General features: G+C 44.8%; 2 protein-coding genes across 3 annotated transcripts in view; one reads left to right on the top strand and one right to left on the bottom strand.

The window, feature by feature from the left end:
* The first annotated feature begins 28326 nt into the window (after positions 1-28326).
* cidec (cell death inducing DFFA like effector c) lies at positions 28327-53945 on the top strand. 2 transcript variants are annotated; one of them, XM_070895473.1, is made up of 6 exons: positions 28327-28407; positions 43860-43936; positions 46092-46230; positions 48482-48631; positions 49446-49633; positions 52245-53945. In XM_070895473.1, the coding sequence occupies exons 2-6, from the start codon at positions 43884-43886 to the stop codon at positions 52378-52380; spliced, it is 666 nt and encodes a 221-aa protein (XP_070751574.1). In that variant the 5' UTR covers positions 28327-28407; positions 43860-43883; the 3' UTR covers positions 52381-53945. The 2 variants fall into 2 exon arrangements, with proteins under 2 accessions (XP_070751574.1, XP_070751573.1); XM_070895472.1 differs by lacking the exon at positions 28327-28407 and adding an exon at positions 41209-41256.
* A 2944-nt stretch (positions 53946-56889) lies between these two features.
* The window catches only part of LOC139277254 (mitochondrial mRNA pseudouridine synthase RPUSD3-like), a 17109-nt gene continuing 1909 nt past the window's right edge, over positions 56890-72089 (bottom strand). Inside the window, exons 2-10 of the mRNA XM_070895471.1 lie at positions 71185-71316; positions 70186-70346; positions 67414-67458; positions 64755-64845; positions 63906-64013; positions 62426-62510; positions 61454-61580; positions 60276-60415; positions 56890-58884 (exon numbers count right to left, since the gene is read on the bottom strand). Of these exons, the coding sequence (XP_070751572.1) occupies positions 58636-58884; positions 60276-60415; positions 61454-61580; positions 62426-62510; positions 63906-64013; positions 64755-64845; positions 67414-67458; positions 70186-70346; positions 71185-71316 (1138 nt within the window). The 3' untranslated portion in view covers positions 56890-58635. The remainder of the gene's footprint in view (positions 58885-60275; positions 60416-61453; positions 61581-62425; positions 62511-63905; positions 64014-64754; positions 64846-67413; positions 67459-70185; positions 70347-71184; positions 71317-72089) is intronic.

Below are 72089 nucleotides of genomic sequence, written 5' to 3'. Positions count from 1 at the left end.
GAGATCCTCACACTTATTGTCGAAGGTGAGGATGGAGACTGGGGAGATGGGGTTTAGGAAGACAGTTAGCAGTGGAGAATAGAAGCCGGCGTTTATCTTTGCGTTCTGCAATAGTGACCCATTTTGACAGATGAGAGCAGGACCTGATAATGCTTTATGAGGTCCAGCCAGATCTGGCGGTGAAAGGTTAAGCAAGTTGTCCGCCATATCCGTTCAAATCTGCGTCCCTTGGACTTAAGGGAATGATGATGAGGGCCGTACCAGGGGGAACGGCCAGTGTGAGAGAGAGTAATTGTTTTAATAGGGACTAGGGCATCAAAGGTGCTGGTGAGGTTGAGTGATTGGTAGCTGCAGAAATGTCATGATGAATGGAGGGCTAAAGGCTGGACAGTTGAGGGTTCATAAGTGTAGCTGTAATGCCACCAGACACAGCTTACCCTGGAAAAAGTCAATTTTGGGCCATCTGCCTTGCCGGCAGCAGGTAAACTCCAAGAGAGGGGGCGGTCAACAGGGGTAGGGTGCAGGGGTGCGGGGGGTGGGGAGGTGACGATCGTCAGAACGCTGGAGTCAGGGGAGCATGCCTTCTCATCCTGGCTTCACAGAAAGATCTTTGTTAAAATAAACGTACTTGTAGTTGCCAGCCACAAGGGCCGTTGAAGAATACTGAGTGGGGCAGGTGGGAACAATGTTTACATAGGGATTCTTCAGCAGGGCTCCGAATTAACAAATTCAAAGGAGCTAATATCTGTTTTAGGCATGCGCCCGGGACAATTAAAAAAATGGGCCCCACAAATTTAACAGGGGGACCAACACCTGCGTAGAATGGGTGGAGGCCGTTCCACTCCAAATTGGTATGTTGTGTGCCCATTTCGCGCCCACAAAGCGGGCATATGCAGACCAATTCCTACCCCATGATATCTTGCTCATGTGCCTATCATATTGCTCTTAATAAAGATAAAGGGGAGGGGAATAGAAAATGTGATCATATGGGACGATAATTGAAGAGTTCAGATCATATGATCAAGTTGGGATCCAGTGGTTTATCATTGGTATTGTTCACCTGTGATCGTGCAGCGAAAACATTTTATGTATTTTTCAGTGTGCTCTATAGTTCTGGTAAATACCTCTGACTGGAGAGCTAAGCTATGAGAGAAGGCTCTCAAAAAAGAGAAATATAAGAGATAGTTTTTTTTAAACTTTGTTCCGGGATGTGGGCGTCGCTAGCAAGGCCAGCATTTATTGCCCATCACTAATTGCCCTCGAGAAGGTGGTGGTGAGCTGCTTTGTTTAACCACTGTAGTCCTTGTGGTGAAGGTAGTCCCACAGTGCTGTTAGGGAGGGAGTTCCAGGATTTTGACCCGGCGACGATCAAGGAACAGCGATATATTTCCAAATCAGGATGGTGTGTAACTTGAAAGGGAACGTGGAGGTGGTGGTGTTCCCATGAGCCTGCTGTCCATATCCTTCTAGGTGGTAGAGGTCGCGGGTTTGGGAGGTGCTGTTGAAGAAGCCTTGGCGAGCTGCTGCAGTGCATCTTGTAGATGGTACACACTGCAGCCACGGTAAGCTGGTGGTGGAGGGAGTGGATGTTGAAGGTGGTGGATGGGGTGCCAATCAAGTGGGCTGCTTTGTCCTGGATAGTGTCGCGCTTCTCGAGAGTTGTTGGAGCTGCACTCATCCAGGCAAATGGAGAGTATTCCATCACACTCCTGACTTGTGCCTTGTAGATGGTGGAAAGGCTTTGGGGAGTCAGGAGGTGAGACATACGCCGCAGAATACTGAACCTCTGATCTTTTTAGGCTTCCGATTTTTAATAAAGTGTAGCTTTGCATTTGTAGAGAAAGCAAATTAACATCCATTTCCCCTGGAAATGTGGGAGATATCCTGAGGAGTCACCAGTACAAGAACATGCACTTAGCCAAAGCACCTGTGCCGAAGCCCTTGCTCTAAGCTAGTGAAGCCAGTACTTAAGCCAGACACCATACAACAACCCAAAGAACATGAGCCTTGCTAGAAATGCCAGTTTTGGTTCCAGAGCTAGACTATCTGTTGCATCAGCAACAAGATTCCTGCACTAAGGCTCCAAGGCATATGCCACAACTGAGTATACCTGTGGATGAATTGAAGGTGCGTGCATCTGAATTAGAGCATCATTGTACTCGGATCAAACGTAGCCGCACCACAACAAAGCATCTTTGCCAAAAGCAAAATACCTGCTTCTGTACTAAACTGTAGGTATCTGTGACTGGTCAAAGATACTTGTGCAAGAATCCGAGTACCTGTTACATCACAAGCGTGACTCCAACCGATGTACCCCATGTTACCGTTATGTCTTTAATGTACTTATGAATGACTCCACAAGGCAATGTGTTATACTTAAACTGTAGTGACCTTGTTCCTTTATTCCAAACTCCAGAGTGTTGTGCAAGCATGGTGTGCAGCCTTTTATACAGGGCCCTGCCACCAGGGCAGGAAGCCCCCGGTCTCCACCAGATGCACTCTCTAGTCGTGCCAGCATGTATGTACATGGTGTGATTCTTATTGATAGTACATCAGGTAAACAAGTCTCCATCTTATGCAACTATACAGTGACTACACAGAGAGTATATCTATAGTCTGCATATATAACATCACTCTCCCCAAGTCCTTTGTGCCAATTACCTTTGCACTATGTGCTCTGGCTTAGCTCTCCCCAGACTTAAGTGCCACTAGCCCTTGCACCTTGGCTGTGCTTTGGCTTGGCTCTCTCTTTGTTAACCCCCAAGTCCTTTTGCCACAATGTTGGGTAGTGGTTCGGATGGTTCGATGATGCAGTGGAGGTTCCAGAGGGTTCTGGGTATGATCCACGTGTGTGTCCATGGTTACATACATTCATTGAAGTTTGACATGCAGGTACAGCAGGCGGTGAAGAAGGCAAATAGAGGATTTGAGTATAGGAGCAAGGAGGCCTTACTGCAGATGTACAGAGCCTTGGTGAGGCCACACCTGGAATATTGTGTTCAGTTTTGGTCTCCTAATCTGAGGAAGGACGTTCTTGCTATTGAGGGAGTGCAGCAAAGGTTCACCAGACTGACTCCCGGGATGGCAGGACTGACATATGAGGAGAGACTGGATCGACTGGGGCTGTATTCACTGGAGTTTAGAAAGATGAGAGGGGATCTCATAGAAACATATAAAATTCTGACGGGACTGGACAGGTTAGATGCAGGAAGAATGTTCCCAATGTTGGGGAAGTCCAGAACCAGGGGACACAGTCTAAGGATAAAGGATAAGACATTTAGGACTGAGATGAGGAGAAACTTCTTCACTCAGACAGTTGTTGACATGTGGAATTCTGTACCGCAGAGAGTTGTTGATGCCAGTTCATTGGATATATTCAAGAGGGAGTTAGATATGGCCGTTACAGCTAAAGGGATCAAGGGGTATGGAGAGAAAGCAGGAAAGGGGTACTGAGGTGAATGATCAGCCATGATCTTATTGAATGGTGGTGCAGGCTCGAAGGGCCAAATGGCCTACGCCTGCACCTATTTTCTATGTTTCTATGTTTCTATTTCCCCGCCTTCCCCGCCCCACAGCGAGATCATGCAGCTGACCCATTACATTAACATATAGGATCAGACACAGTGCAAGTACAAAGAAAGGAAGAAGAACAATTTTTTCAGTTTGTATCGTGACACCTTGGTTCAGTGACTTACATTTGTTACGTTTTACGGTCGTGCGCCCGGATTGGGTAGATTGCATTCATGGTTCAGGCATGGTCAGGACCGAGGTAGCAGTACAGGTATGCGAGGACACTAGTTCCAGAGCAACTGGACGGAGTCCTAGTCGTCTGATGGAGAAGCTGCACCCCCTGCTAGCGGGGTGGGATTGGTTCACTCACCTTGTCAGGACTCAGGGCCTTTGCTGTTGCCCAGAGGTGGGCAGAGCCACAGATGTGTGTGGCCTCCCTGTCCTCCTTTGAGGGGTGCAGAATCTCCTGCCTGCTCTCTAACAGTGTTGGGAACCTGGCTGTTCCAGGTCCCGTTTGGGGAACTCGTTGGTCCTGACCTTTCACTCCCGGACATGGCCGAGGTAGCGACTGGGTCTGGGGGCTGCGCCGTCTCCACCCGGGTGGTGGGCAACGGCGGCAGACTGCGCGTATTGGCGCCATTTTTGTTTCCAGGTCCGTGGCGAATAGTGACATCGGGTGTCTGCAGCATGGGATAGACCTGGGGCAGGGTATCAGGATCAGCGCATTTACCCTCCCGAATTCCCTCACTTGTTACTTTTGGGGACACTCTATTCCCGACATCTCGCAACATTTTATTCTTTACAATCTTAATCAGTTCGTTACATTGATTACAATGTCTCTTTAAGTTCAATTGGTTGCAGGTCTCCTTTAAGAGAACCCTGCCACGCCACACTGCACCTCGCTGCAGCAGGGACGCCATTTTGCCTCTGTCCTCGAGGTCGACTGCCTTGATCCTTCTCTCCCGTGATTCTGCCACAAAAGCTGGAAGAGTGCTTGTGAATTCGACCTTCCTCCCCAGGAGTCCTGTCACTGGAGCCGGGAAGGTACTTTTAGGTCATTCTGGTCGGATCATTGTCGCGCAGTCGTGATGGACGGTCTGTGCCTCAGGTGCTGTGCTGGTCTGTTCTCTGGTGCCTGGCCCAAGTGAAGGTGAGGTTTTGCTCTGCCTCTGAGCACGGGGGACATCGATTGCTGGAGTGAAGAGGTCTTCCCATTTCCACTGGATCTTCCCCATCCATCTTCTTCCGAGTAGTGTTGGACCATCACCTGCAACAATCCATAGAGGTAATTTGTGCCCCACGCCATTATGGATTACACTTACATCCGCACTACCAAGGACTGGGATCAGCTCCTTGGTGTAGGTGCGCAACTTTTCCTGTACTGGAACCAGCTCTGGTCGTTTTTCATTTCATAGCTTCTCAAAGGCATCCTGGCTCATCACTGACTGGTTCGCTCCCGTGTCCACTTCCATGAAGGCTGGAACGCCGCTTATCTTGACTTCCATCTTCACTGGAGGACAATCGGTGGTGCAGGTATACACTCCATACACTTCTTCTTGGGGCTGAGCTGCCTCTCTGGCCAAATCACCATACTCCCCGCTGGATTCAAAGTCATCTACCGACTCCTCTGCGAGACGGTGAGTCGTATTTCTTTTACACATATGCTGGAGGTGGCCAATCGTGTTACAGGCTTTGCATACGTACTCAGCAACCTGCACTGGTGAGCCCTGTGGTTTCCTCTGCAATGCCAGCATGGTGCTACTCGATTAGCACCCCTCAGCGGACTCTGAGTTCTGGAACCCTGAGGTCTGCGCTCTCTGCCCTGGGCAGAGCCACGTTCTACAGTTGTGCCTGTGAAAGACTCCATTCTGTGTACAGTACTTGCCGGGTTTGAGTCCACAGGATGAATAATTTGTTTGGTGCTGCAGGTCGCGGTCATGAACACCTGACTGATGCTGATGGCCTTCTGCTGACTGTGATGTCGGCAGATAATAGCTTGTGAAGGAGTCCCTCATGGCCAATTCCTAGGATGAAGATGTCTCGCAATGCTTCATTGAGGTATGTGCCAAAATCACAGTGCCGCAAGTCTCCTGAGGTCGGCAGCATATTTTGCAATCTCCTGGCCCTCAGGTCTGCGGTGAGTGTAGAATCTATGCCTGGCCTTGAGGATGCTTTCTTTTAGTTTTATTTGGTCGCAAATTAGTTCAGTCAGCTCATAGTATGTCTTATCCTTGATCTTCGTGGGTGCCAGAAAGTCCCTGATGAGGCGCTAGACCTCGGGCCCACAACTGGTCAGCAGTATAGCCTTGCGCTTCTCCGCCAATGCATCCATCTCCCCTGCCAGGTCATTTGCCATGAAATATAGCTCGAGCCTTTCCGTGAAAGCATCCCAATCATCACCCTCTGCAAAGTCTTTTAGTGTGCCAAAGGTAGCCATAATCCTACTCAAACTGTAGTGACCTTGGTCCTCCATTTGTAACTCCAGAGAGAGAGAGAGAACTAGGGCTGGAGGGGCAAACAGGGACTTGGCCTGGGGTGGGTATGTAAGGAATTTCAGCTGGTTGGGTATGAACTTGGGCTGCGGGGAGTCAGGAACTTGTGCTGGGATGGGAGAGCTCTATCCTGGCTAGGGTTTGAAGTCAGAATGGCTCGAATTACACTTTGCAAAGTCACTCAGAACTTGGGCTGGGCAGTTCTAATTACTCATTCCAGAAAAACTTCTGGGTATGGCTTATCCTCCAAGGGGACCAATCAGCAATCAGGTCATGTGATCATGTGGGCCTATCAGAGACAATCAGAGCTTTTTGTTCATGCAAATAGCCACATCCATTTTTTTATGGGATTCATCACCATGTATGCACACTGCCCCCCCCCCCTCCCCACCCATCCCTCCACTTTGGTGGGTGGAGACATAAACAGATTGCTGCCCATTATGTTCACTAACTGGTTTCCCTTTCCATTACCTTCAAATGACTACCCCATTTAAAGCCACACTCTGCTTACGATCCTTTTGCAAAATTATGATCTATCTCACACTTTGTCCCATCGGATCGTATGTAGTATTTCAGCCTCCCACAGCTCAATGGTTGCCAGATTGCAAGTGTGCAACACTATTTCATCTTTCTTCTCAAACACTAAATGGGAAAAAAACACAACTTTTAAGAAATATGTGCCAAAATTAAAATTAAAATTCCTGCCCGGATGTGACTTCAACCTTAGTGGACCGCACGTGCTGTAATTGGTTGCTCTACCAATCTCTTCAGCTGGCAGTTCATCAATGTATGAAGAATAGAACATTTCTTCCCTATCGGGTATAACTTGTGATGGGAAAGGCAATCTAGACATAGCATCAGCATTACTGTGATCAGCTGATCGTCTGTATTCAATATCATATGTATATGCTGACAAAATCAAAGCCCATCTCTGTATTCGAGCTGTAGCTAATGTTGGAACTTTAGATGGAGGATTGCTGTCAGGGGCTTATGGTCCGTAATGATGGTAAACTTACGACCATACAAGTATTTGTGGAACTTCTTGATCCCAAAAATTAATGCCAAAGCTTCCCTTTCGATTTATGCATAATTACGCTCACTGGCACTGAGTGCATGAAGCAAAAGCAATTGGTTTTTCCTCCCCACTATGTAGTACATGAGACATTACAGCCCCAATTCATGAGGAGCGGCATCACATGCTAGCTTGATCTCCTTAGCTACGTCATAGTAAACTAACATGGTGCTCTCTAGCAATTTGCTTTTACACTCCTTGAATGCTGTATCGCATTCTTCTGACCACTTCCAATGGACCTGTTTTTTCAATAGTTCATTCAGTGGATGTAATACTGTAGCCAAATTTGGTAGGAACTTCCCATAATAGTTCAAAAGACCCAAAAATGATCGAAGTTCAGTGAAGTTCTTGGGAGTGGGTGCATTTCTGATTGCATTCAGCTTTCCCATGGTTGGATGTAAACCATCTTTGTCTACTCTGTACCCTAAGTACTCCACGGAGTTTTGAAATAACTCACACTTGCCTATTTGGTGCTGAAATTAGTATATCATCTAAATAACATACTACCCTTTCAATGCCTTGCAAAATCTGGATCATCACCCCTTGGAATATGGCAGGGGCAGAAGACACTCCAAACGGTAGCCTATTAACTGATATAGGCCGAGATGAGTATTTATAGTCAAACATGACTTGGACTCCTCATCTAGTTCAAGTTGTAAGTAGGCATTTGTAAGATCCAACTTTGAGAAGATCTGACCACCTGTCAATGTTGTGAACAAATCTTCTACATTTGGCAATGTATTGGGGAGATTACCCTCTAGAACCTGGTTTACGGTTACTTTATAATCACCACACAATCTTACCTTATCATCGAACTTAGGTACAACAACAATGGGTGTAACCTGGAGTATAGTGTGCAGTTTTGGTCTCCTTACCTAAGAAAGGATATACTTGCCATAGAGTGAGTGCAGCGAAGGTTCACCAGACTGATTCCTGGGATGGCAGGACTGTCGTATGAGGAGAGATTGGGTCGACTAGGCCTGTATTCACTAGAGTTTAGAAGAAGGAGAAGGGATCTCATTGAAACGTATAAAATTCTGACTGCGTTGGATAGAATGGTTGTGGGGAGGATGTTTTCCCTGGCTGGGAAGTCTAGAACAAGGGTTCACAGTCTCAGGATACGGGGTAGGAAATTTAGGACTGAGATGAGGAGAAATTTTTTCACTCAGAGGGTGGTGAACCTGTGGAATTCTCTACCACAGAAGACTGTGGAGGCCAAGTCACTGAATATATTTAAGAGGGAGATAGATAGATTGCTAGAAACAAAAGGCATCAACGGGTATGGGGAAAAAGCAGTAATATGGTGTTGAGATAGAGGATCAGCCATGATCATATTGAATGGCGTTGCAGACTCGAAGGGCAGAATGGCCTACTATTGCTCCTATTTTCTATGTTTCTATGTTTCTAATTACATAAATCTATCTTAGAAATAATGTTCTCAGTCTCTAGTCTTTTGAGTTCTTGCTCAACTTTCTCCTTGAGTGCATATGGAACGGGACGTGGCTTGCAGTAAACCGATCTAGCGTCCTTCTGCACCCTGACACTTGCCTTGAAGCCTTGGATCGGACTGCCCGTTTCGCAGAACATCTTCGTATAATTCTTGATGACATCATCCTTTGATGCAAATCTAGTTTCAATACGAAAAATCTCACTCCAATCCAGCTTCAGTGATCCCAACCAATTTTTTCCTAGTAAGGCAGGCTTGTCTCCTGCCACTACTCATAGAGGCAAGCTCTGAAATTGATCCTTGTATTTCTCCGGTACGGTGATACAGCCTACCACAGGAATGTTGTCTCCCAAGTAGCCTCGCAGCTCTATCTTAGATTTCTCCAATGGGAAATCACGCAATTTGTCGAGGTATAGCGACTCCGGTACTACACTCACGGATGCACCAGTGTCAATTTCCATGGGTATCTTGGTTCCTGCAACATCTATGTGGATGATGATACTTTTCGAATTGCTGTTAGTTAACTTCATGCTTCTGTTGATGTGTAGCTCTAAAACTTCCTCGTCCTGTTGTTTTTCTTCCATGCTATGTAGTCTCTGGGGATTTCTACTTATAGCTTTGAAAGCTGGTTTACCCTTCAGTCGACATGCTTCGCAAGGTGCCCAGTTTTCCTGCAGATGAAACACTTTGCTTTCACATATGGACAACTTTGAGCAATGTGTTGTCCCAGGCACTGATAGCAGGACTTCAATGCTCTGTTCCCATTCCCAGTTTCTGAGACCTTGGGGCCCAACTGCCTTTTACTTTTAACCTGCAGGTGATTCACCTCAGTTGTCTGACGACTGGAAATAGTATGAAATTCTCAGGAATATTGGTTGGCCATGTTCATTGACATAGCTGTCTAACAAGCTAAATCAAAAGTTAAGTTAGGACTTGTCAATAACTTTCTTCTGATCGCATAATTTTTCATCCCACAAACCAAACAGTCACGCAATGCTCGGTCCTGAAAGTTTCCGAAATTACTGTGAATTGATAGCTTTTTTTATGCTACAATGTACTCACTGATATTTTCTTCAGTTAACTGATCTTGTATTCCAAAACAATAACTTTCAGTAATTTCCAGGGGCTCAGGACTGCAATGCTGTTCTAATCTGCTTAAGAGTTGTGTCCTTTGGCTTGACAGGCACAAGCAAATTTTTCAGGGTGTCATACACCTCGGGCCCTGCTTCAGTTAAGAAAATCGGCCATTGTCTTTCCAACATCACCCGGTTATGGTTTTGATCATTGGGGACTATGATGACATTATTTGCGGTGAAAAACATTTCTATTCACTCCACATACGCTCCGAAGCTTTCAAGGTCACGTTGAAACTCCCCCAAGCGCCCTATTGTTCCCTTAGGCACAGCCATCTGGACTCTGGCAGTTCAAACAAATATGCTTGTAATATACCTTGGATTTGTAGCTGTTAATCAAAAGAGGGAAGCTCTCAAAGTCTCTCTGTCAGTTGGCTAAATCCTGCACCAACAAAAATTGCAGCTTTTCCCCCCCGATTATCCCATCCTCATCGCCATTGTTATATCCTCAGTACAACTCACAAACATACACAGCCTTAAGATGGCAGAACACTCCGGAATTCTAATCAGGTGACCTGTTCCCTCTTTATTTGTACACAGCACTGGCTGCAGTGCCACAGTAATCTACAGGTGGAGCTATATATATTATAGAAGCCATTGTGGCTACCCCACCCGATCAATCACGCAGTGAGGAGCTGGGGCCAGAAAAGGCCCAGAAAGGGAAGTGTTTTTTTTAAGTGTTCTTTTGGGCAAAGAGGAGCAGGAGTGTCCCTCCGGGCCCGACGAGGAAAGCTTGGGCCTCCCCTGACCCGGTATTCTCTCCCTTTCATTCATCGTGTTGCCCAACAGCCACCGTTCCTTCAGGTCCCCGCCATTGGATTCTTTCCACACGGAATCCTGCCTGATGGCCACCACTGCTGGCTGCTGGGTTTGGGCAGCAAACTGACAGGTTACAATCTCCCAGGTCTCACACTGCAGAAGTTCAAGCGCTTTGCTGTCTACCTCAGCCTCCACCCTTAGGACTCCTGGCCGGGAGTTAAAATCAGGGCTCCAGTATTACGTACTAGATTTTTTGATAAACTCAACACAGAATTTAAAAGTACCTGAAGGTTCACCATCAGCAACAGCAACAAGCACTTACATTTATATAACATCTTTAATGTAGAAAAACATCCCAATGTGTTTCACAGAGGCTGAGCTAAAGAAGGCTACAATTAGAGGGGGGGGGAGGGGGGGACAAAAGCTTGGTCTAAGAGGGTCTTAAAGGAGGAAAGGGAGGTAGAGATGTTTAGCGAGGGAGGTCCAGAACGTGGGGCCTAGGCACCTGAAGGGGCTGGGGATGTGCACGAGTCAGAGACAGAGGAATGGAGAGTTTTGAGGCGGTGTGTTGCAGAGTAGAAGGACATTAAGGAATGGGGAGGGGCTAGACCATGAAAGGATCTAAACACAAGGATGAGATGTTGAAATTGGAGGTGTTGGTGAACTGGATGCAGGTGAGAGGATGAGAGCAATGGGTGAGCAAGAGTTTTGGATGAGTTGAAGTTTATCCAGTCTTGAAGTTGGTCAAACATTTTGACAAAGGCAGTTCTTCATTAGCTGTGCATTGTAATCCCATCTTTACTACTTTGCACCATATAGCTGTATGTTCCACCTCAATGGAGACAATCTCAATGCAATACATACATTCAGCACTTAGGCATTTCACACCATTGAGCTGTCTTTTATGAATTGAAGTTACTAAATATTCTAATGGGGGTGCTATGTATGGGATGATGCATGGCGTGTCCAAATAGTGACCTCACTGTGTTCTGACATGCTGCTTGAAAATGCCTGTGTGGTCACTGAACTGTATGAATGGTGTATGAAAAGCCTACGTGGTGACTGTATTGTACGTACAGCATGAAGTGTGAAAGTAGCAGAAATTTTCTGCACACACTTGCATTGGCATTCGTCACCTTAATGACCACAGAAAAGACAAAACTTGATTTTTTTACAAAATATTTGGTGTCATTTGGACGATTGCCCAGGAGGGATTTCTGAGCCCAACAGTACTGATAGTAACGCCCTTCAAGAGTGTCAACAGAAATGACCTCTTGGTATGGACAACAACATCCACCCCAATTCTCTTCATCATCATCATAGGCAGTCCCTTGGGGTCGAGGATGACTTGCTTCCACACTAAAAAAGAGTTCTCAAATGACTGAAGAGTCTGATACGGGGCCTACAGTATTTGTCACAGGTGGGGCAAACGGCGGTTGAAGGAACAGGTGGGTGGGGTGCCTCGGCTCCGCGCACAGCTTCCACTGTCGACGCTTGGCTTCAGCTTGCTCTCGAAGAAGAGACTCGAGGTGTTCAGCGCCTTCCCAGATGCTTTTCCTCCACTTTAGGTGGACTTGGGCCAGCAACTCCCAGGTGTCAGTGGGGATGTTACATTTTTTCAAGGAGGTTTTGAGGGTGTCCTTGAAGCGTTTCCTCTGCCCACCTGGGACTCGCTTGTCGTGTCGGAGCTCCGAGTAGTGCACTTGTTTTGGGAGTCTCGTATCAGGCAGGTGGACAATGTGGCCCATCCAGTGGAGCTAATCAAGCGTGGTCAGTGCTTCGATCCTGGGGATGTTGGCTTGAACGAGGACACTAACGTTGGTGCGCCTATCCTGCCAATGGATTTGCAGGATCTTGCGGAGGCAGCGTTGATGGTACTTCTCCAGTGTTTTCAGGTGCCTGCTGTACATAGTCCATGTCTCTGAACCATATAGGAAGGCGGGTATCATCAAAGCTCTGTAGACCATGGGCTTGGTGCTGGGTTTGAGGTCCTGATCTTCAAGCACTGTCTTTCTCAGGTAACCGAAGGCTGCACTGGCACATTGAAGGCGGTGTTGGACCTCGTCATCAATGTCTGCCCTTGTTGACAGTAGGCTCCCGAGGTATGGAACGTGGTCCACGTTGTCCAAGGCCTTATCGTAGATTTTGATAACCGGGGGCAGGTTGGTGCAGGTCCTTTGTCTTACAGATGTTTAGTGTAAGGCCCATGCTCTCGTATGCCTCGGTAAAGGTGTTGACGATGGCTTGGAATTCAGCCTCCGAGTGTGTGCAGACGCAAGCATCGTCTGCATACTGTAATTCGATGATGGAAGATGGGACGACCTTGGATCTGACCTGTAGGCGGTGGAGGTTGAAAAGATTCCCGTTGGTCCTGTAATTTAGTTCCACTCCAGCAGAGAGCTTGCTGATGGTGAGATGGAGCATTGCAGCAAGAAAGATCGAGAAGAGCATTGGTCCGATGAAACAGCCTTGCTTGACCTCAGTCCGAATGTGTAATAGGTCTGTGGTGGATCCGTTGGTCAGGATCACGGCTTGCATGTCATCGTGGAGCAGGTCAAGGATGGTGACAAACTTTTGAGGGCAGCGAATTTGAGGAGGACGCTCCATAATCCCTCACAGTTGACAGTGTCGAGGCTTTTGTGAGGTCAAAGAAGGCCATGTACAGGGGTTGGTGCTGTTCCCTGCATTTTTCTTGTATCTGCCGCGTGGTGAAGATCATGTCCATTGTGCCCCTTAGTGGGCAGAATCCGTATTGCGACTCTGGGAGGAGCTCTTCAGCCACAGGAAGAAGGAGATTCAAGAGGATTCTTGCGATGACTTTCATGGTGGTCGACAGCAGGGAGATTCCTCTATAGTTACCGCAGTTGGACTTGTCACCTTTCTTGAAGATGGTCACGATTATAGCATCTCTGAGATCTCCTGGCATGATCTCCTCCTTCCAGATAAGAGAAATTAGGTCATGAATCCGCATCAGTAGTGCTTCTCCGCCATGTTTTAGTGCTTCTACGGGGATTCCATCTGCTGATGAAGACTTGTTGTTCTTCAGTTGTCGGATGGCCTTTTCAGCCTTGTGCCAGGCTGGGGTTGTGCTGAGATAGTGGCAGGTGGCATGCTGTGGGATGAAGTCGAGGACACTCACGTCGAAGACAGAGTCACGGTTGAGGAGATCCTCGAAGTGCTCCTTCCAGTGAGCACTGACTGCCTCACTGTCCTTGATGAGCACCTCTCCGTTCTTGGCCAGTAGTAGGGTAGGGTCTTGGGTGTTTGGGCCATAGGTCGTCTTGACTGCACTGAAGGATCCACGCACGTCGTGGTTGCCGGCTAGCTGCTGGATTTCTTGCGCTTTCTCCACCCACCATCTGTACTTTAAATTGCGGGTTTCTGTTGGACCTCAGCCTTCAGACATCTGTAGAGCTGCTTTCTTGCCCTCGCGTTGTATTGCTGCTTCCAGCCACCCCAATCCTCTTAGTGCACCAGTTACAACCTCCTTGTTTGTTAATACTAATCACCTCAGTATTGAAACACTGTTGACAAGGCTTTCCCCTACCAAGGCAGCAGTAATCTCTCAGGGTTAAGACAAAGAAAAGCTTTCATTATTACCCCTTTCACATTGCCAATTAATTACTTCTGAAGCATAGTCAGTGTTGCTATGTAGACACTGGCAGCCCAGAAAGATCCCACAAACAGCACTGAGATAAATGACCGGTTAAACTGTTTCGATACATAAGAACATAAGAAATAGGACCAGGAGTAAGCCATTTGGTCCCTTGAGCCTGCTCCGCCATCTAATACGATCATGGCTGATCCGATCATGGACTCAGGTCCACTTCCCTGTCCGCTCCCCATAACCCCTTATTCCCTTATCGGTTAAGAAACTGTCTATCTCTGTCTTAAATTTATTCAATGTTCCAGCTTCCACAGCTCTCTGAGTCAGCGAATTCCACAGATTTACAACCCTCTGAGAGAAGAAATTCCTCCTTATCTCAGTTTTAAATGGGTGGCCTCTTATTCTAAGATTATGCCCCCTAGTTCTAGCCTCCCCCATCAGTGGAAACATCCTCTCTGCATCCACCTTGTCAAGTCCCCTCATAATCTTATATGTTTTCATAAGATTGTTATGTCCTTAGATGCCCTAACAATGACTCCACGAGGCAGTGTGTAGTAATTGAACTGTAGTGACCTTAGTCCTTTATTAGTTAACTGCAGAGTGAGGATCACACCTGGTGGCCTGCCTTTTATACTAGGCCAGGCACACCTGTACAGGTAACCTACGAGCCTCTCACTGCTGTGCCCTCTGGTGGCACACCTTGATATAGTACCAACAATGGCCATGTAAGATACATGACATCACTCCCCCCTGAACCCTCTGCATTAACTATGCTCTGGGCTTAGCTCTATATGGGTTCTGTCTGGTAGACCTCTGGCGGGCCGGCTCAACCTTGGGTGGGTAGTTGGTGCAGTAGCGTGCTGGTGGTTGCTGTTTGTGTGTGTGTGTGTGTGTTCCCGACCATTCCTTTTCCCCCCCTCCAATGTTGGTGTGGCGGAGGTTCCTGGCATTCATGTTTTTTTTTGTGTGGTTGTGGTGTGACAAGATGCGGTGACCGGTGCGTAAGGACGGCTGGTTCCCGAGCTGCTGGGTGGTGTCCCTGTAGACTGGTGGCGGTTCAGTTTCCGGTGCTGGCAATGGGAAGCCGGTTGGCTCACATAGCTTGCTCTCAGGGCTGTTGCCATGGTCCCTAGCGGCAGGCAGGTTCACAGATGTCTGTGACCCCCCCCCCCATCCTTTCTTTACGCCCTGGGTCCCAGCTGCTCCCTGAGGAGCTGTTATCTAGCAGTGCACAGGTAACTGCTGACTTGCTGGCCTGAGCGCGCTTGGTTCGTGATCCTGGCTGGTGCTTGTTTCCTCTGGGGAAAATTGGCGGGTGACCCTATATTTAGGGGTATGGCCTTGGTGCAGTCTGCTCCTTCAGGCTTGTGGTCATTGGGGCCATCGGTTGCCTGAGAGATGGAGCTGATCCAGGGCATGGTCTCACTACTGATGCCGTTACCCTGCTGAGGTCACTTGCCTTGCAGCTCATGTGTGTTGGCTGCTTGTGGCCACACTTCGTGGTGCCTGACTATGGTCCTCGGGACGCAGGCTACAGCATTGGGGGGCCTGCTGGAGCTGTGTGCACCCAACGGGTGTCTGCCCGCTGCATTAGCTGCGTGCAGTGGGAATCTAGCCTCGCACAGCTTTTCCTTGCTTATGATGGACACTCTAGGGGTCCGAGCACCATCGCGTGATTTTTCCTCGCTGGTTGCATATGCACAGTTCAAATCATCAATTACACATTGTACATAATCGCGCGACTTTTCCTCGCTGGTTGCATGTATACAATTCCGATCATCATTTACGCATTTTACATGGTCAGTTACACATTTTACATGATCCGTTGCACTTTTACTCTCTAACTTACAATACTTGTTACATAGCTTAATTGTGTGTAACTGTCCCTTTAATTGTAGTGGTTTGCAGGCCTCCTTTAAGAGAGCCTTGCTTGCTTTACTCCAATCCACTTCTCCGTTTGGTGCCACGTGTTGCTCCATCGGCGCTGCACCTCGTGGTCTGGTCATGGCCATCTTTGCCTTCAGCGCATCGCCTCGTGGTTCGGGCGCCATCTTTTCTTCGTCCACGATGCCGACCACGGTGATCCGCTTCTCCCCGAGTTCAGCCTCCACAGTTGAGAAGTCACTGCTGGATCCGATTTTCTCCCTCCTGAGTCCTGCCACTGGAGCCTGGAAGGTGCATTCGGGTCGTATCAGCTGGAACATCTCCACGCAGTCATGCTGAGTGGTCTGTGTCTCGGGTGCAGTGCTGGTCAGCTCATCGGTGCCGGGTCCACCCTCAGGTGAGGGCTTGCTTTGCCTCTGAGCGCAGAGGGCTTCGATCGCTGGAGGAGTGAAGTCTTCCCACTTCCACTGGATCTTCTCCATTCACCTTCTGCCGAGCAGCATTGGTCCATCACCTGCAATAATCTACAAAGGTAACTTGTATACCGCTCCATCATCGAGTACTTTTACATTCACACTACCAACGACTGGGATGATTTCATTGGTGTAGCTGCGCAGTTTTGCCTGAACCGGGACCAACTCGGGTCGTTCAGTCGGATTGTCTCATAGCTTCTCAAAGGCTCCTTGATTCATCACTGATTGGCTCGCCCCCATGTCCACTTCCATGAAGACTGGACTTCCCTCTATCTCGACTTCTATCTTAAGTGGGGAGCACTCGGTCGTGCAGGTAAACATGCTATATACCTCATCATGGGGCTGGGCTGCCTCTCTGCCTAACGATTCGTAATCCACATTGGATTCATGGCCATCTGCAGACTCCTCATCGACACAGTGAGTCCTATTTCCCTTACACATTTGCTGGAGGTGGCCCTTTGTGCCGCAGGCTTTGCAAACATAGTCTTTAAAACGGCACTGGTGAGCCCTGTGATTCCCTCCACAACTCCAGCATAGTGCTACTCGATTAGACCCCCTCGGCGGACTCTGAGTTAAGGGACTCGGGGGGCCTGTTCCCTCTCCCCTGTGAGGGTGCGCTCTCTACAGTCCAGCTCCTGAACGGCGCCACTTGGTGCACAGTACCTGCCGGGTTTGAGTCCTGAGGGTGAGACATCTGCCTAGAGCCGCAGGTCGAGGTCATGAATGACTGACTCACAGAGATGGCCTTCTGCAGTGTGATTGTGGGATCCGCCAACAGTAGCTTGTGAAGAAGGCCCTCATGGCCAATGCCAATGATGAAAATGTCCCGCAGCGCTTCGTTGAGGTGGGTGCCGAACTCGCACGGTGTCACCAGCCCCCTGAGGTCTGCGGCGTACTTTGCAATTTCCTGGCCTTCGGGCCATCGGTGGGTATAGAACCGGTGTCTGGCTGTGAGGATGCTCTCCTTGGGCTTGAGTTGCTCCTGGATCAGGGTTACGAGCTCCTTGTACGACTTGATCATTGTCTTCGCTGGTGCCAGCAAGTCCCTGACTGACAACTGGTTAGTAGGATAGCGCGGCGTTTATCAGCCAGCGTGGCCGGTTCGTCTCCTGCCAGGTCGTTTGCTGTAAAAAAGTGTTCTAGCCTCTCCACAAAGGCGTCCCAATCATCACCATCGGCAAACTACTGCAACGTATCAAGGGTAGCCTTTTGCTGGCTTTTTGTGTCCTCCTCACATATTGCTTTTCCTCCCATCTTTATATCAGCAAACTTGGCTATGGTCCCTTCATCCAAACTCGGTCTCTTCATCCAAGTCGTTAATATAGCTGGGGTCCCAGCACTGATCCCTGCGGCGCCTCACTAGTTACTGATTGCCAACCCGAGAATGACCCATTCATCCCGACTCTCTGTTTTCTGTTAGTTAGCCAAACCTCTATCCATGCTAATATATTACCCCCAACCCCGTGAACATTTATCTTGTGCAGTAACCTTTTATGTGGCACCTTGTCAACTGCCTTCTGGAAATCCAAGTACATCACATCCACTGGTTCCCCTTTATCCATCCTGTTCATTATATCCTCAAAGAATTGCAGCAAATTTGTCAAACATGGCTTCCCCTTCATAAATCCATGCTGACTCTGCCTGACTGAATTATGCTTTTCCAAATGTCCTGCTGCTGCTTCTTTAATAATGGACTCCAACATCTTCCCAACCACAGATGTCAGGCTAACTGGTCTATAGTTTCCTGTTTTTTGTCTGCCTCCTTTTTTACTGTTGGTTGGGAGCCAGGAGAACCACCCCCCGCCACCTCCCCACCACCCCCCCCCCCCCCACCACCCCACCTCGCTCTTCTTTGAATGATGCCATAGGATCTTTCACATGCACCAAAGCAGGGCCGGAGTTTAATCTCTGATGCGATAGTCTGCACTCCAACAGCAGAAACATAGAAACAAAGAAAATAGGTGTAGGAGTAGGCCATTAGGCCATTTGAGCCTGCATCACCATTCAATATGATCATGACTGATCATGCAACTTTAGTACCTCATTCCTGCTTTCTCTCCATACCCCTTGATATCCTTTCGCCATAAGGGCTACATCGAACTCCCTTTTGAATATATCTAACGAACTGGCCTCAACAACTTTCTGTGTTAGAGAATTCCACATGCTCACAGCTCTCTGAGTGAAGAAGTTTCTCCTCATCTCGGTCCTAAGTGGCTTACCCCTTATCCTTAGACTGTGACCCCCTGGTTCTGGACTTCCCAACATTGGGAACATTCTTCCTGCATCTAACCTGTCCAATCCCATCAGAATTGAATATGTTTCTATGAGATCCCCTCTTATTCTTCTAAATTCCAGTGAATATAAGCTTAGTCGATCCAGTCTTTCTTCATATGCCATCCCAGGAATCAGTCTGGTGAACCTTCGCTGCACTCCCTCAACAGCAAGAATGTCCTTCCTCAGATTAGGAGACCAAAACTGTACACAATATTCAAGATGTGGCCTCACCAAGGCCCTGTACAACTGCAGTAAGACCTCCCTGCTCCTATACTCAAATCCTCTCGCTATGAAGGCCAACATGCCATTTGCCTTCTTCACCACCTGCTGTACCTGCATGCCAACTTTCAATGACTGATGTACCATGAAACCCAGGTCTTGTTGCACCTCCCCTTTTCCTAACCTGTCACCATTCAGATAATATTCTGCCTTCCTGTTTTTGCCATCAGTGTGGATAACCTCACATTTATCTACATTATATTGCATCTGCCATGCATTTGCCCACTCACCTAACCTGTCCAAGTCACCCTGCAGCCTCTTAGCATCCTCCTCACAACTCACACTGCCACCCAGCTTAGTGCCATCTGCAAACTTGGAGATATTACATTCAATTCCTTTGTCTAAATCATTAATGTATATTGTAAATAGCTGGGGTCCCAGCACTGAACCTTGCGGTACCCCACTAGTCACTGCCTGCCATTCTGAAAAGGACCCGTTTATTCCTACTCTTTGCTTCCTGTCTGCCAACCAGTTCTCTATCCACTTCAATACATTACCCCCAATACCAAGTGCTTTAATTTTGCACACTAATCTCTTGTGTAGGACCTTGTCAAAAGCCTTTTGAAAGTCCAAATAAATCACATCCACTGGTTCTCCCTTGTCCACTCCACTAGTTACATCCTCAAAAGATTCTAGAAGATTTGCCAAGCATGATTTCCCTTTCATAAATCCATGCTGACTTGGACCGATCCTGTCACTGTTTTCCAAATGCGCTGCTATTACATCTTTAATAATTGATTCCAATATTTTCCCCACTACCGATGTCAGGCTAACCGGTCTATAATTCCCTGTTTTCTCTCTCTCTCCTTTTTTAAAAAGTGGTGTTACATTAGCTACTCTCCAATCCATAGGAACTGATCCAGAGTCGATAGAATGTTGGAAAATGACCACCAATGCATCCACTATTTCTAGGGCCACTTCCTTAAGTACTCTGGGATGCAGACTATCAGGCCCTGGAGATTTATTGGCCTTAAATCCCATCAATTTCCCTAACACAATTTCCTGACTAATAAGGATTTCCTTCAGTTCCTCCTTCTCGCTAGACCCTCAGTCCCCTAGTATTTTCAGAAGGTTATTTGTGTCTTCCTTAGTGAAGACAGAACCAAAGTATTTGTTTAATTGGTCTGCCATTTCTTTGTTCCCCATTATACATTCACCTGATTCTGACTGCAAGGGACCTACATTTGTCTTCACTTTTTCTCTTCACATATCGATATGGTTCTGATGATTTATTGTCTCGATGGGGGTGGATAGTTTGTAACTTTTTTGATAAAAATGTCACTTTGACCCTTTGCCATTGATGTCGTTTGTATTATTCAAAAGCTCAGCGTAGATGTGCCTGTATGGTGACACATAGCATGGCCAGTACTAGATGCATCCCTCAGCTTCCTCCATTCAACCAAACCGGTCCATTATAAGCTGGGGACATGCGGCTCTTGCTCCGGCAGAATCTGGACGTGGCCTACCCGTGGATGGGGTGGCTGTGCAAACGGTGCCTCATCAGGCTCCTCTTTGTTATCCTCCTCCTCCTGAGGTGGGCCTGCAATCCCCACTGGCAATGCCTGGCTCCTGATGATGACCAAGTTGTGTAGCATGCACCTCACCACATTGAATTCAGAGAGCTGTTGAGGGGAGTATTGAAGATTGCCTCAAGAGTGGTCCAGGCATTAGAAGTGCTGCTTGAGCACCTCACTTGTCTGTTGAATTATGTTGCAGGTGGCTGCATGGTTGTCATTGTAGCACTGCTCAGCTTCTGTGGTGGCGCTGTGGAGGGGAGTCATGAGCCAGGTGCGTAAGCCGCATCCTTTGTCCCTGATCAGCCACCCTTCCATTAGTTTCTGAAGCATTCTTGAAACACTGCTCTCACACAAGAGCAAAGCATTCTGTGCACTCCCTGGACAGCAGCCATTCACTGCGAGGATGCTCTGTGTGTGGTCGCACACCAGCTGGATGTTTAGGGAGTGGTATCCCTTTCGGTTTCGGTCTCTGCGTTGTCGAGTCATGCTCTTAAGATGACACGTGTGCAGTCAATAGCTCCTTGAACGCTTGGGAAGTCTGCAATTCTGCCAAACCCACAACCCTCTTATTCTGGCTCTCCCTGCTCATTGAGAACTTTATGAAGTCCATTCTGCAGGTGGTGAATGCAGCAATATGTAGTGTATTGTGAGATGCTGCATATGTCCTTGCTGCTGCCTGGAAGGAGCCAGAGGAATAGAAGGCCAGTGCAACAGTCACCTTTACTATGATGGGCAGCGCAGTCGTGTGTTGCCACTAAAAGGCTGTAGGTCTGCCGGTAGGAGCTGGCATATCTCTGTCAGCACTTCCTTTCAGAAGAGCAGCCTGCACTGCTCCTCAGAGAGCTGGAGGTATGAACGTTGGTCCCTGTAAACCCATGGGGGGGGGTGCGGCGGTGGCGGGGAGGGGGGGTAAGGCCTCCTCCCCAGATGTCTTTGGCCTCTCCTCATTCGTGGCTCAACATGGCTAGCAGCCCTTCTTCTAGCTTGGCACCGCCTGCCAATAGCAGCAGCTGATACGCTGGTGAACTAGTAATGCCCCCGTTAAATTCTCTCACTGAATTTGTAAGGACATTGCAATGGCAGATAAAAGTGCCGTTTGCAAGTCGTAGCTTCACGCAGAGTTCTGTGCGCAACCGTTGCAGTCAATGTGACCAGTGATGTAGGATCCTCCTCCCTCCATTTAAATACACGGCCAATACTGCCTGCTGCACCCAGGGAATGCCTGTTTTTTTAAGACGTTTTCTGGGGCGGTCATTAAATGAGGAGTAAGGGCCAAATTTTCCATCCGGGGCGCTAGCGCAGTGTTACACAACGACTGACATCATGATCTCAGTCAAAGTGGAGGGCGGGGTGTTAAGTTTATGCACCGCCACAAATCAGGAGCCAAATTTACCGGCCGGGCGCTAAAACCTGGACGCCCAGCGTTATGCCCAGAAACACCATTTACCACCCCTCTGGGGCGTAAATAGAGGCACAAAGGAGCGGAAAATCCAGACCATCTGACATTAGTAGGTCTCATTAAAAACAAATCCACACAAATATCTTAATGCATAGTACTGAAACTATCGACTATCCATTCAAAACAGATTGAGGATAAATTATTAAATATTCCATTCGAGACCAAAAAGCCTTATTCCAGCCAGTTGAAAATAATCGATTTAATTTCAATTAATGATAAACTGAAACAGGAAACCCTCATGTTGCAACACACAACCCATTCAAACCCATCATCAGATGAATATAAATAATCTGACGTGATATATTTCATTTCCTTTGCTGAAATCTGCACACTACAGAAATCCTTCAAACAAAGTTTAAGAAAATTTTCTCTTTATCCAAGATTTTTTCCCCTCCATTTCTCCTGAAGCTGTTGATATCTTGCTGCTGTACAGTTCCACCAACACGTGTTGACTGGCATTGGGCACTTGGTACTCCACTTAAGTGATCATTCGTCATGAGAGCATGAGTCAAACAGTAAGCCTCAAGAGGCTGTTCGACCAAAGTGGCACTACAGCTACGTTCAATCATGTCCTTACACGTGCATTTTTCAGCAGGGATCATGGTCATTTTCTCCTCCCGAGGCCAATTATAGATCTCTTAGATCAACTGACTCAGCACAAAGCAGCAATTGAACCTGAGATCATTCTGGCCTTTATGGCTCAGCTACCCCTTGGTCAGTTTTTTGTAAAATTTCAAATACTTGCATATAAGACGTAATACCACAGCTTATAATAAAGTATTACATTACAATACAAAGACACACTGCCAATGCTATATTATAGGAGCAGTTATTGGAATTCACTACCACAGTCTACGAGAATGGTCGATTTTGTGCTGAATTACCTTCCAAATTAATTCTATCAGCCTCTTAAAGTAAAGATTACAATTGGATTGTAATAATGGACTCCACTTATGCCACACTGGGGAATTGAATATTGTAGACTTACGAAATGAAGGACTTGACCTCAAATTCTTTGCTCTTAATTCACTGCTACAATAGCCATTAATAAATCAGTTCTGGTCATGCCTACAAACATGTTAAATTAACAAATCAATCCAGGCTTCACACATAAGTATGCTTAAAGCTGTACTGGCTTCCAGCAGTGTCACAATTATAATTACAGGTCAGAATTGAAGAAGTCAAACCATTAAAACATATTTTCCTTCGCATTGCTCATTAATGAGGATATTCACTTTTTCCACAATGAAGGTCAGTTTCAGGAGTGTGTGTTTATGCAGGCCTCTGCTTCCCTGTTTACGTCAATGATGTGGTCGGTGCTAAGGTGTGGTCAGTAGCACAAATACCAAGCATTAAGTACCAACTGTCAAGTATCAGTGTTTCTGATACCTATTGTCCTCTCCTACAAAACTAATATTCCCCAATGCAGGAGTATATTCACAAACATGTGTTTGGGTAACTGTTTCTAGTGTCCATCTACTGTGTGGTAGATGATATGCGCAATAATGTTGTTCTCTTTACTAAGGACACCTGAATGGTTAACTTCCCATATGAAAGACAAACTGATAATTATCACCACAGGCAGATACAGTGGGCATTAAGATGCTATTTTATCTTCAGCACTGAAAAGACTAAGGGCTAGAACCTCCACTTTGGAGCTTATCACCCACAAATGGGCGTTATTTCCGGCGTGGGTGTTAAAAAAGGGTTTTCAAATCGCCGGCTTCTCGCCCATTCTCAAAACACCTAGTTTACATTTTTGAAAATGGGCGTTACTGCGAGCGATATCAAATGGGCGGTAGCATAAAATTTTTCTGACCTTCTGCCGTAAAGTGTGGCCGTCCTTAGAAGGTCAAGGGTCATCATGACACGCGCAGAAGAGGAGACAGAGAGGGAGCTCAGAGGGACTGAAGGCGTGGCTGGGTGTGGTGTGGCTGCTTTGGGAGGAAGGAGGGAGATTTTAGAGCTTCACACCAAGTAGGCAAACAAAAAGTAGCTGTTATCAGCCACATATTTGACCAATTTGCCCTATAATGGAGGGAGAGGAGAAGGCATCACAGCATGCTGTGGAGACTGACGCTGGAGAGAGCAGTGAGGTGGGAGAGGAGCACATTGGAGGGCGCAAAAGAGCCAGGAGGTTCTCGGATGAGGCAAATGCCTCCCTCCTGCAGGAGGTCGAGTCACGCTGGAGTGATTTGACACAGGGAGGGTGTGGGAAGCCCACCCCAAAGGCCTACCAGAGGATATGGACCGAGATAGCAGAGGTGGTTTCGTCGGCGACCAATGAGCTGAGTGAGGGCAACCAATGCCGCAAACGATGGAACGACCTTGTGGGATCCGCAAGAGTAAGTATTACATTGATTTACATGTACTTATGTATTTATATAATTTGATTTGTAACAGTCATGAGTGACTATCAGCAGATTTGAGGTCTTGCACTTTTACTAGGAATGTTTTACTCAAAGCCTGCGGTCACAGTGTACGTCTTTTGGTCAAGAATGATAATAATCATAATAATCATGATTACATCTTCCGGTTATGTGTTGTATCAGTGTCTGTGACAGTATCTAGCAATGCTATCACGCAATGCTCTCATGCCATGTCGTCCTGTCACCTTTTACAGAAGAAGCTATCGACGATGAGGTCCATGCAGAGGCGAACGGGTCCGGGGGGGGGGGGGGCCACCAGTCCCCAGCGACATCACTGAGATGGAGGAGCGAGTGCTAGCACTCATGGGGAAGCACCCCCGGACAGCCACGGATGCATCTGCAGACCCTGAAGTGATGCCACATGAGTAAAGCTTACACCATTGCATGATTTAAAGTCAATAGATGCCACACCAACTCATATCTGAACAATCATATATGATAGATGATTTCTAAATGTCATAGAAATAATGCTGGCCTAATGAAAATCATTGCAATGCAAATGTGTTGATGGTCATGAAATGTGATGTCTGTGATGATTTTGAGAGCAGTGGTGCTTTTGTCGTGCATATGCTGTGTGTAGCACTGGACTCACCTTGTCACCCTAGCACCCCCTTCTCCTCTAATAACCTCATTTGTGTCTTGCAGCTCAGCCGGCAGCGCGGCTCCAGGCAAGGCCACAGAGGCCAGAAGATGGGGGCGCGGGGCAGGAGTCGGCAGATAATCCTACTACATCTGGTGCTGAGGAGCTCCGATTGTCACCCGTTAATCCGCTGGGTCTGTTCTTGACAGAAGAGAGCGCGGACTTCGAAGAACCTGCATTGTCACGCTCCAGAACCCATTCCACCCCAAGGCCATCTAGTGGTCCTCCGGTCATTCTCGCTTCCATTCTGGAGGTGCTGGTCCAAAGCACCTCTCCACAGGGTACCCCATTTGTCCCCAGGGCGGCGACGACCCCGCGAAGGCCTAGTGGACGCAGCAGGTCTGTTCCATGAGCGCGACATGACAGCGGAGAGATGTTACAGTTGTCCAGGAGGACTGTATACATTGGTGACCAGCTCATCAAAGCATTGGGAGGCATATCCCGACACCTGGCCACCATGACCGAGTACATTCCGCGCATGGCGGAGTCCCTGGATGCGATAGCCAGGAACACTGCTGCCACAGGCCTCCCAGTGGTCCCCGAGCGCGACACTCCACCCTAGGTTCCAAACCACCACTGCGAACGACAGATGAGAGCAAGGACCAAGATCCTGCTTCTGCATCAGAGAATGTTGCCCCCTCGGCATCCCCCGCTCCCGTACCCGTGCAACCAATGCATCTGCCTTCATCCCCCACAATGAGGCACTGCCTGAGGAGCTCCTCGCCCAGGTGCCATGGAGCGAAGAGGGGAAGGGGTAGAGGTGGGGAGAAGGAGAGGGGGGAAGAAAAGTGAGGTGCATGTGCACAGGTGATGGCTACGTTATATCTCCATCTGGGTGTATGCAATTTGTTGCAATGTATGGGGGCTGGGGACCACGCTCCTGCTTTGCCTTTATATTCTATGTTGATGGACATGTTGAACATGTGATTTATGTCAATGGTGGAAAAAGTGGGGTGTGGGCGGGGGTTGGGTGTTATTGGCTGTGATACTTATGATTTCAGACCAATGTTGGTATTAAACTTTTGTTATTGAACATAACCTTGTTGCGCATTGTCTCAGATAGCTGGACCGTTACACACTGGTGATTCCTTAGTATGAAAGGGTTAAATACAACTAAACATCAATCAATGTAAACTTTAACTGGCACCAAGGTGATGGGCACCATTGATGTCTGAGCTGCACACACATAGCAGTGTGTCAGCTTTGTCGCTCACATCAGTGCTCTTTCAGTCAAATCTTTCCGATATCAGCTCCTCACGTAAGAGTGGGATTTAACAAATGCCAGCCACATTGCTTGTGTTCATTCGGGCTAGTTCCACTTTTTGTGGGCGGTTTTTTGAGCGAGCGATATTGTGGGCGATATGTGTGCGAGGTGGTGAAATTGAAGATGGGCAATCTCCATGGCCGCTAGTTTGGGTAAATATGCTTTTTATGAAAGAAACAGTCGCCGGGTGTTAAAATGGAATTTCGGCGTTAATTCCATGTGGAAAGTAACGTTGGCTGATATTATGGGCGTTGAATTCTCCCATTCTGCTGATTTCGCCCCAAAAAAGTGGGTGGGCGGTGATATTTTTTCTCAGCGTTGAGCCCATTGGGAAAATAATGCTCGGCGATAAGTCTTCTAAAAAAACCCGTCAGTTTCCATTTTGTGCCAGAATAGGCAATATATGGGCGTTATACATCATTTCAGTGGTAAAATGGGTGTTAAGTGGGCGTTAAGCATGCAAAAAAAGTGGAGGTTCTAGCCCCAAGTCAATAACTGTCAAGAAAGACTAGGCATGATGCTACCACCTAACCTTTGCTCCATAAAGGCAGCAAACTGTCGGAATTATAAACATTCATCTCTTTGGTTTGGTGATCACATCCAACTCATGCTTGGAAAGATGCCTGGAAAAAGTTAGTAAAAGAGTACAAATTCTGAAGAAAGTGCAGACATTGTTTTTATCAGCCGCTTCAATATCCTGCAAAGCCTATACCTGTCTAGTACCGGAAAAGTTTAGGCCTGTTTTTCTGGTTACAGAGAAAATGAATCCTTTGTTTGTCATCTCACTGCAATCCAAGGTTCTGATGGGGATGGCTGACTACCTATGCCACGCTAAATCTGCTCTTACCATCTGAGAGATAGTCCATCAGTCCAGATAAGGAACAAAACAGCACTGCAACTGCCCAAACCATATCCCCAATTCTGTGCTAGGAACACAACTGTTGCTGCAACTGCACCCCTGAAATTCAGTTCAAAGCATGTGTGCATGATACTATAGCAAGCATTCACCCACTGCTACATCTACCTGTGGAACACAATCCTAAACATGTCATCTCCTGGAACTATCTCTTGTATCCTTAAAGGTAACCATCATTTGCTGAACCAAGATTTCTTGAGCACATGTTGGGTTAAGGTGTCTTAGATATTGACATCGTCAACAGATCTGTTTTTCCCCCACTGACCCATATGCTGATGAAAGGTCATCTAACATCAACTCTGCCACTTTAATTAAATGGCGTAGATCCATGCATACTATAAAACAGGCACCTGGCATCTGGCTTAGTGTATTTTTAAATTAGACCTAGAGTTAGTGGGATTGAATAAAGCCCCTAAACTGATGACTAATAATTGCTTGGGCTAAGAGGATATTGCAACTTCGGGGGGGAAAACAGCTCTTGAAACTAATAAAGGATGACCAGGAACTAAGAACAACTTAATTTACAGCAGTGAAATCAGGTCTGACTACATAATCCATATCTTTTTGGCACATGTCCAAGTGAGCGTGCAGTACAGGTACACAATGCTCACCAGAAGCATGGCACAACCAGTGTGCACTATGCCAGACCAATGTCCTCATTCTGGCAACTGTAAGATCTCAAGATGATTACAGATAAGGAAGATTATTCAATCCCTCTTAGTTCATCCATCCAGCAATATCCTAAAGTCCACCATTACAACATCCAATTGGTTCTTTAATGATTGCAAGGCTTTTGCATCTACTAATCTACTGGAAGTATAATCATTCTTTGTGTGATTCCTGATGCCTTTTACAAGCTTGAAACTCTGCCCCATGGCATTAGTCATACCTTACTTGAAGCAATTTTCTATATTTATTTTTTCCATACTGACAACTATCTTACACACTTCAGTCTGATCAGCTCTTTGAATTATGTTAGATTTACTACAAGGTTTTAGTTTGGATAAACTGTTTTTGTAGATGTTTGTGCTAATGTGCTGTGTAAAACGGGCCTGCGCTGCAACATCCACCAATTGAAGGGTAGGTGCCTGTTTCACTGTCGGTGTGTGATAGGCCCAATGTTAATGGAGGTGGTACCATCAGTCATGAGGCGGTGAATCTGACCAGATGATGACCGTGTAACAGGTGTGTGTATAAATCTCAGTCTCGGAGCTGAGAGCACATAATCTGGGTAAAACCTGGCTTGTTTCAGGTGAGTATAGGTCTGATCTAGGCATATGTGTGTCGGATACCCTTCTTCCCCAGATAGTTTCCTTAGCTCAGTCCTAGTGTGTGTGTGTGTGTGTGTGTGTATATATATATTATATTCCCCAGCATAAAGTATCAGTAAATACGTAGGAGGGGGAAGACCCGGGGTTTATTTAACCAGGTCTTTTACTTCACTCGCCACTGTCTGTGCAAGGTGCCGGTGGTGTGAGCTTCACACTGCGAAGAATTAAAGCTTATAAAATGTGTGGAAAATCCGCCCAACCCAGCCGGCTTCAATTGGTGATAACTAGCGCAGCGGATAGCTCTTGCAACACATTTTAATTATATATTTGAAAAAAGGTTCCGGTGACTTTTTTTGTGTAGACGTTGGTATTTGTTTTTGCAGTTCCCGAAGACAAAAGCCTATCTGAAATTGACTAATGCTTTTGAGAGTCCGGATGTAAAATTGTCCGCTTTGCTTTAATTTCATGCGAGACCACTCCATTAAAAATAACAAATTTCATTTCGGGAGAACTGCGGGAGCAGGGAGGAAGAGGAATCATTTTCCAAAGTGTGTATGTGTTGTGGCAGTAACCAGCGATTAAAAGGATACACGTAAAAAGGTTACAATATAACTTTAGTCTTGACTTCCCAATGGAGCCCCTTTTTTACACGGTTGTTAAAGTTATCTAAATCTGACGTTGGAGAGACGCAGTGAGCCTTCCATGATCGTCTAGTCTCAAATCTTGATTTGATATACACAAAATGGATCCACAATTGTAGTGTTACGCTAATGTCGTGTCAAGCTACTGTGCAAGAGACCGTTGGACATGGTTTACCTCTGGACACTTAAACACTATCCAATAACAACTTAAACCTTTTAAAACTATTTAGATGCCACCCACACTGTGTAAGACATTTAAACATGTAACTGCTGGGAGAGTGGCTATAGTGTGCCGTGCTCCCGTGCTCCAGAACCAGAGTTCCAGCCAGGTTAAAACAAAGTTACTATCTAGGATTAAATAAGAGGCAAGGAATTGAACTGCAACTTCTCAACTTTTAAATTCCCTTCAGTACTTGAGGTAATGTATGTAAACCTGTAAATACCTTGTTTAACCACCAGAGGGCTCATCCCCTGGAGTCTGAAGGGATCCCACAATCCCTTGGGAGCACCTGTACTTAAGGAGGCCTCACAGGCTGGAGAGGCACTCTGGGGACCTACAATAAAAGACTAAGGTCACACTTTACTTTGAGCTCTCAGTATCTGGTCAGACTCTTTATTCATACACCACAATAACTAATACTGGTCCAGTAGAAGCCTTGGAACCATTGCATTTGTCCCTGCCCCAAACTCTGTTTCCTAACCACTGACTCCATCTCTCTCCCTGGCAACTGTCATGAGGTAGAACCAGACTGTTCACTTGACCCCAAGATGAACTTCAGACTCCATTACTAATACCGCTTGTTCCACCTCTGTAACTTCACACATCTTTGCCCTTGCTTGAGCTCATCTGCTGCTGAAGCCCTCATCCATGTCTTTGTTACCTCCTAGACTTGACTATTCCTATGCACTCCTGGCTGGCCTCCCATCTTCCACCCTCCCATAAATTTAAGGTCATCCAAAAATCCAAAAATCTACTGCCCCTTTCCTAACTCAAAACAAGTTCACACATCACCCAACAGAAGAGAGTTAGGATAAATGGTTCATTCTCTGGTTGGCAATCAGTAACTAGTGGGGTGCTGCAGGGATCAGTGCTGGGGCCCCAACTATTCACAATCCATATTAATGACTTGGAAGAAGGGACTGTGTAATGTAGCCAAGTTTGCTGACGATACAAAGATAGGAAAAGTAATGTATGCGGAGGACACAAAATCTGCAAAAGGACATGCAGGTTAAGTGAGTGGGCTAAAATTTGGCAGATGGAGTATAATGTTGGAAAGTGAGAGGTCATGCACTTTGGCAGAAAAAAAAAATCAAAGAGCAAGTTATTATTTAAATGGAGAAAGATTGCAAAGTGTTGCAGTACAGTGGGACCTGGGGGTACTTGTGCATGAAACATAAAAGGATAGTATGCAGGTACAGCAAGTGATCAGGAAGGCCAATGGAACCTTGGCCTTTATTGCAAAGGGGATGGAGTATAAAAGCAGGGAAGTCTTGCTACAGTTATACAGTGTATTGGTGAGGCCACACCTGGAACACTGTGTGCAGTTTTGGTTTCCATATTTATGAAAGGATATACTTGCTTTGGAGGCAGTTCAGAGAATGTTCACTAGGTTGATTCTGGAGATGAGGGGGTTGACTTATGAGAAAAGGTTAAGTAGGTTGGGCCTCTACTCATTGGAATTCAGAAGAATGAGAGGTGATCTTATCGAAATGTATAAGATTCTGAGGGAGCTTGGCAGGAAGGATGTTTCCACTGATGGGCATAATCTTAGAATAAGGGGCCGCCCATTTAAAACAGATGAGGATAAATTTCTTCGGGTTGTAAATCTGTGGAATTTGCTGCCTCAGAGAGCTGTGGAAGCTGGGACATTGAATAAATTTAAGACGGAACTAGGCAGTTTTTTAAACGATAAGCGGTTATGGGGAGCGGGCAGGGAAGTGTACCTGAGTCCATGATCGGATCAGCCATGATTGTATTAAATGGCGGAGCAGGTTCGAGGGGCTGTATGGCCTACTCCTGCTCCTATTATGTTTTATGTTCTTATCACCCCGGTTAAGCAACACCTTGATTTTAAAAATCTTATCCTTGTTTTCGAATCCCTCCATGGCTTCTCTCCGCCAGCCCCACAACCCCCCCTGATATCTGCGCTGCTCTAATTCTGCCCTCTTGAGCATCCCTGATTATAATCACTCAACCATTGGTGGACGTGCATTCTGTTGCCCAAGCCCTAAGCTCTGGAATTCCCTCCTTAAATCTCTTTGCCTCTCATACCTCTCCTCCTTTCAAGATACTCCTTAAAACCTAATTCTTTGACTAAGCTCTGCTTTAATATCTCCTTATGTGGCTCGGTGTCAAAATTTGTTGGATACTCACTCCTGTCAAGCGCCTTGGGATGTTTTACTACATTTAAGGCACTCATAAATAGTTGCTGTTGTTGAATATTGAAATCTATTGTAAAGATGGTTAATAAACTGAACACTGAAAGATTGCAGGGATGTGGTTACTGAGATTATGCACTTTTCAGTAATTTCACCTTTAGACTTATGCTGAAGTAATTAATGTCATGCAGTGAAAGAAGTGGCTTTCGTCAGACTGGCTGGATACTCGTCATCCCATCTGCCCCCACCCCCATGCCAGATTCTGCCCGCAGCAGATCACATGCAAATACTGCTATATATAACTTGCCTCTTTGCATACTGGTTGCCCTTTGATCTGTATGTGTGTGGGTGCAGCCTAAAGGTAGCTCATGAAGAACTATGGCACTGTTGCATCACCACCACCCCATCCCACCCCCTCCCCCTTTTCTCCCTCCTTTGTCCTCCCCTTCCAAAAAGCTGTATCTTCTATTGATCCAGTGTTTTTTATTTCTTGGCATTTTCTACAGTGTGCTTCTTGGACTAACTTCATGAAACTGCCAGGAACTGCTTGTTTTAAGAACATAAGAAATAGGAGCAGGAGTAGGCCATTTGGCCCCTTGAGCCTGCTCCACCATTCAATAAGATCATGGCTGATCTGATCATAGACTCTGTTCCAACTCCCTGCCAGCTCCCCATAACCCTTTACTCCCTTATTGCTCAAAAGTCTGTATCTCCGCCTTAAATATATTCAATGACTCAGTCGCCAAAGCTCTCTGGGGGCAGAGAATTCCACAGATTTACAAACCTCTGACAGAAGAAATTCCTCCTCATCTCCGTTTTAAATGGGTGACCCCTTATTGTAAGACTATGTCCCCTAGTTTTAATTTCCCCTATGTGGAAATATCCTCTCTGCATCCACCTTGTCGAGCCCCCTCATTATCTTATGTTTCAATAAGATCACACCTCATTCTTCTGAACTCCAGAGTATAGGCCCAACGTACTCAACCTATCTTCATAAGTCAACCCCCTCATCTCCGGAATCAACCTAGTGAACCTTCTGAACAGCCTTAAATACGGAGACCAAAACTGCACGCGGTTCTCTAGGTGCGGACTCACCAATACCCTATAGAGTTGTAGCAGGACTTCTCTGCTTTTATACTCCATCCCCCTTGCAATAAACGCCAACATTCTATTTGCCTTCCTGATTACTTGCTGTACCTGCATACTAACTTTTTGTTTTTCATGCACAAGGACCCCCAGGTCTCTCTGTACTGCAGCACTTAGCAATTTTTCTCCATTTAAATTATTATTTGCTTTTCTATTATTTCTGCCAAAGTGGATAACCTCACATTTTTCCACATTATACTCAATCTGTCAAATTTTTGCCCACTCACTTAGCCTATCTATATCCCTTTGCAGATTTTTTTGTCCTCCTCACAATTTGCTTTCCCACCCATCTTTGTATCATCAGCAAACTTGGCTACATTACACTCGGTCCCTTCATCCAAGTCATTAATATAGATTGTAAATAGGTGAGGACTCCGCACCGATCCCTGAGGCACCCCACTAATCACTGTTTGCCAACCGGAAAATGACCCATTTATCCCAACTTTGTTTTCTATTAGTTAGCCAATCCTCTATCCATGCTAATATATTGCCCCAACTCTGTGAGCTTTTATCTTTTTTGAGGTACCTTATCAAATGCCTTCTGGAAATCCAAATACACCACATCCACTGGTTCTCCCTTATCCACCCTGCTCGTTACATCCTCAAAGAACTCCAGCAAATTTGTCAAACATGATTTCCCTATCATAAAACCATGTTGACTCTAATTGATTGAATCATGCTTTTCCAAATGTCTTGCTCCTGTTTCCTTAATAATGGACTCCAGCATTTTACCAATGACACATGTTAAGCCAACTGGTCTATAGTTTCCTGCTTTTTGTCTGCCTCCTTTTTTTTTTTAAATAGGAGTGTTACATTTGCGGTTTTCCAATCTGCTGGGACTGCCCCGGAATCCAGGGAATTTTGGTAGATTACAACCAATGCATCCACTATATCTGCAGCCACTTAAGACCCTAGCATGTAAGGCATCAGGTCCAGGGAACTTGACTGCCTTTAGTCCCATTATTTTACCAAGTACTACTACTTTAGTGATAATGTATTAAGTTCCTCCCTACCTACAGCCCCTTGATTATCCACTATTGGGATGTTTTTAGTGTCTTCTACTGTGAAGATCGATACAAAATATTGGTTCGACGTCTGCCATTTCCCTGTTCTCCATTATTAATTCTTCAGTCTCCTCCTCCAGGAGACCAACATTTACTTTAGCCACTCTTTTTTTTTTATGTACCTGTAGAAACTCTTACTATCTTTTTTATATTTCGTGCTAGTTTACTTTCATAATCTATCTTCCATCTCTTAATCATTTTTTTTTAGTCGTTTTCTGCTGGCTTTTAAAAATTTCCCAATTCTCTGGCCTCCCACTAGTCTTAGCCACATTGTATGCCCTTGTTTTCAATTTGATACCATCCCTTATTTCCTTAGTTAGTCACGGATGGTTATTCCTTTGCTTAGTCTTTCCTTCTCATTGGGATATATTTTTGTTGAGTTATGAAATATCTCCTTAAATGTCTGCCACTGCTCATCAACCCTCTTACTCTTTAGTCTATTTTCCCAGTCCACTTTAGCCAACTCTTCCTTCATACCTTTTGTAGTCTCCTTTATTTAAGCTTGGGACACTGGTTAGAAACTTTCTTACCCTCCAACTGCATTTGAAATTAAACCATATGATCACTCGTTCCTAGAGATATTTTACTACGAGGTCATTTATTAATCCTGTCTCATTACACAGTACTAAATCTAAGATAGCCTGCTCCTTGGTTAGTTCTGCAACATAGTATTCAAGGAAGCTATCCTGGATACACTCTAAGGATAAGGGGTAAGCCATTTAGGACCGAGATGAGGAGGAACTTCTTCACTCAGAGAATTGTGAACCTGTGGAATTCTCTACCACAGAGTTGTTGAGGCCAATTCGTTAGATATATTCAAAAGGGAGTTAGATGTGGCCCTTATGGCTAAAGGACCAAGAGGTATGGAGAGAAAGCAGGAATGGGGTACTGAAGTTGCATGATCAGCCATGATCATATTGAATGATGGTGCAAGCTTGAAGGGCTGAATGGCCTACTCCTGCACCTACTTTCTATGTTTCTATGGGCCCACATTTGCCCAGGAGTTGCTCTGATTTTTTTGGAGCAACTTTTTTTTTCTGAAGTATCTTTAAAAATCCCCATTCTGCACATTTAATTCGTGCCAGTGTAAGTGAGTTAGGGGTTTTTTTTCAAAAGGGGGCGTTACCAGCCACCTACGCCTGTTTTGGCCATTAAAGCCAGTTTGGACAGGTAATAGTTGCTCCAAACTAACTTAGAACAGCGTATGTGGCCGCACAGAAAACCCTTACGGAAAATTGAGATATCAGCACAGGTAGCCAGAGATTGGAGGGAGGGAGGGAAGCACAGAGGACCTTGCAAAGCACTAAACACCTTCACAACAACATTCAAGAAGCATAAAAACCATCAATAATAAGATTTTGAAAATTTAAATCCTACCGTCATATCAAAACTCTCCTCCTTCCCCTCCCCTCCCCCCCCCCCCCCCCCCCCCCCACCAACCCCCATATCAAAACAAAGCACAACCATCAATAAATAAAACTCAAGTCCTGCTTTAGCCAGGGAAGTCAGCGGGCTGGGCCGGCTGGTGCAGGAGGCCACTCGGCCGGGGATATGGGCGGAAGAACTCAGAATGCACCGGCAGGAGAGCGCACCGGCAAGTCCTTTGGCCAGGGCTAGTGGCAGGAGAACGCACCGACTGTCTCCAAGGAAGGACACCGACTCTCTGACTTCTCTCCGAGGAGACACTGGTTGGGGGCAGGAGCTACTGCGCATGCGCGAAACCTCCAGTGCGCATGCGCTGAGCTGCCGGCATTGTTTTTTGCGCAGGGTCCTAGCTCTGCCCTGTAATGGACAGACCACGCTGCGCCAAACCATGGGAGAGGCCACAAAGCGGGGAGAATACGGCGATATATTTTTGGTGCCATTTTGAGAGCAGAAAGTCGGTGCACCTCAGGTAAGTATGCCAAAAAAAAGAGAGCCAAATTTGGGCCCTAAGAACTCCTCCTCAAGGATACCCTGGCCAATTTGCTTTGTCCAATCAATATGAAGGTTAAAATCACCCATGTTTATTGCCATTCCTTTATTGCAAGCCTCCATTATTTCTTGATTTATACTCTGTCCAACAGTGTAGCTGCTGTTAGGGGACCTATAGACTATGCCCACCAGCAACTTTTTCCCTTTATTATTCCTTATCTCCATCCAAACTGATTCAACATCTTGATCCTCTGAGCCAATATAGTTTCTCACTAATGCACGGATCACATCCTTTATTAACAGAGCTACCCCACCTCCTTTTCCTTTGTCCTTCTGAATTGTCAAATACCCCTGAATATTTAGTTCCCAGTCCTGGTCACCTTGCAAGCACATCTCTGTAATGGCTATTGGATCATACCCATTTATATCTTTATTTTTTTTTAAAATGACTCAAATGTTATCCTGCTGAGTGTGGCTCACATTGATTGCTGCACAATCCTTTCCATTGTGGCTCTTTACTACAGTTTGTAAATGTGTGTCCATCAGTTCTATAATATTTTTGAAACAATTTTTGGAGTACCTTAAGAGCCTATTTATTCATCTGCGCAGGGCTGGATTAAGGGCCTGATGGGCCTGGGGCAACTGATCCAAATGGGCCTATAGTTATGTTTGTTTATGTTCATTATATTACGTATATGATTCTGATTGAGAATGAAAACATAGGCCAGTATATTCAACAATGAAAGCCTATATTCTGTATCGAGTAGCTATATATTCAAGTTCTGGTAACATTGCAATACTAGATTTCTATACATATATGCAAATTTTTCTCTAACATGTGAAATAAAATAGGCTAGTACATATTGTGTTCTGTATATATGTACATCAGTGTATATAGGTACTTCTGTATAAACATAAGGCATAAACCAGTGAATCTTTTTTCCTCGGTCTTGTTTTTCCTCTTATTGTCTATTCTATTCAGCCTATTTGGGAGACCTTTTTTGCCCCTACGTTTATTTGGTGGGCCTGGGGTTGCAGCCCCATTCATCCCTGCATCTGTGTCATCTTGGTCTGTTCCTCTTATACTGATACTAAAGGCTTTGGATTTAATCCTAGTGTCACTGTAAGGAAGTGTTCCCAGTCGTGGAAGATGTTTGGAAAGGATTTGGAACTCTAGTATCGCTGAATGGTGTTTCACTGTAATTATGTTTGTAAGCAGTTTTCATTATGGTGGTGCCCTTTATTAACCTCTTTTATTTTCCCTGCTCTCCCCCAACCCCCAGTATTTTCCTTGGATCCAACTCTGACATTATGATTACTAACTTGTTGCTTTTTAAATCTTAAACTCCTTGATCCAAGTTTAGCAGCTGCCTCAGATATTCACTTGGATATGGTGATGCCGGGCACGCCTCTAAACGGTCTCACTGAGTGTGCCTGCACTATCCAACATCTCATTGTACAATAGCCTGACTGGGATGTAACAATAGAACTTGTGATCTGAACTAGATAGCATGTCTTTCACTGATGCCCTTGTATGCTTTCACAATCTCTTTGAATGCTTACTGAGAAACATTTAGTGAGATGAGGCCAGATGCAAATTGTTGAGCTGTTTTACCACAGAGACCTCAAAATTGGGCAGGAGTTGCTCTGTTTTTTTTTTGAGCAACTTGATTTTTCTGGAGTATCTTAAAAATCCCCATTTTGCACATTCAATTTGTGCCAGTTTAAGTGAGTTAGTTACGATTTTTGTTAGTTTAGTTTGGTTTTTCTCAAAAGGGGGCATTACATAGAAACATAGAAACATAGAAAATAGATGCAGGAGCAGGCCATTCAGCCCTTCTAGCCTGCACCGCCATTCAATGAGTTCATGGCTGAACATGAAACTTCTGTACCCCCTTCCTGCTTTCTCGCCATAACCCTTGATCCCCCGAGTAGTAAGGACTTCATCTAACTCCCTTTTGAATATATTTAGTGAATTGGCCTCAACTACTTTCTGTGGTAGAGAATTCCACAGGTTCACCACTCTCTGGGTGAAGAAGTTTCTCCTCATCTCGGTCCTAAATGGCTTACCCCTTATCCTCAGACTGTGACCCCTGGTTCTGGACTTCCCCAACATTGGGAACATTCTTCCTGCATCTAACCTGTCTAAACCCGTCAGAATTTTAAACGTTTCCATGAGGTCCCCTCTCATTCTTCTGAACTCCAGTGAATACAAGCCCAGTTGATCCAGTCTTTCTTGATAGGTCAGTCCCGCCATCCCGGGAATCAGTCTGGTGAATCTTCGCTGCACTCCCTCAATAGCAAGAATGTCCTTCCTCAAGTTAGGAGACCAAAACTGTACACAATACTCCAGGTGTGGCCTCACCAAGGCCCTGTACAACTGTAGCAACACCTCCCTGCCCCTGTACTCAAATCCCCTCGCTATGAAGGCCAACATGCCATTTGCTTTCTTAACCGCCTGCTGTACCTGCATGCTAACCTTCAATGACTGATGTACCATAACACCCAGGTCTCGTTGCACCTTCCCTTTTCCTAATCTGTCACCATTCAGATAATAGTCTGTCTCTCTGTTTTTACCACCAAAGTGGATAACCTCACATTTATCCACATTATACTTCATCTGCCATGCATTTGCCCACTCACCTAACCTATCCAAGTCACTCTGCAGCCTAATAGCATCCTCCTCGCAGCTCACACTGCCACCCAACTTAGTGTCATCCGCAAATTTGGAGATACTGCATTTAATCCCCTCGTCTAAATCATTAATGTACAATGTAAACAGCTGGGGCCCCAGCACAGAACCTTGCGGCACCCCACTAGTCACTGCCTGCCATTCTGAAAAGTACCCGTTTACTCCTACTCTTTGCTTCCTGTCTGACAACCAGTTCTCAATCCACGTCAGCACACTACCCCCAATCCCATGTGCTTTAACTTTGCACATTAATCTCTTGTGTGGGACCTTGTCGAAAGCCTTCTGAAAGTCCAAATATACCACATCAACTGGTTCTCCTTTGTCCACTTTACTGGAAACATCCTCAAAAAATTCCAGAAGATTTGTCAAGCATGATTTCCCTTTCACAAATCCATGCTGACTTGGACCTATCATGTCACCATTTTCCAGATGCACTGCTATGACATCCTTAATAATTGATTCCATCATTTTACCCACTACTGAGGTCAGGCTGACCGGTCTATAATTCCCTGTTTTCTCTCTCTCCTTTTTTAAAAAGTGGGGTTACATTGGCTACCCTCCACTCCATAGGAACTGATCCAGAGTCAATGGAATGTTGGAAAATGACTGTCAATGCATCCGCTATTTCCAAGGCCACCTCCTTAAGTACTCTGGGATGCAGTCCATCAGGCCCTGGGGATTTATCGGCCTTCAATCCCATCAATTTCCCCAACACAATTTCCCGACTAATAAAGGTTTCCCTCAGTTCCTCCTTCTTACTAGACCCTCTGACCCCTTTTATATCCGGAAGGTTGTTTGTGTCCTCCTTAGTGAATACTGAACCAAAGTACTTGTTCAATTGGTCTGCCATTTCTTTGTTCCCCGTTATGACTTCCCCTGATTCTGACTGCAGGGGACCTACGTTTGTCTTTACTAACCTTTTTCTCTTTACATACCTATAGAAACTTTTGCAATCCGCCTTAATGTTCCCTGCAAGCTTCTTCTCGTACTCCATTTTCCCTGCCCTAATCAAACCCTTTGTCCTCCTCTGCTGAGTTCTAAATTTCTCCCAGTCCCCAGGTTCGCTGCTATTTCTGGCCAATTTGTATGCCACTTCCTTGGCTTTAATACTATCCCTGATTTCCCTAGATTGCCACGGTTGAGCCACCTTGCCTTTTTTATTTTTACGCCAGACAGGAATGTACAATTGTTGTAATTCATCCATGAGGTCTCTAAATGTCTGCCATTGCCCATCCACAGTCAACCAGCCACCTACGCCAGTTTTGGCTATTTAGGCCACTTTGGCCAGTTAATAGTTACTCCAAATCTGCTTAGGCCAGCGAATGTGGCCACTTGTGAAAACCCTTGCAGAGAGTTAAGGAATCAGCGCAGGTAGGTGCATCAGAGGTCAGCAGAACTTAATGACTTGACTAAAGAATGTGACTAGGATCAAATAGCTATACAGGACATCATATGACAAACTTTGCAAAGTTAATTTACTATACAAAAGCATTCATGGAAGCTTAAACTACAAAAATAAAAGAAGTAAAAGATAGTTGAATTAAATTGCCTTAGTGTCTCAACTAATTTAAACAACTATTTGTTTGCAATGATTATACTGGGCCAAAATTGAGTCTATATTATCTAAATAAAGTCTACTTCAATAAATAAGATATTCTGTGTTCCTCTGTCACTTATGTTTTTCTTTCACAATAGCATGAGATAAATAGGCTTGACAAATGGTCGTCACTATTCACAAGAGACAAAACATATTTACATAATTTTTTCAAAATATCCAAATAAAAAAATAGAAGTAAGTCCTACCCTACCTTTTATCTTCAGCCCGGGAAGGCAGCGGGCTGGCCTGTGCGGTAGGCCACTCGGCCTGGGATAGGGGCAGGATGTACCAGCAACCGGTATGATGATGATGGGGTCCCACGTTGCAGCATGCACACTGAGAGGCTGGGGGCGAGGAGCTACTGCGCATCCGCGCACACTCCAACACGCACGTGCAGACGTCCCAGCACTGTTTTCAGTGCGGGACGCTGGCTCCAGCCCTGACCCGACTGGCCACTGACCCAGGAGAGGCCGGACAGGGTCCAAAGTGGGGACCAATTTTTTCGGAGCACTTTTCAATGCAGAAAAGCTGTGCATCTCCAGTGAGTGTGCTGAAAAAAAGATGGGCCAATTTTGAGCCCACTAAGTGAACGTACAAAGTAACCAACAAGATTTCACTTACTCCAACTAGTATCTGTTTTCTCCTAGTGTAAAAGCAAAATAATAAACTATATAGCCTTGTCCTGGTAAGTGGACTCTATACACTTTCATTTAGTCTGCTTATAGCATTGAATCAGACCAAGACATATTCGGGGCCTGGTTGGCTTGCCTCAAGGTAACCTTCATGGACCTGACTGACATCCCTTTTGGTAGATCTTAACATTGTGGGTCCTTGCTTTTTTTGTGCTATACAAAGTTGGGGCTTGGTCTCTGAACCAACCTCTTGTCTGGGGATGTCCGAAGAGCTGCTGGCCAAACTTGTCCCTGTCCCACTTTGAAATTAGCCTCATGCAAAGCTCAACAGGAAGGACGTCCCAAATCCCTAATGTGTATGTTTGGGAGTTCCTGAGATGAGGCAGCAACTCCCCTATTGCTGATCATTGGGAATGGTTTCAATGTCTGTCTTTAAAGTACCTTCTCAAGACCTTTCTTTTTAAACCTTTGTTTTAAAGTACAATACTTCAACATGGCTCAACACTAAAATCCTTTTCATTTTTAAGGGGTGGGGAGGAGAAAGAAACATCACATTTTTGAAGTGTGATGCTGTTGACATGAATACATTTGACACGCACCCTCTTGTGCTGACGTGCGAATGTGGGGCAATAACTGACTTGTTGGTGGAACTTTGACCCATGTGAGTCATTGTCTTGTTGGAATCAGTGAACTCTCTTGAAAACCACAGAATCTGCAGTGAGGGTAAGAGGAAGAGACGTGCAACGTTCGTTTTTAAACTGAAAAGTGAGTATTGCCTTTCCATTTTGTATTTGCCTTTTCCCTTTGTTTTGGATTTGGATTATCTACACATTCTGCCTGGCTTGTAGATCTGTACAAACTGACTTTCCTTTTGTTTCCCTCCAGCTCAGTCACTCCCTGTACAGCATTGGGACCTTCCTGTGTGTTGAAACTTCTGTCAGCATACAAAATCGCATTGAATAGTATTTAAATTTGTGTGAATGGACATGTTTTTCTATTGGTGCCTTTGAGTGTGGTGTGCATCTGTGTAAATGGATTCTCTCATGCCAGTTACAGCATTTGCTCAGTACCATTCTTATTGTAACGTCCATTAATCTTAATATATCATGTGTCACTTTCCGGCTCTTATTTTCGGATGAGGTGTTCAACCAAGATATCTGCGTCTATGGTGGACTTAAAAGATCCCAAGGCACTATTTTGAAGAGGAGCAGGGCAGTTATCCCCAGTGTCCTGGCCAATATTTATCCCCCAATCAACATAACAAAAGCAGATTATCTGGTAATTATCACATTGCTGTTTGTGGGAGCTTGCTGTGCACAAATTGGCTGCCGCATTTCCTACATTACAACAGTGACGACACGCCAAAAATACTTCATCAGCTGTAAAGCATTCTCAGACATCTGGTGATCGTGAAAGGTGCTATAGAAATGCAATCTTTCTTCTTTCCTTTAATTTTGGGAAATGTAGTTTTTGCTGACCTGAGGAAGTGGATGGACATTGGAGTGTTTAAAACCCAGTGTGTCTGCCTGTTGCAAATGTGGCTTTCATTTAGTATGGATACTCCTGTTCATGAGTACATTGTAGCAGCGAGGGAGTTTAACTCTATCATTGGGCCCAAGTTTCGGGCCGCGCCTAGAACGGCGCAGCCCCGACCTGGCGCCAGTTTTACGCGCCACAAAGTGCGCCTAAAAAAAACTTCCAGATTCTCTGGCTCCCTGCTGGTCCTCTGGTCCTCGGCGCGGCACCGCACGAGCTGTTGGGCGCGGAGCTCGGTCCCTGCGCTGAAAACAGTGCCGGGACCTCTGCACATGCGCGCTACAGTGGGCGCGCATGTGCAGTAGCTCCAGGCGCCCAAAACTGTGTGGGAGGGGCCCGAAGCACGCAGCCCCTAGCCCTGGCCGAATGGCCTCACTGGGGCTGCGTGCATAAGGCTGCCTCCCATGCCCAGCTCCTGCTTCCGACCTGACCTGACCCCCGCTTCCCCCCACCCCGCCCCCCCCACCGACCCGAACCGTTCACCTCCCCCCCCCCCTTCTCCTCCTCCCCCCCTTCTCCTCCTCCCCCCCTCCTCCTCCCCCCCTTCTCCTCCCCCCCCTTCTCCTCCCCCCCCCTTCTCCTCCCCCCCCTTCTCCTCCCCCCCCTTCTCCCCCCCCCCTTCTCCCCCCCCCCCCCTTCTCCCCCCCCCCCCCTTCTCCCCCCCCCCCCCTTCTCCCCCCCCCCCCCTTCTCCCCCCCCCCCCTTCTCCTCCCCCCCCTTCTCCTCCCCCCCCCTTCTCCTCCCCCCCCCCTTCTCCTCCCCCCCCCCTTCTCCTCCCCCCCCCCTTCTCCTCCCCCCCCCCCTTCTCCTCCCCCCCCCCCCCCTTCTCCTCCCCCCCCCCCCCTTCTCCTCCCCCCCCCCCCCTTCTCCTCCCCCCCCCCCCCTTCTCCTCCCCCCCCCCTTCTCCTCCCCCCCCCCCTTCTCCTCCCCCCCCCCCTTCTCGTCCCCCCCCCCCTTCTCGTCCCCCCCCCCCTTCTCGTCCCCCCCCCCCTTCTCGTCCCCCCCCCCCTTCTCGTCCCCCCCCCCCTTCTCGTCCCCCCCCCCCTTCTCCTCCCCCCCCCCCCCCTGCTGTCAGAAACACAGACACTGACAGAGAGAGTGAGACACACTTGGGTTGGGGGGGCGCATCCCAGCACGCTGTTATAGGGCTCCCGGTGCTGCAGTCGGTATGTAGAAAATGTTTTATTTATTGATTTAAAAAAATATATATTAATTTTTTTTGATTGATTTATTGGTTGATTTATTGATGTTTTTATCATTTATTATTGATGATGGCTCTTTATTTGTAAAACTGAAGTGTTTAATGTTTGTAAACTTCCCTTTATACCTCCCCCCCCCCCAATTCCCTTCGCCTGATTTGTAACCTACGCCTTATTTTCTGAAGTGTAGACAAGGTTTTTTCGAGCGTACAAAAATCTTCACTTACTCCATTCTAAGTTAGTTTGGAGTAAGTTTTCACTGCCGAAACTTTGAAAACAGGCGTAAGTGGCCGGACACGCCCCCTTTTGGAAAGAAAAGTTCTGTTCCAAAGTGAAACTGTTCTAACTGACTAGAACTGGAGCAAACTAAATGCCGAGAATTTGAATTTCTAAGATACTCCGTTCTACACCAGTTGCTCCAAAAAATCAGGAGCAACTGAGGCCGAAACTTGGGCCCTTTGTCTCCGGGTATTAATTGCTGACTGTTTGCCAGGTTGGGGGGGAGGGGATTGAAGAAAGAAAAGTGAGTAAAGATATATGGTACGGCACAATCTCAATTTAATCTAGACAAACATTCAACAATCAAAATTTTTAAGAAATATAACAATTTTTGCAATTTTTTTAAACTGGCAGGCTGGACATCACTGAAAGCTGAAAATGGAATATGCAAAGAAATCCCTGAGTTTCTTATCTCCTAGTTCCATCTCCAGGTAAGATCCCCACAAAGATACTATATTTGTCTTTCTTTCTATTGACATTAACTGTTCTCAGGTGGACATAAAAGATTCCATGGCACTTGGGGTCCAAATTAAAAAGCAGAACCTGAAAAGTAGTAATCTCTGGATTGTTACCTGAGCCACGCACACATTGTCATAGACAAGCAGATCAGAGAGTTAAATGCGTGGAGTGGTGTTGGAGAAAGGGGTTTCGATTCGTGGGACACTGGCACCAGTACTGGGGAAAGAGGGACAGTTTGCACTTAAACAGGGCTGGCACCAGTGTGTCTGCGATTCAAATAACTAAGGCTGCAGATGGGGCTTTATCTAATCCCCCTCCCCTCTTAGTTTAATCTGGTGAAGGGGAATTCAGAAATCTAGAGAAAAGTCAAGGCAATGGAGTAGTGCAGCGATTTGGGTAAAGATAAGCAGTGTGTGACTGGAAGGGACAGAGAATTTAAAGGTAATTGTGTATCGGAATAATGGTAAAAGGTTAAAACTAAAGGCTCTTTACCTGAATGCATGAAGCATTCATTGATAGGTAGATGAATTAATGGCATAAATAGTGATAAATGGGTATGATATAGCCATTACAGAGACAAAGCAAAATATTGCGGGTACTGGAATCTGGAATAAAAACAGAAAATGCTGGAAATCTCAGCAGGTCAGGCAGCATCTGTGGAGAGGAAGCAGAGTTAACGTTTCGGGTCGATTGGAGAGTGTTCGGAAAGAACACGTTCTTAACCAGCACTGAAAGGGGGAGGGGAAGAAAGAACAAAAGGAAAGGTCTGGTGGGGTGGAAGACAGGAGAGATTAGAGAGACAAAAGGGATGATGGGCCAAATTCAAATGGTAATGCCAGGAGTTAGAAAAACATTAGTCAAAATAGGGTGTGAATGGTGGGATAATGACCAACTGCCATTAGAGTCAAGGAGAAGAAAAGAAACAGACTCTGGGGGGGGCCACAGATTGGCAGCGGCTTAGCTCTGAAATTGTTGAACTCGATGTTGAGTCCAGAAGGCTGTAAAGTGCCTAAACGAAAGATGAGGTGCTGTTCCTTGAGCTTGCGTTGAGGTTCGTTGGAACAGTGTAGGAGATGGAGGTCAGAGTGGGAATGGTGCAGGGAATTAAAGTGACAGGCGACCAGAAGCTCGGTCACACTTGCGTACTGAACGGAGGTGCTCCACAAAGTGGTCACCCAATCTACGCTTTGTCTCCCCAATGTAGAGATCACATTGTGAGCAGCGAATACAGTATACTAAATTGAAAGTACAATAAGTAAATTGCTGTTTGACCTGGAAGGAGTATTTGGGGCCCTGAATGGTGGGAAGAGAGGAGGTAAAAGGGCAGGTGTTGCATCTCCTGCGCTTGCACAGGAAGGTGCCGTGGGAAGGGGAGGATGTGTTGGGGGTGACTGCAGAATGGACCAGGGTGTCACGGAGGGAGCAGTCCCTTCAGAATGCTGGGAGGGGGGGAGGAAGATGTGATTGGTGGTGGGATCACGCTGGGTAGTTCTGATAGTTAAGGATGACATAAGGACCTGTAGTGAGAGGATATTGGCTCAGGAGGCAGAATTTGTATGGGTGGAGATGAGAAATAAGGGGTAGAAAACAGCGGTGGGAGTAATTTATAGGCCATTGGACAGAGTATTGATTAAGAAATAATAGGAGCTTTTTACAAAGGTAATATAATAATGAGGGACTTTAATCTGCATATAAATTGGGCAAATCAAATTGGCAAGGGTACAAACATAATTTTTTTCCCCAATTTTCCCAATTTTTTTTTGGTGTTTGATGCGCAGTGGTATCAGCCTCGGACTAAAGTTGCCAAAATTTGTGGCTTGCGCCGCAAATCCTTGTGCAATGCTGATTTTTACTGCTGCGCAAATTAAAGGTTAAATTTACGGCCTGATAACAGTAGCGAAGCAAACTGTAATTTTGGTACAAAAAATAGTTTTTGCTGAAAACGGAATTTCTAGCTCATTTAATGGTTTTATTATTGTAAGATTCAGAAAATACTTAAACACAGTACTGTTAGTTCTCTTGCTCATTCCTTACCAGTTAACCCAGGATAACACCTGTCTCCTTGGCAGCAGGACTATAAATGTAGGGGTGATGTGATCTTCTACAGGGTTTTTTTTTCTTGCACAGGTGTGTTTCTGCCAGTGCGTCGGTGACTTCACAACTGTTGACCAGCACTCCACAGCAACGACCATTCAGGGTATGCAACTGGGATCGCAGTCTGAAGAAGGGCATTGTGGCAGAGAGCCTTCAGGATCTACTGGACAAGGTGAAAATTCATCTATTAAACCAGTTTTTGTGAAGTTTGTGTGTGGACTGGCAATATTACTTTGATCCCTTAAATTGCTTGAGCAGGTCCAAACTCTGCACCGTTTGCATTCTCTTCCTCTTCTGACCCCATGGCCCCAGGAAGCTAGGTGGATATAACATAGTTAACTTAACACACACCTCATGGCTGGTTGTTGCTACCATCCAGAAGTGGGTCTTGGTCCTTTTTTTCAACGTGTAACTAAAATTGTTTCTGAAACCTCCAGTATCTAATAGCTGAAGTTCATAAGCATTTGAAGGTGCCAAGTTGTACTTATTTGATTGTGATTGTGTACATGTGCTCAACAAGGTAACTGAATAGGAAATGCTTTCCTCAGTGGGTTTCCACGTTGTAGGGTTTTTTTCTTTGTATGTGCGCAGTGCTGGGAAAGCCATGTTTATTGCAAATCCCGAGGTGTCCTGAGATTTCCAGTGGGCCTTTTCCTTGAACTACGACAGTCCTTGTGGTAATGGTGCTCCTGTAATTATGCTAGCTAGGGAATTCCAGGATTTTGAGCTGTGATTTGCAAAGAACGGTGTATGGCTTTGAAGTGATATTGTTCCCCTGAAGTTGCTGCTCTCCTCAGTGGTTGAGGTCATTGGGCTAGTAGATGCTGTTGGAATAAATTTGAGTTGCTGCAGTGCCTCTAAATGGTACATATTGCAGCCAGAATCCTCGATGATGTGGTAATAATCCAGTGGCAAGAGAGCTGATCAAGTGGACAGCTTTGTCCTGGATGGAGTTAAGCTGGTTCTGGTGCAGCTGCATCTATTCAGATGATATTTCCATCACACTCCTGACTTGAGCATTATAGATAGTGAAGAGACTTTGGCTCATCTCCTGACCTCAGAGGGCCCAGTCGTTGCCCTGCTTTGAGCCATGATGGTGTTCTGGTGGTTTAGTTAACTTCTGTTGAGGTTCAGGGAGATAATTGGCTCCTTTCTTGGAGATGGTCATTGTCTGGCACTTGTGACACAAATATTACCTGCCACCTTGTGACTCCAATCTCAAAATATTGTCTGTAGCCTGGCACTGGCTACTAATTGAATGGAGCTGAAGAATATACAATAGTCAGTGAATAGCCCCCACTCCTGACCTTGAGGGAAGAAAGGTAATTAAAGCAGTTTGAGGATGGTTGGGCTGAAGACCCTGCAGTGATGTCTTGCAGTTGCGATGACTGGTTTCTAACAAACACGACCATCTTTCACTCGTGTCTGACTCCAGCCACTTGATGGCTTTTCTATTGACTTGGGGCTGCTTCGTGGCAAATTTGGCTAAACGCTTTATATCTGTTTTTAATGCAATAATTGGTTAAATGCTGTCTGATAGTTGCACTTGCCTCTTGTATTTAGCTCTTTAGTCTGTGTCTGGAGCCAACTGATTCTGGTAAAACCTGAACTGAGCATCAATAAACAGATTATTAATGAGTAGGTGTCACTTGACGACTTCACTCGGAGTAGGAGGTTGATGAGGTGTTAACTGACGAGGTTCCATTAATCTTGCTTTCTGTGGTTAGGCTAACCTGGACAATTTTTCAGTGTCTAGGAGAGGCCAGTGCCATAGCTGCACTGGAATGGCTTGGCTAAAGGGATGGCTAGTTCTGATGCACAGGTCTTTAGCACTAGAACTGGGATATTGTGAGACCCATAACCTTCACTTTGCTCAGCCAACTCTTAATGCCATCTGGAGTGAATAAAATTGACTTCTATAATGGTGGAGATCTGAAAAGGAGGCCAAGTAGGCTTGTACAGATGCTGACTAAAGCTACACTGGGGATCTGTTGAGAATGTAACTAATGCGCATCAAATCATTTTAGCTTTGTATATGTTTTGGAAGACTAATGTAAATGTTTTATTTAAAGGGTTTTTTTTCGGCTTCCAAAACTGATTTTCTTCCCCCACTGAATTAGTAATCTAATGCACTTAACCAGTTCTCTTTGGGAGGCAGTTACAGGAGCTGCCTGCAGACACAGCAAGCTTTGTGGTATCTGGGACTGTCAGCACAATCTCCTATCGCCAACTTTCGGAACCAAAGCTAAACATTAATCTTGTGTGTACAGTGAAGATTGATCGAAGATTTTGTACTGCCTTTGATGCAACAATGTTCCATTCCTTAAACTGGAATGAGTAATCATCGTGACCCAGCTTGCTTTCTGTTACTTCCCTTTCACTTGTCTCTGTAATCTAACAAAAATGTTGTACTTGTGCTGCAGGTTCAAGGGTCACTACACACAACATGCAGTGTCTCACTGCTACTGGAGGAGGATGGGACCTTCATTGAGAGTGAAGAATTTTTTCAGACTGTACTCGATAATACACTCTTCATGATACTGGAGAAGGGACAGAAATGGACACCCTCAGAGGTGAGGACTGCAGCAGCATTTTATTGGATATTTTTGTTAATTCTGTAATCTTATTGAAGCATGTTTTTTATTTAAAGTGCTTCAACTGGAACCCTAATTGATCCTTTCACGCCTAACTGCTATTACAAAAGCACAATTGAAGTCCAAGCCTGACCTAAGCATTCTTCCACAATCTGTCTAGGTTCATCATGACTGTATTGGTCTCAAGTTCCAATCAGACATTATAGCCTATTGCTTACAAAATGTGTGTATGTACCATTAAATGAGGTTGATTCCTGAGATGAAAGGGTAGTCTTAAAAAAAGGTTGGGCCTATTAGAAGAATGAGAGGTGATCTTATTGAAACATACAAGGTACTGAGGGGGCTCAACAAGGTAGATGCAGAGAGGGTGTTTCCACTCATGGGGGAATCTAGAACTAGGGAGCATAGTTTAAGAATAAGCAGTCACCCATTTAGAACTGAGATGAAGGGGAATTTCATCTGAGGGTTGTAAATTTGTGGAATTCTCTGCCCCAGAGAGCTGTGGAGGCTGGGTCATTTAATATATTTAAGGTGGAGATAGACAGATTTTTGAACGAAAGGGTTATGGGGAGCGGGCAGCGAAGTGGAGCTGAGTCCATGATCAGATCAGCCATGATATTGAATGGTGGAGCAGGCTTGAGGGGCCGATGGCCTACTCCTGCTCCTATTTCTTATGTTCTTGTGCAATAAGCTAACAATGTACAATTTTGGAGACAAGCTTGTAGTAGTCCAGAGGTTTTCTCTGAGGTGTGGTATGGTGCAGAGTATAATTACAATTTTATTTTTTAAACAGAATAGTGGGTTTCACCTGAGCTTCACTGATAAATTGCGTAGGAGAAAGGATGTTGCCAGAATAACCTTTGACCTCTACAAAGAAAATCCTCAAGATTTCATTGGCTGCCTGAGTGTAAAGGTGACCTTCTATGGCTCGTATTCTCTGTCATATGATGTCCAATGTGTGGGAGCAAAGAAAATAATGAGGTAAGAAAATGGAATTCCAAGCTAAAAGCATTGGATTACTGATCAAGTACATTGTGGCTCAAGAATTGAATATTTTCAGAGTAGATTATTGGTGATGGGATTCGTGGTGCAGCTGGCATCTTTAGAATGCTAAACTTTGTGTCCCCAACCATCTACCGATTTCATTCTGAGATAAAAGGGGTTATTTGTTTAAAACCTGCCAGGTGTTAAAACAATGGGACTGCAAGCATTGGGATTCCTTCAACGGTGTTTTGTAACTCTAACAGAGCTGTGCATTCATGTTCAACTGAAATGAATGGATGTCTATTTGTTAGAAGTGGCTGCCCTAGTCTCTAACTTTCAATAAAAAGGAAAGACTTGCATTTATATAGTGCCTTTCACAACCTCAGGATGTCTCAAAGCGCTTTGCAGACAATGAAGTACTTTTGAAGTGTAGTCACTGTTGTAATATAGGAAACGGGGCAGCCAATTTTTCACAAGCTCCCACAGGCAGCCAATTTTTCATACAGCAAGCTCCCACAAACAGCAGTGTGATGACCAAATAATCTGGTTTTCATTTTATGTTGACTGCGGGATAATAATTATCATAGGCAGTCCCTCAAAATTGAGGAAGACTTGCTTCCACTCAGAGTTCTCTGGTGACCGTACAGGTGGGACAGAGTGTCATTTAAGGAAAGGTGGGTGGGGAGCCTGCGTTTGATTTCTGCATGCTCTTGGCGATGAGACTCGAGGTGCTTAACGCCCTCCCAGATGCTTTTCCTCCACTTAAGGTGGTTTTGGGCCAGGGACTCGCAGCTGTCAGTGGGGATGTTGCACTTTATCAAGGAGGCTTTGAGGGTGTCCTTGTAGCATTTCCTCTGCCCACCTGGGGCTTGCTTGCCGTGTAGGAGTTCTGAGAAGAGCGCTCGCTTTGGGAGTCTTGTGTCGGGTATGTGGACGATGTGGCCCACCCAACGGAGCTGGTCAAGTGTGGTCAGTGCTTCGATGTTGGCCTGAGCGAGAACACTGACGTTGGTGCGTCTATCCTCCCAGTGGATTTGCAGGATCTCGCGGAGGTAGCGCTGGTGGTACTTCTCCAGCACTTTGAGGTGTCAACTGTATATGGTCCACGTCTCGGCCATATAAATATTGGCCAGGACACTGGGGATAACTCCCCTGCTCTTCGAAATAGTGCCATGGGATCTTTACATCCACTGCAGTTTAACGTCTTATCTAAAAGACTGTAGCACTCCCTCAGCATTGCTCTGGAGTGGCAGCCTAGATTTTTTGCTCAAGTCTCTGGAGTGGGACTAATTCATGGAAATAATTATCCTGAAATGTAAATGTTGGCATGGGGGTTATTTGGGAACTTGCTATTGCTTTTTGGGGATGTTGCAGAAGTTTTTTCAGATTAGATTGAAACTAGTAACCTCAGGGCATTGGGGAAATGGGTTGAAGCAGTTATGGGCTACTGTCAAATACTCGTGCATCTTATCCTCTCACACTCTTGCCTCTTCTGCCATCAGCATCTCTCCTTGTTCCATGTGTCCTGCTAGAGTGGCACTGAGATCCCAGTTCATTTCTCCAACAGCAGCTCCCTACCCCCCACCCAATCATTCCCCAGTTCCTTTATCAATCTTTACCACTTCCTCTTATCCATCTCCATGATTTTGGCAGCCTTGCATGCCACATACTTACCCCATGAAAACATCACTGAAATGTCCTCCTTGTCTGACCTGTCTTTACACTGAGCAACTTTATACCCATCCCTGATTTCAACCTTCACTTGAATTTTGTCTTCCTTCCCAGCTTCCTTGTCTTGCTCCCCCTCCATTAACTTCCACCTGTCTCCATACACTTTTTTTTTTTAAAAAGGCTTCCCTCTCAATCTTGTCATTGCATATAGGCTTGACATTTCCATTATTTGTTCCTGATGACACTCTCTCTAACTACTTCCTTATCTCTCCCCTCTGTCCTCCTATGCTCCTGCTTTATTTCCAAGGATAATAAATTACACCCCTTTCCACCACACACACACACACACACACCACCAAACACTCTGTCTTGACTGACTATGATTAAATTAATTTTCTCCCACCTCCATCACTTCTGGTAGTGACATCTTAGTGTAGTATCAAGTCTGTTCATAAGCTTCAATATACTGTTGGACTGGCTCAATCACCAAGTTGTACTGTTGCTGCTGCTCCCTAGTCAAAAATGCTTATCTCGATTTATCCAAGAGACCAGAAACAACTTGTATGGAGCGTAAATGTCAGCATAGACCAGTTGGGACGAATGGCCTGTTTCTGTGCTATACACTTGAAGTAACTGCAAATGTGCTTATCCAACAAACTATGTCCAACCTAATCTTTCCTTTGCACTATATATGGATGGGGGAGAAGCAGAAGGAAATTTATTAACTCCCCACAAAGTGGAAATGAGAAGTTTTAGTTTCTATCCAACCCTATAAGGTACTGAGCCTTGTACAGATGGAGTTGTATTTAACCACTGAACTGCAGCAAATGGGGACTTTGTTCACGAAGTAATCCTTGCACAGTGGACAGGATTGATCTTCATATAGCTTTAGCTGTTTATCAATGCCTTTTTATTAATGCTTTTTGTTCCCCCTTAGGGAAGCCTTGCGTTTGACAATGTTCACAATGCAAACGACAGGTCACATTCTACTTGGAACATCATGCTATGTGCAACAACTGCTGGATGAGGAGGAAAAGCGGGCAGCAGGGAAACCCTTGTGTGTGCTCGAATGAAGTAAATTTGCCTGGTCTAAACACCTTAATGAGTTTTGCTGATGAAGCTTAACCAGAAACTTCATTTTGGCACCATTTATGTCACCATAATGTGATGTTGCCCTGAAAGATTATGTTGGCATACAATAATCAATTTGGTGCAGGAATATATAATCCAGGACATCTGCATCAATGTGATATGAAGCCAAACACTTGTGCTTTACTAACCATTACATGTATACAGTACTTTGAGGGTGTTTGTCTCAAATGAACTTGGGTAGATCTGCTTCATTGTACGAATCCTGATCAAGGAACCACTAGTATGGGCTGCTGCTGCTTGTGTTGCTGGGATATGTGGCAGTGTTTTTGTGCAATAAATATGTATTTAACTGGAATATTGCAGAATGAGTGCTCACAAAAGCAACTCACTAGAGATTTCTGCATTAGTGGAACATGCTGTACCCACAGCACCCAATCCATTTGAAATTAGCTTATTTAATCACTTTTTGGGACCGCATTTATAGGTTCCCCTCTAAATTGACACTGTTCACATTGTGTTTGTGCCCACGCCCTTTGCACTGTCTAGTTGCCCACTAACTTCCAACTAAGTAAAACCAAATGAGTGACCTACTTACAACCACATTTGTGCTGTCATTCCTGAACCTATGCTCATCACCCAACCCCATAGATTAAATATTTTACAATTCTTCCATTTTAGTCTGCAATTGCTGTGAGTGGCCATATCTTGAAATGTGTGAATTGATGTTTATAATATTTCTTTATTCTCACTGCAAAGTGGAGCTGAGATTACTACCCAAATGTTTGACAGGATTTATCCAAATTGCATTCCTCAATAAATCCTTGACGTGGTTGGGGTTTAATTTTTATAAGGCACTTAACTGGAAATTGACTAACTCGGCCACCCAATGGAGCTGTCTCCTTCAAGGGGAACTAATGCAGCCAACAAAACTGGAAAGATTGATTACTCTGTGCTGATGTCTAAATATGGTTATAGCAACATAAATTAGTATAACATTGCATTTATCCCAGAAAAATGATCGAGTTATTAAAGGCAGTACTATTGCAAACTTGACTTGGTACAATTGGACAAAGGAATTTTGAATAAAGTTGACTTTATTAATTCAAGTGATGTTTGCCATTACAGAAAATATTTATTAAACCAAATCTTGGCTGCATGGTGAATGGGATATCTTTATGGAGAATGGTATTCAGGGAGTTAGAATATTTTGTCTTTTAAGTCTGCAACTTGTTCCACTACACAAAACTATCTCATTGACAGTAACTCAAATGTTTGCGGAAAGTAGATGGAGCAGGAACCTCACTCGTCTGAAATAGAGTGCTTATTATTGCTCTCGTCTTTCTAATCTGCCTTCAGTTGTGTTGGGGCTCATGTCTGATTCAGTGTGTAAAATGACCATCTACACCATACAAAACAGAAGTCAGCAACCCATAATGTCAATAGAAAATCCCAGGAATAAAGTGCAATGTGTGACATTGCTCAAATGTATTACATTTTCACTTATTTTAAAATGGTGCAGCTCTGCTTCTGTATTATAGTCTACTTGATTCCAAATTTGTTGATTAAAATTGTAGCACTAAATTGCCACTTATCTAATTACTTAATGCAAATTTTAGATAATTCAAAGTTGTTTGTAGCACTGATATTTGAATGATTAGTAGTCTACATTATACCAAGTACCGGCTCTAGTCAAACATTTCATTGTTAGCTGAAGACTTTTCACTAGTTAATTTCAAACAATGCATGTAATAATCCTATGCATGCAGTAGAATAGTCTGGATTGGAAAAATACTCTTTACCTGTTTTGCTTTAATAATATTTTACTGTGTGAAACACTCTGGAATTGGGTGTGGGCTTGCGTGACAAGCATATGCTTTAGTGATATGGTTGCAGGACTGGTGTGGTGCTGTGGCTTTGCTTCTCATTTGGAGGAACCTGGTGGAGCTCCAGGCACGCAAGTTTGTTCCTCCTTTAGGACTTTAGAAAGCAGCAAAGCCAAGTCTTAGTTTATTTTTTATTGCTCAGTTTGCAGAATTTGAGCTGAAGGCCAGAATGCAGAAGTTCCTTGCCCTTTAATGTAGCATAGCAAGAAGGGTCAGAGTGCATGCTGCTGCTAACTGGTGTACAGAAGGTGTTCCACCTGGTTGCCAACCATTCAATTTTAAAATGAATTGTTCGTTTAGAAATAGCCTGTCAAGCAGGCACAAGACCTTTTGCTTTTTTAAAAATTGATGTGGTGCTTGGACCATGATGAACTTTTCATCAGGATCAGAGAATACCCTGCTCCAGCTTGGTTTTAAACCTGGCAAAAAAAGAGAAGCTTAATTGTACCACTTCAAAGTACTGCCAATCATTTTCTTTGTGTGTAGAGGAGGGGGGGCAGCAGTGAGACTGGGATGTTAAAATAGCCTCAATTTGACCATCTTATGGAACTAAATGTAATGTGCATTAAAAGCACATCAAATGGAAGTAGTTACACCCTCTCGTGGAAAATAAGCAAATGTCTGAGGTTTAGAGTTGTGCTTCTATAGATAAAACTAGCGGTTTAAACTGCTCCAGAGTTCAGCATCTCAAAGATCTTCCCAGCCCTGTGTGATCAATTTTTTTCTGTATCTTTCCCTTCTCTGACCTGCTTATTTGATAGGTGGACAAGATTGAAGCTAAGATCTACTCCTAGCTTTGCCCCCTCTATCTGTTGCCTCAATCTAGCCAAATGAAATGATAGAAAAATGGGTGTCTAATGGTCTTGGCATGCACTTATCTAATTGTCAGGTTACATTGGTCAAGGTTTTTTGCTCTGCTCGTCAGCCCACAAATAATACGACAACTGCAGGCAGTAGAGCAGAAAGCTATGGCCATTGTTTTCAGTAGTATGCCACATGTTGACTAGATGTGCAGTAAATGTGCTAGCATGCAATGTGTGCTTTTGGGGGGAGGGGAAGGAAGAGAGTAGGTGGATGGCTGAGGAGCACTTATAACTGAGTCACCAGTGAGGTTTGTGGGTTTTCACTCACATTTATTGGCAGCAACCCTGAGGGTGATTGTGCCAAGTAATTTTCTCAGAAGGAAAGCTAGATTGTCTGATATTTCTACAATTTGGAGCAATGGGTGTAACTCATTGGTTATAACTCATTGGTTCAGATGCAAGAATGATAAAATCTGCACTAACATTTAAAGGCACACTTGCATTTACATAACACTGGAATCATGTTACTCAAAAATATCAATGCTTCATACTCAACAATTTTTTAACAATTGAATCACTAAGTGGCAGATGGAGCTTCTGTTTAATGCAGTATTGTACTATCAACCCAGATTGTTTTAAATCCTAGAATAATGCTTGACCCACTGTGGAAATATCAAAGGATTAAGTTAGTTCTGAACTGGGGGTCTAAAAAAACTAAAACACTTGCACAAAAAAGAAGCAGGTGTTAACTTTGGGGTCAATGAGATAAGGTAAAGTTGTAAAACAGCAGGGAAGCTACAGGATAATAAAGCCAAATTCAAAGGAGTGGTCCTGAGTAAGAGAGAGTGTGTAAATACCGAGTGCCAATTAACAAAGTTCCAGCAATTGCTAATGAGCGAACAAAAGGTCAGGTGTAGGAATAACAGCCAGAAGGCCACCGGACAGGTGGGAGTTACCATAACAGGACCAGCTGTGGAGACAGCAAGGGGTGGTAAAGAATTTAATTAATCAAAATGTTCACACATGGGAAGGGAGACTCCTGTCTTGGTAATAACTTTTGGAAGCAAGAGACAAGTTGAGATAACAGCAGAATGTGTCTCTATCTTGTAAAAACAAGCAGAGAATTAATAGCAACACATATGGTTAACTGAGGGACAAAAAAGGCATAAGATAGACAAGCTCAGACAGTCTGGAGCGAGAACCCGGGAACAACACTCGACAGAAGCAGGGACCAGGGAGTGACCCTTGAAAGAACAGTGTCAGGACTGGATTGATCACCCTGGATGAATTGGGTAACAGAGTATGTTGAGTTGAGCAGAGTTAGCATTTTGAGCGGAAAGGAACACCTTGTCTGCAGAGTTAAATAGAGTATATGTAGTGAGTCTTGTGTTTTTCCTGTATTAAACTAACTAACGATCCTGTCATTTGTCTAGTGTGTAATTTGATATTTAACTCTGGAACCATCGCAGGCAACTACTAGTCACATGATTAGCGAAATTGCTGCTTGCGCAACACCTACATATCCTTCTGGTTCAGAAGTGCAAGTATAACCACCGAGCTAGCCTGTCACTTTCTCATTCAGATACAATCAATCTACCAGTGTCTCTGGAAAAGGGTGTGGTACCAGACTAATAACTCAGGTTTGGCACCAACTTGCTGGAATGAATAAAAACAATGTGGTTTCACACCTTCCATGCAGGTGATATTTATCTTGTATTGAATTCCCACAATACTGCTGCTAATAAACACGAGTGTCTCCGTGCTGAACTGCAGCTCACATCAATAAGAAACACACAGCCAAAGATCAATGGTGGAGGTATTTATCAGCCTGTGATTTTCCTCCTGTTCACAAGAGCCATAAATTGCAGGCCAACAAGTGTAGAAATGGAAAATGTTTAATACTTTCAGAATTTTCACCAAGGCAACCAATACTCAATAGGATTGCCTGTAATAGCTTCTCCTCCCACTCCAGCAGTTACCTCTGGTGTCACCCAAGGGTCTATCCTTGGCTACCTCCCATTTCTCATCTGCATGCAGCTCCCTTGGTGACATCATCTGAAAAAACAGCGTCAGTTTCCACATGTACGTTGACGTCACCCAGCTCTACCTCACTCCCACCTCTCTCTCGACCCCTTCACTGTCTCTAAATTATCGGACTGCTTGTCCAACTGGTTGAGCAGAATTTCCTCCAATTAAATATTGGGAAGACCGAAGCAACTGTTTTTGGTCTCTACCACACACTGTTCCCTAGCCACCTTTTCTATCGCGCTCTCTGGCAACTGTCTGAAGCTGAACCAGACTGTTCGCAACCCTGCAGTCCTATTTGACCCCGCGATGAGCTTCTGATCACATTTCACACCATCATTCCCACCTATTTCTACCTCCGTAAAATCGCCCCACTCTACCCCTTGCCTCAGCTCGTGTGCTGCTAAAACTCTCATCCAAGCCTTTGTTGCCTGTAGACTTGACTAATCCAATGCACTTCTGGCCGGCCTCCCATCTTCGACTCTCCATAAACTTAAGCTCATCCAAAACTCTGCTGCCCGTAACCTCAGTCGCAGCAAGTCCCGCTCACCCATCACCCCTGTGATCGCTGACCTACACTGGCTCCCGGTTAAACAATGACTCGAGTTAATAATTCTCATCCTTGTTTTCAAATCCTTGAATGGCCTCGCCCATCCCTATCTTTGTAACCAGCCCTACATCCCTCACGGGTGCAACATCTCAGCCTGGTGTTTCACCATGATCTTTTTCTTTTTAACTCATTCCTCTTGAACCTGCTGATTCTTTTGCTGGGATATAGGTTCACGGGTGCTAGGCAGCCTCTACTACCTCACCCAAGTGGCCATTCTTCATGTGTAAGCTTAACCAGGGTACAGGGGCATCACTGCAAACTTGATCATGTTTTCTTTCATCATCTACATTGGCACACTTCTAGTTGTGGTCATTAGATAAGGGGCCACCCATTTAAAACTGAGATGAGGAGAAATTTCTTCTCTGAGGGTTGGAAATCTATGGAATTCTCTGCCCCAGAGAGCTGTCATTGAATATATTTAAGGCGGAGATAGACAGATATTTGAACGATAAGGGAGTAAAGGGTTATGGGGAGCGGGCAAGGATGTGGAGCCGAGTCCATGATCAGATCAGCCATGATCTTATTAAATGGCAGAGCATGGCCTACTCCTGCTATTTTTTTATGTTATGTTCAATCAGGAATAGCTATTTTTACTCTCCTGAACCCAGGAGCACCAAGTTTTTATTCTGGATAAAATTAGGATTTTGGTAAATATACTACATTTCTAGAGTAATTTTTATTAGCAGATATTTGTTCCCATTGTTCTCTGGAATAGATATCTTGGAAATCCACACCTCAGTTGGAAGCTGCAGTTATTCAGTTGCATTCCTCCATGTTGCATGTAAGTGAGGAAAGGTCTGATACAAACATCGCCTGATCTTACGATTTTCTGACTAACACTTATACATGTGGTTTTCACTATAAAAGTAAACTGCACAGAAGAGATTAAGCTGTTCCCGATCCCAGAGTACTGGCTTAGACTGCCCCTAAACACAGCTCCTTACTTCTGTTCCTTACATTTTCTTCAGCAAACTCATTCATTGTTAAACCCAAGAGTTCAAGAGTCCTGAGAAAGTAAGCTGGAGGAGCGGCTGTAATGATCGTCCCGGATTTCTTAGTTTCAAATGGTGGAATTAAAAGTTTGTGTAAGTGAAGGTGAATCGGCATTTTCCACATCTGTTTCTGGACAAAATGTAGCTTCCGCAGCAAGGATTCATCCAATACCTAAATGATAAGTAAAGTGTTAGCAAGGATGATCCTATACCTAATGATTTTGGAATAGACAACAAAAACTAATTCATCAACAACAACAACCACCACCTGCATTTATATAGTGCGTTTAACATTGTGAAATGTCCCAAGGCGCTTCACAGGAGGATTATAAGATTAAAAAAATGGACACCAAGCCACATAAGTAGAAATTAGTGCAGGTAACCAAAAGCTTGGTCAAAGAGGTATGTTTTAAGGAGGTAGAGAGGCATAGGCAGGGCATTCCAGAGCTTGTGGCCTAGGCAACAGAAGGCACGGCCACCAATGGTAAAGCGATTATAATCAGGGATGCTCAAGAGGGCATAATTAGAGGAGCGTAGACATCTCGGCCGGGGGGGGAGGAGGAGATTACAGAGATAGGGAGGGGCGAAGCCATGGATGGATTTGAAATCAAGGCATTGCTTAACAATGTAGATCAGCGAGCACAGAGGTGATGGGTGAGTGGGACTTGGTGCGAGTTAGGACACGGGCAGCCGAGTTTTGGATCACCTCTAGTTCGCGTAGGGTAGAATGTGGGAGGCCAGCCAGGAGTGCGTTGGAATAGTCAAGACATACTTGGACAATGTCGGTGAGGTTAAATGCCTAATATATCCTATACATTCCAATATAAAACACTAGTGTTAGCAAGGATCATTGATCATCCTGAGGCTGGAGCACTATCTGCCCAGGTCATTTAATCTGGTGAGATTAAGGGGGTCATTGGGAGAGAGGGCAAGAAAGAGTATGTGGGAGAGATATGCAAGAACTCTTGTTCAGTCTGCACCCAATCTAGACCCAATGGCCATTTTCCCTACATCACCTTCCCACAAATCCCTCCTACACCTTCCCATTTCCCGGCATGCTCACACACACTACCCCATCCCCCACCAATAAGAAATAGGAGTAGCAGTAGGCCATTCGGCCCCTCGAGCCTGCTCCGCCATTCAATAAGATCATGGCTGATCGTCTACCTCAACTCCACTTTCCTGCACTATACCCATATCCCTCGATTCCCTTAATATTCAAAAATCTATCAATCTCTTTCTTGAATATACTCAACGACTGAGGCTCCACCACCCTCTGGGGTAGATAATTTCAAAGGCTCACCACCCTTTGAGTGAAAAAAATTTCTCCTCATCTCAGTCCTAAATGGCCGACCCGTTATTCTGAGACTTTGACCCCTGGTTCTAGACTCCCCATCCAGGGGAAACATCCTCCCTTCATCTAGCCTGTCAAGCCCTGTAAGAATTCTGTATGTTTCAATGGTATCCCACCTTGTCAAATCCACTTCCCTCCTGCCTCACCCTTCTCAACAACATCCCACCTCTCTTCAGAACCCTATCCCCATTATACTGCACTATATTTACCTGAGTTCGAGGAATTGCCGATTCCACTGGGAGGCAGAAGGGAACTCCAAGAACCTTCCCGAGCCGGGCCGAATACACGTGATCCCCGAGAAGCGCACAGAGTTTGACAGTGAGGTGAACCTGTAGCTGGCTCTCAAAGGCTGGAAGGAAAAGTATGTAAACATTGGAAACGCGTCACGCTTAATCAGGATATAATAACCACTCACTGTATCTTCATTAAAATAAATCGAGATTAAGCAACCCTACAACACAAATCATACTGCTACAAACTGCCATTGGGATTGAGACTGGGGCTGAAAATTAAACGGGAGTTAAAATAAGAATGCTAGCTCTCCGATTTTCAAGCAATTTTTTTAAATTTTAGACACGCTGAGACCCACAGATTGTTTCTTAAATGGGATGCAAAGCTAAGGGTTTAGGAAGTCAGCCTGCCAAAACATTTTTTTTACCAGCACTGGTCAAGTTTTAGCAGTGGAGACAGAAATCAGAAAGACATAATTTGCGAACCTGTACCATTAACCTCTGCTCTTCATTCTGTGTGACTGTCAGGAAGCCAGAGACAAGAGTGTAGATCAGCAGCATGGAGACACCAAGCCAAACCAGATAGCTCCAGCCATCACTGCGCTCCCAATTATAAAACCATAAATCTCAAAAATACTACAGCTCCTGTCTCCAATTGAAAAAGACTGTGTTTATATAGCACCTTTCACAACCTCAGGATGTCCCAAGAGTGCAGCCAATATCTATATCTCATGATAGAGAGTCATGTGAGAAAGAGACTTGCATTTATATAGCGCCTTTCATGACCACTGGACACCCCAAAGTATTTACAGCCAAGAAGCACTTTTGAAGTGCAGTCACTATTGTAATGTAGAAAACATTCCCAGAACATTCATAGACCTTTCCCTACCCAAATTTCAGCCCAGGTTCATATCCGTCAATACTCTCATCTCTGGAAGCTGGAGTCAGCTATCTCTGCTTCATATCCAAGCCAGGTTCAAGCGAAGTATGGGCTCCTGCTACAACTCCACCCAGGAAGACAATTGTCCATACTCTCCACTCGAATGTAGGGTTCTATTGTTACTCCCAGTTCTTTCTGTTGTCTACTTTATTGATACTCCTAATCCTATCATTGACGGACTGGCTGTAGTTTCACAGCTAATGTCTGACAGACTCACTTGTGAGAGGCTGAAGCTGTACTAACGCACAGCCATCTGTCGCGTCCAGAACCTTGTACCGTGTAATTGCCTTCTTTGCTTCCTTCCGCTGAAAGTTTCCTGGAGTGGGATGCAACACAGGAACCACCTATTGGTGTAACAAAGTGTGGTGAAACAAGGTCACTGTAAGTCATACTATGAAAATACAGGCCTATATCAGCAAGTGTTAAAGCTTGGGACGTGAATAATGATTGTATATCTCTACCACATTTCCATCACTACATGACTACCAGGGGATACAGGGCTGTCCTCACTTCCAGAATAGAGAAACAGTTTATTGTAACAGGGAAATGGAGTCTGCATTACATCAGGAGCAAGGACTTGGATTTGTTCCTTTTTGACATGTTTTGCATTACCTGCTCAAGAGAATGGGTAGCCAACTGCACGCAGGCTATCTCCAATTATGTTATTCTGTTATCCAGTGGCAGGAGGAATGCTTTAGGAAGAAGGCTGTCCCTCTAGTTTTCCTTCCCTCTGTCTAGGGAAGTGCCTCAGCATCTTGCCCAAGAGTGCAGCCAATATCTAGATCTCATGATAGAGAGTTATGTGAGAAAGAGACTTGCATTTATATAGCGCCTTTCACGACCACTGGACGCCCCAAAGCATTTACAGCCAATAAAGTACTTTTGAAGTCTTGTAATGTAGAAAACGCAGCAGCCAATTTGCGCACAGCAAGCTCCCACAAACAGTAATGTGACAATGACCAGATAATCTGTTTTTATGATGTTGATTGAGGGATAAATATTGGCCAGGACACCGGGGATAACTCCCCTGCTCTTCGAAATAGTGCCATGGGATCTTTTCTGTCCGCCTGAGAGACATTACAAGACACAGTTGCCTCTGTCTCTGAATTTCCTCTTATTTTTCTACTAACCAGCCTTCCTTTTTGCTGCTCATTCTGATAGGAGGAAATGGAGGGAGATGTAGAATTACCAACTCCTGCTCGCCAATGTTCTGTTGTTTCAGAGCAATGCTGATTTCTCCCTCTGCAGGTTCTGGGACACCCACCGTCACTGCACTGTTTGAAAAGAAAAATACAGTAAATACAAATAATCAGAGAAAGGGAGTCCACCAACACACAGAATCCTGGAGCGAGAGGGTGCGATTCACACCATCTTCATGTTCCATATATTTATAATTTCAAATAGTTAAACTTAATGCTGTAATAACATAACTTGATACACTAAATTTATAATTAAAAAAAACAACTTTACATGTTTAGTAACTAGTCACATCCTCAGGACATCCAATGATTACTAGTTCAGATCCAATGATTACTTTTGAAATACTGTTGTTACGTAGGTAAGTTAAGAAATAATTATGTGTTGCAAGCCAAGAAATTAAAAGGGATTAGTTCATTGACATTCTCTCACACCTCCTCCTCCAACATGATATCATAACAAGTTTCATAACCTCTCCTGCTCTGCATCCCAGCCACTGAGGCACCTCCTCATACTCTGCCTCCTGGGCACTCTCACACTGCAAGCTCACCCCTCCGATCACTCTTGCACATATAGCTCCCGCCACACTCTCACTCCTCCACCACCACTTGGCCACACTCGCATACATATCCAATACACTTACACACCTCCCCCACTTCAGTCACACATCTGTAGTGACATAGCTCTAGGAGCTAGCCATCTGGTCACACCATCAGCTGAGGATAGCATTTAGCACAGAGACAAAAAAAGAGCATGGAAAAACCCTCGAAATATCTGGGGGCGGGGGGGGGTTTAAAAAAACATTGCACATCAAAACATAGCAACGAACTCGAAACAGTTTTAAACCAGAGCTACTCCCAGGTCAAACGAATCAGGAATTCAGTTAGTGATAGTCCTGTCACTCCCTGTGCTCAGTAATATTCAGTCTGTGATACTCTGTCCTTGTTAATATTGAGCCAGTGGCAATCTTATTGCTCCCTGTGTTCATTAATATTCAATTAATAACAGCCCTGTTACTCCCTGTACTGATTAATATTCAATTAGTAACAGCCTTGTTACTCCCTGTGCTCAATAATGTTCAGTTACTAACAGCTGCATTGTTGGCACCTTCTCAGAGCAAAGCCTGTGTGAAATAGCTTTGATGTGGTGTGAATGTGGAGAAAAACTAAGAAAAAGTTGACTCCAGACACATGGCAATGTGATTGACTCTTAACTGCCTTCTAAAATGGCGGCCCACCACCACCTTCCAGGGCAATTAGGGATGGGCAATAAATGCCGGCCTTGCCAGCGATGCCCACATCCCAGGAATGATTTTTTAAAAATATGACAGTCCCATTTCAATGTTGAGTAGTTGACAAGTACTACAATTGTGTTTCTAGTAACTGTTGTTGGGAGGATTTGTTCATTTGATCGGTACCCAGGGTTAGCATATATAAGGTTATTTAAGATTTGTATAATAACTCAAACATTACCAGTAACTGGCTAATGTTTCCTTTTTGCTGCGAGCCTGGATGAAGACATCCTCAATGTGTTTGGTGGTTTGGTGACAGGTGGAAAGCAGAACCAGGCCAGAATAGTCCCTGTGAAGAAACAATGCAATATTTAGCTTCAAACCCAGCTGCTTAAAGAGGGTTAACTGTCACAGATTGAGTTACACAATACCCTCACATCCAGTGTGCAGATTATATAGCACCAACAGCTATATATGAAAATTATATATGTATGAGGCTTCTAAATGTGAAGATTACTTTGAGATAATACCTTGATCTACGAGAACAGTCTGGGAGTCGTGCTGCTACATCTGGATTGTAAAGGTTGACCTGTAGCTATCATCTCTTTACCACTGATATTATACATGCTGCTTAAATCAGTGCATGCACCACTGCTCCAGCATTTGCTTTGTTGCTGTATGTATGGCCAGGCTGGGCTGTAATATGCTCAAGTCTTGTATAAGGACCAGCACTGCCTCAGCATGCACTTGGCTCATGTGTGTGTATCTGTGCATGCACTCTGGTCCTATATGTATAACTACACTACTCCAGCATGTATTCTGGTCATGTATGTGTATCTGTGCATGTACTCTAGTTCTGTATATGTACTTGCATTACTCCAACGTGCATTTGGTCCTGTATGTGTGTTTGCACCGCTCTGGTATACACTCTAGTCTCTATAAAAATCAGTACTGTTCCATTATGCTGTTTCTGCATGTTTGCCAGCAGAGCTTCAAATTACATTCTGATCCTGTACAGACTGCCAGTATAACCTCTTTCATAACACTTGCAAAAGGAGAATTGTCAGAATCCAACAATGAAGCCACTTACCTGTTACTTGCTTTTACAATATGGAGCTCTTTTGAAAGATGCAATCGCTGCTGAAGTGCTGGAAGCAGTGAGGTCAAACAGAGGTCTTTACCTGATGTATATTGGAAAAAAACACATGCTTTGTCTCCTTTAAGAAACTGTTCTCATTCACAGTCAGCAGTAATTAAGCAACTTTGCAATCTGAGCTGACAAAGTACTAGATTTCATGGTCCATTGCTGGTCGAGTTCATTTAACAAATGGAAATGGAGGAGCTTACTGAGCTAAAGCCACATGTTTATAACTTCCTGAGAGCCTGGACGTACAAAGACTACAAAAACTTCAGAAATGTCAATTAAACTGAAATAAATTCCAGAGATTTCTCTGTGGTTCCCTCAGAGGGAGCTCAGCCTGGCCCCAGTTTTTGTGCAGTACCCTGTGAGGAAGAGGAGTCCCTGACACCAGTTTACCTGCAGCGACCTCTACAGGAAAGTTCTGGCTGTTCTAGTTTCTTTAGAGCACGCTGGGTGCAGGCATTCAATCTGTCCCACTTTCTCCAATAGTAACTTCAAATATTTACAGGATGATTCTGCCATTCTCTTTTACACCTCTTCTAGACTCATCTTTTGTTTTCTTACTTGTCCCATTACCATCTCCTTTTGCCTTGCACCATTACCCCTTTTGTCTTCTAATCTCTCCTGCCTTCCATCTTATCAGACCTCCCCCTTTTCCTGCACTTGCCTAAAATCTGTTGCATCTCTAAGCTTTTTCCAGTTCTGACAAAAAGTCAGCGACCTGAAATTTTAACTGAGTTTCTCTCTCCACGGCTGCTGCCTGACCTGCTGAGCATGTTCAGCCTTTTCTGTTTTTATTTACAGGAAATGTCCTCTTTGAATTTTCTTTTAGAAGTGTTGACCGAAGAGCTTGTACTAACTCCGTCCCCTCCTCTATCCCCGGACCCACACAATCTCTATAGTTGTTGGAAAGCCCCTTCTTACCTTTTTCCAGTACTCATCCCACCCCCACACCCCAAAAACAAAAACATTTCCCTCCCCATAGCAGCCTCTGTATAATTAGGTTCTACTATGTCCAAACTTGTGTTGTTATAAGACTTCTACCAGCAATCCTGTTATGTATGCAACACCTTGTAACCAGCATTCTACTGCCACCAGAGGGCACATATGTTGGAGTCCCAAGGGATCCCAGCATCCCTTGAGAGCACTACATATAAGCAGGCCTCCCATGCTGTGCCGGCACTCTGGAGTCAGAATAAAGAGACTAAGGTCACACTTACTCAAGTCTACAGTACTCAATCACATTGCTTTATTTGAGACATAACAAATCCCATACCTGTATCCATACAGGGTGATACCATCAGCCCATAAAAAGATCAATATACAAGATGCCAGCATTCAGAACTTGTCCAATTTCAGCTCCCTGACACGTTCAGCTCAAAGTATGAATGTAAGCAGCTTAAAAACAAACTCTTTAGAATTTAATTAAAAAAACAGTTCAGCAGTAATGAGCTTTAGGATTAAACCTTGAATAAAATTAGTGATGTTTTGAGCAACTTGAATAATTTACCACTGAAGTGTATAATCCTATACTCAGACTAGTAAAACCAACTGTAAAGCACAGAAAAAGGAACATAATCTGGTCATTCTAGCTCACAACACTACATTCTATACCACCACATTGGACCTGAAATGTGTGCCCCATCACTGTACATTGACTATTGTGTATGCTATTGACATTAGAGAATGTTGTGGGTCTGAGGCAGACGAGCGTTGACAATTAGTACTAATGTTCTATAAAATCATCGTCATCATAGCCAGTCCCTCGAAATCGAGGAAGACTTGCTCAAGGAAGACGAGGAATAACATGGTACTTTAAACATCTCTTTTCTGCTTGCCAATTTTTTCTCCTTCCTGCCTCTCCTGAAGGCATTAACTTATTTCTAGGATGCTGGGTGCATCCTCTGGAATTTTTCTCCCCAAGTGTTCATTGTTGATGTGTGAGCCTCGACAGTGTGTGTTAAAAGGCAGCATCACTGCGGAGGCTGACCCTCTCCTCACCCAACGGGTAAACATGCACACTTCACATGCGCAGTCTCTCGATGCTTCAGTCTATCTGAGCTCACACCTCTATTATTGTCCCTTTTGCTTGGCACCAGCTATTGCCTCAGTAGGCTATGCTGCTCATTTTCTTTTCTTTACCCATCAGAACAGGAGCTGAGCAGACCAGGTCTTCAAACTCATATCCTCCCACACATTGACGAAGTGTTCGCAGTCTGAACACTAAATATGCTGCCATTTTCTCCCTTTACCATTTTACCACACTATCCCCAACAGGGAGGAAAGCTGGATAGCTATTTCCAGCAATCCACCAATGTTGTTCTGCAACCACTATGAGATGCCCAAGAGCTTGGCAGAAGGTAACTCTACATCTAATTCTCCCCTTCTCCGTGGCAAATCACTGAGCTTCTATTCAGTGCCGCTGCATGACAGCAATTTTGGGATCAGAGCCTTACTGCGTGGGTAAGGGTAGACCTGAAGATACATCCTACAATTTTTGGAACCCCAACACATAATACCACCCATGCTGGAGTGTTATTTTCAATTTTCCAAGCATGATGTTGGAAAGATAACAAGCGCTTCAACTTAAGAATGTGCTCATTGTTACCTGTGATGGGGAGCCCTGGAGGTTTACTGATGCCGATCAAAGGATCTGGTAGAGAAGCAGACAGACAGTGAGTTAATAACCAACACATCTTCATTGCTTATTAAAACTGTTCACATGGACCGGAAACCTTGATCTGAAATTGGCTGAAGGGAGTTATGACAAAGCAATTAAGCCTGCAGACACTCAAAGTGAATGTGTCTGGAGTTCCTTGAAATACTTCACATGTCCCACATAATATGCATCAAAAAACACTTCTCCCCATCGGTCAGGAGCAGTGAAATCTCTTCAGTAAATATTAGCGTTGTGTATATATGTGAGCTTTCAACACAGCAAAGACATATATTTAAAGGAAATATTCACTGCACAAAAATGTATTCAATGATTAGCACATTGTATATTTCCAATCTTCACAAGGTTAACGTTATCCTATACTAAAGGGATTGGATGGCAAATGTTTTCACATGGCTCTTTAAATTCTAGGGCCCAGGCAAGTCCCTCCAATCCTAGCAATTTTTTAAATTTTTATTTATTCATTCGCAGGATGTGGGCGTTGCTGGCAAGGCCAGAATTTATTGCCCAGCCTCACTTGCCCTTGAGAAGGTGGTGGTGAGCCACCATCTTGAACCGCTGCAGTTCTGTGGTGAAGTTACTCCCATAGTGTTGTTAGGTAGGGAGTTCCAGGATTTTGACCCAGTGACGATGAAGGAATGGCGATATATTTCCAAATCAGGATGTTGTGAGAATTGGAGGGGAACTTGGAGGTGGTGGTGACCCCATGCACCTGCTGTCCTTGTCCTTCTAGGTGGTAGAGGTCGTGGGTTTGGGAGGCGCTGTCAAAGAAGCCTTGGCGGGAGTGAATGTTTAAGGTGGTGGATGGGGTGCCGATCAAGGGGACTGCTTTGTCCTGGATGATCTTGAGCTTCTTGAGTGTTGGAGTATTCCATAAGCAAGTGGAGAGTATTCCATAAAACTTCTAATTTATGCCTTGTAGGTGGTGGAAAGGCTTTGAGAAGTTAGGAGAGGAATCATTTGCCTCAGAATAACTAGCCTCTGATCTGCTCTTGTAGCCACAGTATTTATGTGGCTGGTCCAGGTAAGTTTCTGGTCAATGGTGACCCCCAAGATGTTGATGGTGGGGATTTGACGAAGGTAATGCCATTGAATGTCAAAGGGATGTGGTTAGACTCGCTTGTTGGAGCTAGTCATTGCCCGGCACTTGTGTGGTGCGAATGTTACTTGGCTCTTCTGAGCCCAAGCCTGGATGTTGTCCAGGTCTTGCTGCATGCAGACATGGACTGCTTCATTATATGAAGGTTTCTTTTTAACGCTGTGTCTCAGACTAACTTTGTAGTTGAGCCCTACCTCCCTATGTCCCAGAGAGTGATTTCCTTGAACAGAACCCCAGGGATCAAACAGAGATCCTTCTTCAGTTTAATTCAGTATTGTTTTTATCACGTGATCCTCCTTGCCTTTAGAAAGTGACGCTATATAACTATGCTAGATTTTGACAGGTTTTAACTGCCAAATAATGTTTATTAAACAGTAATAAAGTAAATGGACAGTAACATAACATAACATACTTTTCTGCAGTAGTTATTAAGCTTAGCTAGTTCTTCCTGCAGTAGAAAATAAAAGTTTGCAACTACTGCATTAAACTATGGTGCAAGTGATATTCTTATGAGCTAGTTCCTTTCTTTTTCTCATCCATGGAAGCTATCAGGCCTTGTCTTTCTTTGAAGACTTTAGGCAGATTCTCTGAGTTGAACAGGAGAAGTCAATAAATACCTTAAAGTCACTGGGACTAAGCAGATTGAAATCACTAAAAGCAAAAGCTGCCAATGAAACACATATTGAAACAGATCCCACAAGATGTTTGGATTTGAAATAAATAGCTTGGTCCCCCCCTTTGACACTAGAGTAAGACAAAACAGACTCATTCTGTAAATTGTTTCAAATTAAGCTGGTTTTTAAAACCTTCTGTGGCAAAATTAAAGAACCAAACAACACGCTAATCTTAAATTTTTGTCAGACCCTGTCCAAAAAAATCTATACTGCTGTAATAGGGACTATACTTTGGAAGCTGTGCGGAGAGGCACATTTATTCGGACTAAACATTAAGAGCATTGTTCTTTATCTAACCTGTGCCATATTCGAGCGACCTGGGAATGCTGAATCTTGACACTGCGTGCCAAAAGTGAGATTCCTCTGCTGTCCCCCTCCCCCAGCTGAGGGTACTGGCTCCTTGCTGGGGTAAAACTCCACAGGCCCTCTGATACTTGGCCCAAGTATTCACATACAAGTGTAGACAATGACTGACAACATGGCATTTGACCACAGAGGCATCATATCTGAGAAATATATAAAAGGTATCTACCTTCAGGCACAGAAACCCCAGACCAATAGTTGCCCATGGTCAGATACAACACCCATGGGCACAGATCCCGTGCCCAGGTACATATCCATGAGTAAATAGATGCATACCCTATGCTCCGATTCAAATGCAAGGGCTCACTCTCTGTCCCAAGGTACACATCTTTGGTTGATGTCCCCAACCCTAGATACTTATCCATAGATATATATGTTTGGTTGGCCTTCCCGACCTCATTACACACCTAGGGACACACTATTTGTCCCTAGATACACAGATCCTAGCCCAGATACACATTTATGGATGCACTCCCCATCCTCAAATACACCCCTATGGGTTTGCCCCATATATCTTTTGTTTAACCTGAAAACAGTGGAGTTCATTTTACTGAAATGGACACTCACTCTCCTGGTATACCACACTGGTTGCTATCAGTTCCAGGAGCTCTTCTCTGGTCAGTTTTCTGAGCGCCGGGATGCCTGGATCCCGGAGGATACTAACAGCTTTGTCTTTTTTCAAATGCTGTCTCTGTTCGTGTATCTGCTCCTTTAGCTGTAGATCATACCTGAAAGAGAGACAGAGGACACAGAATGAAGGGTAAAACAATGGTAGTCTCAATATCACTTCTCTCTCTGAACTTCCAGCTCCAGCGTGATCTGTCCATCTGGAACTCCCAGCCGCACTGCTTTTCCCAATCCCAATTCTGCCTGTCACTCCACTCACAGCACTGCCTATATTTTCCTCCCTTATCAGCTCCTATTTGCATAATCCTCATCAGAAGAATGCTGTGATCTAGCACTCTGACTGGGTGAATGGCACTTCTTGCTCAGCCTGCCGAGAGACCTATTGTGCGGCTTTTATCCTTTCCCATCTGCTCCCAAAAACACACCTTGCAGTGGTCAACTTCACATGGGGAGGCCCAACTGTCAATGTCATTCGAGACAGAGATTCAAACTCGGGTCTTCTCAGTGTGAGACTAACACGACACCAGTATAACATCCCTACTCTGCTGCTGTTCTCCATTGCCACTGTTTAAAATGCCCTTCTGTGTAGGGAGTCAAGGGTTATGGGGAACGGGCAGGGAAGTGGAGTTAAGGCCAAGATCCGATCAGCCATGATCTTATTGAATGGCGGAGCAGACTCGAGGGGCCTATTTCCTACTTCTTATGTTCTTATGTGTACATGTGCTCAGCTTTGAACCTACATGTTTGTGATTCTCTGCATGTGAACTTTCTCAAAGTTTTTAAACAACTACTGAAGCTTTGATACCATGGTAGAAGTTTTGCACTGACATTATGCTAAACTCATCAGTTTGCAGGCCCTTATCTAATAATACAGATGGAACTGTGCCTGGATATACAAAAATACTTCAGTTTGGGAAATAAAACAAGTTACCCACTCACCAGGACACTGTACTAGAGAGACGTGATGCTGAGTTAGTCACAAGTCTTTCTTGGAAAAAACAGGAATGCCCCTGCATGACTGCTATCCGAGTCACACTTCCTGTCAGTATTTGCTTCCATATGTGATTCATCCTAAAATAAAACCACAACTGCATCAACATCTCAGTCACAGCTGAAGAATCTCACAGGATGACATGATATAGAAACATAGAAAATAAGTGCAGGAGTAGGCCATTCGGCCCTTCTAGCCTGCACTGCCATTCAATGAGTTCATGGTTGAACATACAACTTCAGTACCCCATTCCTGCTTTCTCGCCATACCCTTTGATCCCCCTCAGAACCATATGTTAGATCCACACAAGCTCAGATCACCCCAAGTTATGCCGCCTTCTACCTTTGGCTATCTCTACCAAAGAGCCAGCATAGGCAGGATGGGCCTAATGGCCTCCTTCTGTGTGGTATCATTCTAAATATAATTACATTTCACTAACAGAGGGGCTGGTGAAGCCATGAATTCCAACAGAATCTTTCTCTCAGTTCAATTGTAGAGAAATTTCCATAAACAGTGATTATCTAATGCAGTAGCAAAATTAAGTGGGATTCCTGTTCCTTAATTGCCAAACGTAGGTCACTGCAACCAAATCAGTAGATCGAAACCAGGTTATTTGCATTAGTAAGTTTCATGCCAAGGCTTGAATGCAATCCAACTCTCTATCCTATATATTTTATCTTTGTAACACTCTTGATTGTATACATATTAACCCCAAAATGCACCCAATGCTACAAGCAGAACTGTAGAATATACATTTGTTCTGAAAAAGTTGGCAGAAACCAAGCGGAAAAGTCACCAGACCGATGGCATGCACCATTGGCTGTTGATGGGAGTGAGAGAGGAACAGCAGAGG

The sequence above is a fragment of the Pristiophorus japonicus genome, chromosome 12, assembly GCF_044704955.1.
Source record: "Pristiophorus japonicus isolate sPriJap1 chromosome 12, sPriJap1.hap1, whole genome shotgun sequence".
Taxonomy (NCBI): domain Eukaryota; kingdom Metazoa; phylum Chordata; class Chondrichthyes; family Pristiophoridae; genus Pristiophorus; species Pristiophorus japonicus.
This window is presented reverse-complemented; position numbering and strand designations above follow the sequence as displayed.

Excerpts from the sequence above, each read along its gene's own strand:
- cidec (XM_070895473.1), top strand. The coding sequence starts at position 43,884 with ATGGAATATGCAAAGAAATCCCTGAGTTTCTTATCTCCTAGTTCCATC. Across the intron at positions 43,937-46,091 it reads TCTCCTAGTTCCATCTCCAG|GTGTGTTTCTGCCAGTGCGT; the intron begins GTAAGATCCCCA and ends TTTCTTGCACAG. Across the intron at positions 48,632-49,445 it reads AGAAATGGACACCCTCAGAG|AATAGTGGGTTTCACCTGAG; the intron begins GTGAGGACTGCA and ends TTTTTTAAACAG.